The sequence below is a fragment of the Anopheles coluzzii genome, chromosome X (assembly GCF_943734685.1).
Source record: "Anopheles coluzzii chromosome X, AcolN3, whole genome shotgun sequence".
In the NCBI taxonomy this organism is placed as follows: domain Eukaryota; kingdom Metazoa; phylum Arthropoda; class Insecta; order Diptera; family Culicidae; genus Anopheles; species Anopheles coluzzii.
In genome coordinates this window covers 3464704-3534157 of record NC_064669.1, presented here as the reverse complement: position 1 = coordinate 3534157, position 69454 = coordinate 3464704, and the positions used below count along the sequence as shown (strand labels likewise).

Below are 69454 nucleotides of genomic sequence, written 5' to 3'. Positions count from 1 at the left end.
GTGAACAGTGCTGCCAAATGTCACCAACAATCATGACTGAAACGAAACTCAAATCAGCTCACTTATACAGCTGAGATGATCAGAAATGTCACTGTCAATGTAAAAAAAAATCTGATTGAAACAACATACATATCAGCGTCACGTACTCAATTGTTATAATGAGAGGTGATACTTAGAACGGTTGGTGTGACCAATACATGCTCATGACATGTTTGCGACTATCGCTTGGTCAGTCACTATGTCATGACTTTTTTCCTGTGATGAGTTCTGCAAAAAGTCACTGACATAGTTATGACGAAATCCGGCTGAAACAAAATCATGTCAGCGTCACGAGCTCTACTGTGATGTTCAGAGATGAGCCTCTGAACAGACGGTGCGACCATCACATGCAGTTAGTGGATCAAGCACATGCTTGGTGACATTTTGATTAGCGCCCAACTATTTCTCACTCACTTGGTCACGACATTTTTGTCAGTGATAATCACGATATACTTGGCGTGGGGTCCCAAGCAACAAAATGAGCATGATTTCTCGCCCTGTCTGATATGATGGCGAGCGAGCGACAGAGCGAGTAACCATGCTGATTTTGTTTCTTGGAACCACTCGCACGCACCGCGATATGAGCATGACTATCGTTATGCTCACCGGCTGAAAATATCACGACCAAGTGACTGACCAAGAGTTGGTTGCACACAAGCATGTGATGGTTGCACCGTCTGTTCAGAGGCTCATCACTGAACATCACAGTAGAGCTCGTGACGCTGACATGATTTTGTTTCAGCCGGAATTCGTCATAACTATGTCAGTGACTTTTTGCAGAACTCATCACAGTAAAAAAGTCATGACATAGTGACTGACCAAGCGATAGTCGCAAACATGTCATGAGCATGTATTGGTCACACCAACCGTTCTGAGTATCACCTCTGATTATCACACATTGACAGTGACATTTTACAATACTGTTTGCAGTGTCACATTGTGAGGGTAAAGCGTTGAAATAATTTCAGATACCAAGTGTCATACTTTTTATTAAAAGAAAAAGATTCGAAATCGGAAAAGCCTCCATTTTTGTTTTTTTTCTTATTGTCAGTAGGCGGTTTTTGAAATATTTTGTTTTGTGCAACATAACATGACCCCTAACAGTTAGCAAGAAATTTATTTAGTTAGCTTACTGATTACATTGGTGTTGCTTTTCTATTGCCATTCTTGTTTCGTTCTTTCCTGATTATTGTATTATGTTTTTCGGTAATTAGCATTTAGTTCAATTATTGTTTCATAATTTCTTTACTTTTACTTTTCTTTGATATTACAGAAGGTCTCGATATAAAAAAAAGTACAGAAAAATGAAAAATATATTTCATCATGTGATGATGTCCTTGCAATGGCGTGATTTAGTTCGACTATCGAGCCTATCGATCGGCTCGTGTAGAAATATTAAAAAAAAAATTTTTCGTTCCCGACGATCAACCTGCAAATAATCGGGCAGGTTTGCGACGTCAAGTTTGAAAATGATAAGCTACCTTTTTCCCCCAGCTCCCAAAATCAATCCAAAGCATCGTCTGCCTGATAATGCTGCTGCGCAATATTCGCCAAAACTTAGGCCAGACATCCAGCGCCATGCCAAACAAAGCAAACACGTCCTAACCATCCGGCTCCTGCTGCCGATGGCTGATGGGGGTTTAATTTCAAGGCTTATTGGTTTGTCTCAATCCTTTTGACTTCGTTTTGAGTCGTCTCTTCTATTTTATTTGCACCACACAATGCCAATGCATTCGATGCCTGGGACCTGATAAACGTGTTATTAATTAATAAGTGCATCTTATCTACCGTTTATTGCCGCTCGGCCGTACCGCCTTCAAACTGTGCTCGAACAATTAAGCATCGTGTTTGCCATTGCCGTACGAACGGGAGGGCCTCGTCGATCATCTTTCTAACGCCTCCAGCAACCCGAAAAGAACAAAGAGGGTGAGAGAGAGAGAGAGTATGTGCAAGATCCGCATCCGGGGACCGTCTTATAATCTGCCCGATCCCATTCAATTAGTGAAATTGCAACTTTATTTTTTCCCTCCACCTCCAGGGGCTCAGGTACGGGGCTCGACCCTCTGGCAATTAATTTCTCATGGCCCACACTACGCCTACCCCTTGAAAAACGCACACACACACACATACATGGAGGACGGGCTTTTTTTCGTGTGTTGCTCACAACGCCCGTTCCTTCCTGCGGGCCGCAGCAACACTGTCCACAGCCATAGGCCGGGCGGCTTAGCGCTGCACGCATGAACTGTTGGGCACAATTGGGTCCCGCAAGGGCCAATTGGTCTTACCGAAAGAGCCAACACACACACACGCACGCAAGCACACAAAGAAAAGGTCCTTCAATTTCGACGATTTTCCCCCAGCCGCATGCCGTCACGAGGATTGCAGCAGCAGCCTCAACCTTTTGCGGCTGACACGAACCAACGAACACACACAAAAAAAAATGAGGGGATCTTCTGCAATTTTTCTTCCATTTTGGCAAAATTCTATTTCTATTTGCCGAGCTCTGGGACCCTTTGTTTTCGGCCAGGGCGGGCGGGGCTGGCGGGCGCAAACGGATTGCCCTGGATGCGGATGCGGCACGGCGTTTGCGAATGCATTTGCACACATCCCTCCCTTCGGGCACGGTTTTTCCGTAGCACCGTACCCGTAGCTGCTGCCTCTTTTCTATGACGTTTTACACACACACACACACACGCATGTTCATGCTTCTATTTGGGCCTGCTTTTTTCTTTCTTCTTTTCTTTTTGGCTCTTCCACAAACGCATCGAAACACAAAAACCGTATTAGCATCCTAATCTTGTGTGAATGATACGGCGAACCCTTCACAGTGAAAAGCTCCCTCGTCGCACACTTTCGGGACGGGTGCGTACATGTTTCTTTCTTTCTTGCCCGTTCTTCTTCCTTTTTTTTCTTTGTTGGTTTTTCAACTGCTGGAAAAGGGCTGGAAAGGCTACCGAAGCACGCAGGCAAGCAGCTCCCGGCAAGCCACCCAGCGTTGCCGCCGCCACGAAGCGCGAAACGCGCTTCCAACGCTGCCAACATCCGACGATCGACGATCCCGCCACGGACAGGGGACAACCAACCTCCGGCCGTCCCCGGGACGCACATTAAGGCAAACTGTTATTCTAGCCATTGCCAAACTGGGAGAGGGCGCTGGGCCGGCCATAGCGAGTGCGTAAAATATTGTGTAAAATTAATCCCCGTATCCCGTATGTTCCCGACTCTGTGTGTGTGTGTGTGTGTGTGTGTGTGTGTGTGTGTGTGTGTGTGTGTGTGTGTGTGTGTGTGTGTGTGTTTTAGTGAGTAGCAACCCCTCCCATCGCGCCATCACGTTACTAAACGAGTCCTTTTGGGCATTCACAGCACTCTCCTGCAAGCACTATTCCCTTTTATCCCTTTGGAACGTGAAAAATGGTTTCCTTTACAACTGTGGCTGCTGGATGGCACTGTTGGCACTATGTTAATTATATTCCACCACAAGTTTCCCTCCCTCCCCCCCCCCCCCCCCCTCAACCCTACGCATCAAATGTACCCCGCGCGTACAAACAAATTCCGCCCCCTGTTTCGCTGGCAGCCGACTGCGTAACGCGCGACCGGCGAATTTATTATAGTTTTAATTCCCGAACAAAAAAATCCTTTTTATTTGTCTGTAGTCAAGTTTTCACGGCACGCCTTTTCGCCCCTCGCCCTTTCCCCCACCCACGGCAGGCAATGCAGTTGATGCAGCGGGTGTGCCGCACGGTCTGCCGGTAGTATTGCGGTACGTGTTGCGTGCGCTGACCCTGCCAGGGGAAAAGCCAGCGAGTAGCCCGATTAGCTTTTCCGAGCGGTTTTCTGTGCCTTTTTTTTTTGTTTGCTGTCGCTTGCGAGGTGAGCGCAATCTTGGATTCGCAATCGATTGCGACTGCTCGCTGGGATAACGGAGGACATAAGTGGAGGACAAAATTGCCCTTCGCGTGGAGAGCAATGCATGTAGGTGGAGAAATGATGCATACTAAAAAGATGCGGTTGTTTGCACAATGCTTTTATTCGCTCTCTTTTTTGTGCGAGAACAGGGGGCAATGTACGACCTTTCTAACATAATTTCACTTAAGAGCTTGGCAACTAAGAATTCGATTGCTTTTTACAGTCATTTTGAAAATACGCTTTCAAGCCATTGGCATTGGTGTTTCATTTTTAATGCCTGAATTTCCTATTCGGAACAATCAGTATTACTCCACAACGTCTTGATTAACGAACTCAACAGTTTGTTGCATACACACTGCATGCTCTGTGGACTCTACATTGTTTCTGAAGTGAAAGCGGCATTGTGATAGGATGCTGCAAGATGATGCATGCCTTTTTAAACGTTGACTCTTTGACAATTGTTGCATTAAATTTTCCTCCTGGACTTAACATGTCTAATAGTCTAATAGATTCCAGTAGCTGCAGACTTCACTGTAGTAACTTTTGGGCTGTATCCACGTACTGTAGCTTTCAAGATAGCAGATAGAACTTATTTTTTTAGCTCCACAGATCTCTAAACTTTTAATTGTATCACTTGTAGTGAATAAGTGTTTAACTTATAACTCGCTGGTTCAATAATCCGGTTCGAAGGACCAAAATGTATAAGCGTTCTTTCGGTTAAGTACAATATTCTATTCTATTCTTATTCTAATTCGCCCGCTGCTGCTGCTTGTTTGCCTATCTCTAAGGCGTAAACAACCTGATTTATTAAACTTACATTCTCCATTAGAAAATCCTTATTACTCTAACTAGATTTCAATGAGGCTTCGCTTTCTAGCTTACGTACTAGTCGTTAGTTCTACTGCGCAATTTCATGGGCTGATGCTTATTCCCCTAAACTGTTTGCTTATTCTCTTTAACTTAATGTCTTACATTCACATTCAATGTTACATTTGTGTGCGCTTTAAAATTAATTACAAAGGTACAATTTCTATCTAAGTAAGTACTATTCAGGGTTTTGAAATACAGTGAAAAGTCTCCCAGATGTAGTCTCTACAAGATGCATTACACCGTCCATTTTCAAGTGAAATTTCTCTAATGCCAAATGCTGTATAATAGACCTGTTTATCTTATTTCATATTTACGCAGAGTTGATCGTGCCTTACACAGGCTGCTTCAAGGTTGCAGTGCTCCAAAAAAAAAGCTACTTAAATATGTATTATTATGATGACCATAGCGATAAGAGATTTGTTTACTACAATCGGCCCCATTACCGTACGCATAAAGGACTTAGTTCCTTATGAATCGATCAATAAGCAAGTGAAAGTGAATGTGAAATATTTGGCGCTATGTGATATTCGTGGTTCACATAAATTTGATAGAAACATAGCGCGTTATACACCAAAACAATCAATTCTTAATTTCTCGGTGGTTTTAAAATAGTAGTTCACGGAGCATTTGAATGTCAGCGAGAAAACGACGAAACATTATATTTGAATTAATATTATGTTACAAAAGAAGAAAAACGTTGCAAACTTCAAATTAAATTAAAACCACTGCTTTTTACGGTAGCATTCTTAGCCCGCTCACATCGCTCCCTGTCCTCACACTCTCCCATTGAGTAGCTTGTACGAATCACTCTGCCAGCATGTGAGGCGTTAATCCGTTAATTGGCAGACAGCACGAATCTCAGCCCTGTTTCTTCCTTAAATTAAGTTGAAAAATCGATCTATTTTTTTACATTTTAAATTTTAAATCACTTTTTAATTCTTAAGAGCAAGCATTATTCCACAAAAAAACCAACATTTGTCGCAGCCATCTTTACTTGCTTCCGTTTTCAAACTGCCTTTAACATCTTATTTAAGCTGCAACATTTCCCTACCCCGTCACTGCCCGTCGGCCTTACGCGCTCGTTCCTCCCCTCATCTCCCAACCGTCGCTAAGCGACCATTGAAGCGACCCGGTCACCCCACGGCACCCCGGGACGTGCCGTTTCGGTGCGTATTAATATTTACCTATCGAATTAATTCGCTTACCGCACAGGCACGAATCAAACTGAACGAACAAAAAAAAAACAACAACCCCCACGGGAGAAGACAAAAACCCATAATGGTACAATTTCTACCGCACTTCCCTCGTTTTCCCGAGGGGTAGACGGAAACGGGGCGTATCATGATTAGGGGGTCGTCCCGCTGTCCACGGCCGCTCGTGTTTGGGCATTGATTTGGCGCTGAAAAGATTTTCTGGCCAGCAGCCTCGGCTCGTCATCTTTTCCACCGAAAAAAAAAAATCCCCACCCCGTTCCTCACGCCCATTGCGCTTTAACCCTTCCGCCGTACGCCGCCAGCAAGCGGGAAAAAAGCAGTGTGCTCCTTGCAAAAAGGAAATCCCACCGCCCTGCCCTGCCGGCCAACGCCCATCCTCCGGGCATTTCTTGCTGCTCAGGCGTGTGGGTGAGAGGGAAGTGCGTCCGTGTGTGTGTGTGTGTGCGCGCGCGGAGAAGCCAACACTTCTCTGTTTACATAAATCATTAGCGCAATTGTTTGGCTGCGCGCCGGAAACGAGACGGAACAGGGCCGGCTCAGGGTTGACTTTTTGCTGTTTTGCTGCCCTGGGAGATGATATGTTTGTGTATGTGTGTGTGTGTGTGTTTTTCCCCCTTCTTCTCAATGCGCCCTGACAAGCCGGAAGGGGAATGCGGGTGTCCTAAGTTATGCAAACGAATGATTTATGGCGGCTAATTGGCAACGGTAGCGTACGGGGTGGTTTTTTCTTTTACTTTTGAAATTGATTTTTATTTGCACCCATAAAAAGAATTATGAATCAATCAGTGAAGCGAAGCGTAGTTTAGTGGCCAAAGGCGTCGTGTTTTCTTCCCCTCCTCCCTGCCTTCCTCACAGAAGCTGCGGTTTCCGGCACACCGAAACAAAGTGGCCGGCGCTAAATTGTGCGAACGGACTTTTTCCGTAAAACGCTCACGCCACGACGGTGGTGTTATTTAGCGTCTTTGGTGTGTGGTTTGAGCTATTTTTAGCAGGCGAAGATGTAGAGGTTCGTTTGCAGAAATCAAAAGTGGTTTCCTTCCACAGCATCTTGAAAGGGGGAAACTAAACCTGTCAAGGCTTATGTTTTTTTTTTTTGTGTATAAAGTTTGTAGCCTAAGTAATGTCTCCATAGGTCCAATCGCTATCTATCTTGGTCACATATAGCTAGAATTAGTTTCAAAAGGCTTCAATACTATATTTTATATTGTTGATGGTCGTATTCCTGCGTCTCAGAGCCTAAGCAGCGCCTTGAAAGATAATATGGGTTCGTTTGTTGCCATATCTCTATCACTGTCCCTAGTTGAAAGTGTTTCTTCTGCTCCATTAGATTTTCACAACAAACACAATTTTACATAGACTATAAGAGGATGTTTCTAAACGTGCAGATCTAACATATAGCACCAGCCTGACACTCAGTCGTTGGTTCTGATCCTATTGCCTGAAATCCAACTCTTACGAATAGAACCACATCGAAGCAAGGGTTCTTCATGTCATCATCGTCTTCCAGTTCCAAAGAGTCGCGTTTTTATCTGCCCTGTAATTAAAAGTGTTCCTATTTCTGTATTCTTGGATAAATCCAAGATGTATGTAAACAATACATTTTTAAATAACTTTGAAGAATTGCTCGACGCGAGGTCCTAGTCTACTAGGTAACGACACTAGAGAACTAGAAGTATTACAAAGAAGTATTACTAGAAGTTTTACAAAGGACCTAGTTCCAAACAAGATTTGCAACAAAATAAATTGTGTAACGATAAATAAAACCTATCTTCAATAGTTTTTGTTGAAGTGTTTTGAGCTAGTACTGCTAAAATGATTATCAAAAGTGAAAACGGTTGAAACACGTGGATTGTTGAATATCCAAGCATCTGACGCTATCGTAGAGCATCCAATGATAGAGCCTTAGAAAACAACTGTTACTCCAAAAAAAACTTTAACTTCTGTATTGTCTCAATAAGAGTTCCAATGTTGATATTAGATCAACTCCTGCAGGGTATTCACGTCTAAGACCCCCACGCTGTCTCCGTTCACCTCCCAATCCAAGATTCTAGCAATGTTTTGTTATTTCTCTCTCTCTCTCTCTCTCTCTCTCTCTCTCTCTCTCCCTCTCCCTCTCTTTTGTGCCTCTTTTTTCCAAATTCAGTCTTCAAACATAAGGGTTTGTATTCTTCAGGACTTGCAGTGAAATCCACTCAGCGATTCAACAGAATGTGGCAGATCTTTCGTGCAAGAATAACCATCTCCAGGAAAATTATTTCCCAGCCAGGCTTACAATACATAAACATTGCCTGATTAACGATTAATTGAATTGGACGCACAGACGCAGCAAACATCGAACAGAGTGTATTCATATCCATTGCCCTGATTGCAGTATGCATCTTCACACAATTCTTCCAACATTCTGAGAATTCTAGACCGCTCTGCATCTTTCGCTCTCTCTCTCTCTATCTCTCCCTCTCCTCCTCTCAGAATGCCCAAATCGAAAGCTGCTTATTTGCACTGGAACATAGCTGGCAAAGCCGTACCAGCACTTCAACCCGGACTGCCTTCCGACGCTGAAGGGCGTTAAGTAAACATCTTACATCAGTTCGATCCTTCGGGCAGTTGTGCAACCTGATTTGCTAGCGACAGCAGTGGCATAAAAGGACGCTTTGCCTACTCTTCGCCATTCCTGCAATCTCAAACAGCTTCCAACTGCATCTCACGCATCCTGCGCGGGTGCACGCAATCGCCGCTCCTGTACATGCAAAGGGTACACACAAATCCTGCACCAGACGGTGCGACGCCAGGGTCTTGAGAAGCGGTGGCAATGAGAAGCAAGCGATGGGCAACCCTGTTTGACAATGAACGGCCCCGGGCCCTAATCCTACCAACTCTTCCTTGAACAGCTTGATGCGCTTGAGCGAAAATTTCAGCCTACGACGCGTCGCGTACGACAAAACGGGTGGAAATTCCCATGTCATTCGATGGAATTCAATTACCCAAACCGGTGCCAGGACCGGCGCAACAAGCACCAGGCACGAACCCCCGTAATACCCGGTGCAGATGAACCTCCGGGCGACAGCAAACGCTCCAACGTTCGCTCAGGTTGAGGCCATCGGGGCTCTGCTGCTCTTGCTTCGAAGCCCGTTGCTACGCACATTGTTCCCGGAGCTTTTCCTCTGTTCGCCCGCTCCCTGGTGGCGATTAAACCTCAAAGAACCTCTTGGCACGAGAAGATGAAATGCACTTTTTGCCCTCCGGGGGGGCGGCGGGCACGCAGCGGACCGATCCCGAAACAACATCCATTAGGCAATGTCGACATATCTTTCCCGAGACGACCACCCCGTAGGTGTCCCCTCCTCTTCCAGGGCTCTCCAAAAAAAGGTCCACAGAGACTCTGTCACGGGAAAACCACCCGAAAATCAAAAAAAAGGTACCGATGAAGCATGAAACCTGATCCCTGGAAAAGCGTAATCACAAAACGTTCCGCTCCGTTTCGAAGCGAGGCGAAGGGGAAATAAGACATCGTGCACACACACACGCACACTGCGAGGAAGAAAATTCCCCAAGGATGTTCCTGGCTGGCTTTATTTTCGGGTTCTTTTCCCTTGTTGTCCCTCTCTCTCTCTCTCTCTCTCTCTCTCTCTCTCTCTCTCTCTCTCTCTCTCTCTTGCTCCAACCCCCTGCCGAGCTAGCACTTGTTCGTCCCCGTTGTTGTGGTTCCTGCGGCCCGAAAAACGGTCCCGAGATCCCCAGTTCCGACCGAACTCGATACGCTAAACGCGCTCACTCACACAATTCCCAGCGGGACCAGGTCCCAAAACATGTGTAATGAATTTTATTTCAATTAATTCGTACGCAAAGCACTCCCCTTCGACGGGACTGGCCTGCTGCTTCACCGCAAAATCACGACCGAAAAGGAGACGCCCGCCCGCCCGCCCGCCCGCACACTCTAGCTCTGCCTATCTCTCTCTCTCTTTCTATGCCATTTTCATCCTCGCCGCGCTTACTCTACGCATACAGAAAGACACATCAACACTGGAGGGTTTTCTTTTCCGTCCTCCCACCCGCTCGTTCTCTCCAAAGGAACAACAACAAAAAAGAGGGAGCAAATTGTGCGTCGCTGCGTGGAGTTTTTCCTTGAGCTCCTTTTTATCGCAATCGCAAAGGTTTTGATTTCCCCTTGGTGCTGGGCCCGAGCTGAGCATGGGCTCGAAGTTTTCCCACTTCGGCAGGAAGTGCCCACGGATTGTGTGTGTGTGTGTGTGGACAAGGGTTTTTTTGTTGATGTTGTTGGTAAGTTGAGTGGCTTCCAAAATCGATATTATTGATTCGATGGGACGCTCACCTAACAACCGCTATTTGTTGCGGATTTGTTTGCTATACAGTCGTGGCTGAAATTGTAGCCAGAAGGTAGAGGATGCGCGTAAGCACTCGAGAGCACTACGGCGTTTGAACAGCAGCAGTGGAAGAATAGAAAATAAAGAAAAGCCGAAGGTTACCCTTGGAGTAGTCTCCAACCGTTGGCGGGCTGCTCCATTGAACCGTGAAGTACACAGCGTACACAAACATGTCCGCCGTATTTAGCGGCAGCTAGTCGCCGCAGCCAGCACGGCTAGCGAGCAACGAAATCGACCTCCGCTCATCGCAATAGCCTGCCGCTCCATTTGCTGCGAACGCAAGGACAAGCTTTGCCAGCGTCCAACTGCAAAATGGTTCTTTGGGGTGAGGTTTTCGGTTATGCCGGTCGCAATAATGAACACGCTTTTGATTGGGTCCCCGGGCTCCCGTCAAAACATATCAATCGACGCGCCCCAGCGAACTGTGTGACAAACAGCTTAGATGTGTTTGCGCGTCTGCAAATGCTTTTTATTAGCTGCGTCCAGTGCGGTGAACGGGGAGCCAACGACTTGAGGCTTTTGTTTGAAGAGACAGGACGTGTTTTTACTTTCTTTTTTTTCAGGTAACTTTACAATCTTTGGAGCCAACGAAAATAGGAAATATTCCAGAAGATCATTACGTTATTTGCAGACTTTGTTTGGATCTTGTAGACCCGCGAAGCTCATTTCGGAAGATAGCCTGTTCTGCATGAAGACTAGTACGCAGTACGAGGTATACACCAAGCCTGGGAGTTAGCTCACTACCAGAGATGCTGTCAAACAACATGTAGATTAAGTTTCTCTTGCAGTTCCCTAGAATTGAAGTTCGTCTTCCCTGAGTTTTATGTGCAGTGGCGACCAACTGAAGTCGTACACATGATATTTTCACATATCTTCTGACTTTGAAGCTTTCTGGAAAGTTCGTTAGATACATTATCGGACAAACTTTCTTCACACGTCGTTGAGGATATGGAAGCAAATGTTTGACATTTATGGAGTCCACTGAAGGTATCTATTCCTCAACGAAATGCCCAGATATAGGCCAAAATGGTGCTAACGTTGAGTAATTGTAGTTAGAAGTAATTGATTAGTGAGGTTGGTGGTAACTCAATAGGGTCTTTTCGTACTTCATGTGCTCACAAAATAACCTAAGCGTAAAACATCAGAGTCAATAATAAACAATAAGGTTATCCTTGGGTTTCCTTTATTGATTTTATATACTGGCCTGATTTTTTGCATCACGATTACCATAACCATAACTGAAACGTATCCTCATCGATATGTAAAGACGGGTGTATCGATAGGCAGTTAAAATACCTTTCCAGGAAGCCACAAAGTTTACGCATATCTGATGGAATGCATAACAAAAATTAAGGGTCTAACTTTAGGGTGCTGCCACTGTAAAGAAGGTGTAAAGAATATCATTTCGCATGCTCCAAACCAGTCTGTAGTAAGCGCCGACTTGACAGAAGAAGAATTGTGGCAGATACTATGTAGAATATCAAGGAGATGCTGTAAACAATACTGCAAGAGTCTCTTAGAACTCATCAAAATTGCCATGTTCTCGAATTGCCATGTTCTTACTTGCCACGATAGTATGGTATAGCACAGAGCTATAGTTGGACACGAAGTAGCCTTTGGCTTATACAATAAAGAGCCTGGAAATCCATGGAACTCATATGTAACTACCTTGAAATGGTTCTATGTATCTCTTATCCAATACTGTTATATCATGTTAAAGTTGTGCTCGACTAACCATTTTGTTTGTTCTGTAATATTTTCCTACAATGTTAAATTAGCCGAAGATCTCATTAACTAGGCACCACGAAAGAATCTCTTGGAGGGTTTAAAATCATCTCAGAATTGAAATCAATCAGCATCTTCGCGATAAATTGGATTGAGTGGATTTGCAGCCAGTTGAACTAGTCAAGAGCTGCCTTCTGCCATACTCGCCCCAAACCGCTCCTACCCGTCAGCTAGATCGTATGACAAGAATAGAAAGTGCATCCAACTCCAAACAAACAAGAAAAACGGTGCACGGTCCCATCGTTCCAGGGCGTACGGGGCAAATCAGTCAGCTTAAGGATAGGTTTGATGCGTGCATTCAGCAGGAGATTTCCCAACAGCTTTCCCAAATCCGTTACAGCAAACCAGACCACGGCCCAGGGTGAAACAATCGGTGGAAACCTTTGCGTTTGCGTCCCTGCAAAGTTCCTCGAACGAAATTCCGGAACGCTCAAAGGTAACTGCAGCATACACCGCAAACAAAAATCCTCTTCCACACACACACACACACTATCGCTTGCAGTAATTATCGCCCTTTCTGCTAACAAACAGTGCACAAACGCGGCCAACACGGACCCGCTGCATGTGTTTGTTGGGGCGAGCTGTAAGCAAAGGCTAGCCACCTTTTCTGTGCCCGGTGTGTTGTGCCCATATTTGCACATATGTCAACACTTGGGCCGTGTTTCGACGACGGGATGACAAATCCGTCTCCCGGGGTCTCTCTCTCTTCTGTCGCTCTCGTCCGCTTTCGCTGTCAGTTTGACAGAGGCGAACTGCTCCGAAAGACGAACAAATAGGTAAAGGTGCGTTTGTGCCCGTGTTTGCTTAAAAATGGTTTCACAACAATGAAGCAATTATTACTGTTTGTCATCCATACGTCATCATTCGGATATTGAATATAACTTCCATTTTGGTGCGCCCTTCCCGCTTTCCCGCTTTGTTTGTTGTCTTTTTTCGTAGTTTTTTTCTTTTCTTTCTGGGCTCGTACCCCCCCCCCCCCCCCCCATCCCCGTGCTTGTCACCGCAGACAAGGGCCCGTAAAGGTGTGGCACTGCCCCGGGTCACGGCAAGCAATCGCAACGACCAAATTATTTTTAAACTAATTGTCACTCCCAGCAACACAAAAAAAGGGGGTGAACGGGCATGAATGAACGAAGAAAGCTGACAGGGTTTCGCGGTACCACAAAGGGGCGGAGAAGGCCCGGAGAGTGGTACTGCCGCTGTTAGCTCTCTCACTCTTTCTTTTAGTGTGTGTGTGTGTGTGAGGGCAGTGCGAGGATACGCTGGGACCGAAGGCGAAGGCGACAAAGCCCCGAATTCCCGCAGGGCTAATCTGTTTCCATTCCGTGTGCGCTTCCCATCGTCCTTTCAGCTCGTTCCATTTATTTGTTTTGTTATCGATGTCAGACCGTGATTTTTAGCTTTGCTGCAAGGTTCCTCCCCACCCATCCTGCAGCCCATCCTGCCCCCTCCCGCCTCATCAGGTTCCCTCACGGGAGGACCCGGTCGTCCCGGGTCCGAATGGTCCCGGCTGCACTTACGCAGTGGAATGATGATTATTCTGTTCGTTAATCCCTCCACTTCACTCTCTCTCTCCTCTATCTCTTCGTTCTCTCTCTCTCTCTTCATCTCTCCTTCTCTCACTCTACCACTCGTTTTCTCGGGTGCCCTAGACCGTAGACCGTAGAACAAAGCGAAGAAAACCCTTTTGGTGGGTACGCTTCCCGGGTGCGATACAATGCTCATTGCTTTCCAACAGTGTCCACAAACCCCTTTTCCTGACCCCCCCCCCCCTCCCCCTCCAAACCCTCTCCAAAACTGCCACCTTCCTCATCCTCACAAATGGTTCGTCAGCGGGCCAGCGGGAAGAAAGAAGCAAAAAAAAACAAAAACAAAACAAAACGCGCAAAACAGGCCACGAACCTACCCTTTTCGGCGAGTTCATTTAAAACGCGATTACGCGCCGGTAGCAACCGACATTGGGCTGCAAGCTGCGCTGCGTACATCTTGCGCTACCGGGACATCCCCCCCCCCACAACCCCCCTTTAATGCCAAGGGAGTTCGGGTACTGGTGGCACTGGGTTTTAAGTACAGCAGCACCAGTGTCCAAAGATGGCGCCCACGGTGAGATATCTGCGTCCAAATGGCGCACAATGGCGCTGCATGCATCTAATGGGTACGGGGGAGAGGGGGGGGGATGGTGTTCTCGGACCAGGAAATCCCGTTTTTTGCTGCAAAACGGCGTTCGTCGCTTACGAAAATCAATAACCCAGAAGCGCTCGGCCAGCAACGTCTCCAGGCGAAAGCGTACTGGCGGGAGGAATGAAGAGGAGTGGGGACAGGGGGGGTGGGGGGTAGATTGTTTGCTTCAGCCCGATCCCACCGCCCCTTAAGATGGCTCGTAAGGCAACAGTCTCGCAATGCGACAGTTGATTACAACGGTTTTGCCACCGTGTTTACTGCTCCGACGTTCAGCGCACCATTGTCATCTACCATTGGCTGTTGATATAGTGGGTGACGGGGGGGGGGGGGGGATGGGGAGTTGCAGCAGTGCCTAGAGCTACTAGAGCGATGCCCAAGTGGTTAGAGATGCCCTTTTTGAAAATGAAAAAATAAAAAAAAATAAAAAGAATCGCAGAAAGCAAAAGATGATTGACGCAGGAGCACACCCTGCGCACGCTGTTCCCCATCCCGTTTTGTGGGACGTTTTGGAAAGTGCCTAACCAAACAAACCGAACTTTATGGAAGGGGGGGGGGGAGGGGGGGGAGGGGGAGGGGTGACCAGTAACAACAAGCAAGAAGAGAAGCAGCAGAAAGAAAGCAAAAAGATGTTAACGGAAGCATTCGTCCCCGTCCAAAGGGGAACACAGTCCCCCGAATGTTGGTTACCAAGCATTTTGGAGCGGCGGCGGCAGCAGCAGATAAGAACGTCTGCAAGCGGGTTGCTCACACACACACACACAGAGGCACAGGCATGGCGCTTGCCCGTCCCGGTCCGATGTTACATGTTTGCGACTTAAACCTTTTTAAATATTTACAAGCCCTCGACTGGGTTGACTGGGCGCAACCGAGTCTCTCCCATTTCTCCCCCTATGTCCTCCCCCCCCCCCTCCCCCTCCCACGGGGGTTACCATTTTGCAGCATCCAACAGCCAAACGAAATGAAAGAAATATAAGCTGCCACTCGTGCTTGCGCCATCCTTGCGCCGCCGCCGCCACTACTGCTGCCGCTGATGGCGAAGGAGGAGAAGGATGATGATGCCGAAAGACGGGGCAGTGCCGTTTTTGGACGGAGCTGTCTGGGATGGGGCTGTGCGGGGTCGTGTGTACTAAGAGGGGGGTTTGGGCAGCATCCCATCTTGCGCTCTTGCGCTGCCCCCGGAAACCCCGAAGCGTTCGAGTAGAGGATAACGATGGCTGCTACCACTCGCACCGCGTACTGCCGCGCGAGGAACGCAAGGACTGGGCTCAGGAGGACTTTCGCATCGGCACAGAGCAATTCTCGTTTCGGACCCTTCTCGTTCCTCTTTTCTCTCTTTCTCTCTCTCGCACACACACACACACACTCGTACACGGGCCCTGTATGCAGCCCTAGCCAATGGGAAGTCGCCGCTCCGGTGAACGAGTCTAACGTCCCCGCAGAAGGAGGAGCTTGCCGAAGCGGAACCGGATTCTCGTTTTTCACACAACGCGCGCTTGTGTGTGTGTGTGTGTGTGTGTGTGGTTGTGTATGACCCGATCCGGTCAGCTCGCTCGCACAGCCGGCCCTCTCGCTCTGTCCTTCACACGGTACCGAGCTTCTTTGTGTGTTTCTGGTCGCCGGGGAGCGCGAGCCTGGGACGAGCCCGGGCATGAGGGTGAGTTTTTCCCCTTCCTCCTCCTCTCCCTCCCTCCCTTTATACCGTTGTTACCGCCTGACCGCGTCTTCAAAGCCTTGTTCCGATATCCAAACACACAGCTGCATGACATTGCGTGTGCGTGTGATTCCCCGGGACCAGCAGCAGCAACAACAGAGGAAAAAAACATAAATTCGCGTAAAAGTTTAAATTTTCAAATCGCTTCGAATTTCTGGGAAATGCAAAACAGACATCCTTCCCCCCCCCCGCTTAGTAGTAGTGTCCTGGTGAAAAACTGATTGTTCACCGCTCGCCACGGTTGGACGAAAAACGTATATGCGAAATCGAAATCACGACACGACTACAAGCGACATTCGAGTTGGTTTTCCTGGCGGCTTCTGGAGAATCTTCAATTCTTGAGCTCTTCCCGGTAAACCAGCACGTACTGGAACGGGAGGGGGGGGGGAAAGCAGAACTCAGCTTCAGTTTCAGGGCAAGGTTTTCGGGCCGGCGTGAGCCAATATTCCGATAATTCGTAAACCAAATGGCCACCAAATTCCCGGGAAATCGTAACGTACCTCCCACCAGGGGTAAGTACCTGCTAATAGCGTGAGGTATTGGTTCCCAACTCCAGCTCCAGCGCAACCAGGTGAAGCCATTACACTGATGAGGCCGCCCGGTCGACTCCACCAACGCTATCAACCATGATTAGCGACCGAGCTGGCGAGCATCTGTGTGCTCTAGGGCCTGCCCGAATCCAATGCATCCAATTGTTGCAAGGTTCGGTTTCGTCGGCTCCGGTAGCAAACCTCCGGGGCTTCTTCGGGGTAGTGTGTGTGTGTGTGTGTCTGTCTGTTCGCTGTTACGCTACCGATGCTAATTGTGCCCTCCATGCGAAAACCATGCGCTGGTTGATAAAGACGATAAACATCATTAGTGCTGGGTGCGCGATGCGCCGGCCCCCGATAAGACGCACCAGACCGCGGTGCAGCATCTTGCCTTTGATGATGGTGATGGGTGGCACTGCAGCGGCAACCTAGTTACTGCGACGGGTTCGATAATGATGCATGCGGGAATCTGCAAAAGAGAACCTATTAGCGACAACCACAGTGGTATTTGCCTAGCGAGCTGTTTGGAGAGTGAGGTTTGCCTGCCCTTTCGAGGGGTTTGTTGGTTGATGAGCTAGAGACATTCGAGCAGAGGTTGAGACATTGCTGGGCTACAAGATTGGTGGTGCGCGGTAAAGATGCGCTATTGCAACAAATAAAATGTCCAGTAACCCTATATTAAAGGTCGGTAAAGGTCACAGCAAGAAGAAGTACAGGAGGAGAGAGATGGCTGCTGGAATTTAACTCACTACCGATCGTTACCGCAAAAGCCGACGCCGCTCCCTACATATCTTTTACATTCACATATGATCTAAGTCTGGGTCATGTTGGCAAATGAGATTCGAACACGTATCCGCACAGCGCGTTGTAGGAGCGATCGGCGCGTCTATAGAATAGACTATTAGGCTGCCCTCAAAGTCTTCGCTTGCAAGGAGGTTTTATTTACTATCTCCCAGCCAATGTTGGCTCATGCTCCAGTATTAAAGCTCAACCTGAATCGTGCTGAAGTAAGCATGTGAGCATGTGGTGTATTAAGCCCTTTATTGTTTTCTTTATTCATTAACGATGTTTGTGACCTCCGGATTTGGTCATCTTTTGTATGCGGACGATATCGATTACCGTTCGCGGCTCGCGAACGATTCCAACTTTACCTGCTACTACTTTATCACATGGTGTTCTACTAATTTGTTATGCCTTTTTCCCCGATAAATGTGCAATTATTTCATTCTCTCATGCGCGGTCTCCTCTTTGCTTTCATTACAAGCTTTTAACTGTTTCTCTGTCTCGCGAATTGCCTATTCATGGCCGTGGAGTAGTCGCTCGATAGTCGCTTGGATTTCAAACTACATTTTGATAAACCATTAGCCTATCTCGGGGTTCATTCTTCGGACATTATCTAATTTTAGGGATCCTTCTTGCTTAAGAACTCTCTATTGCTACCAGACTGCAATTTTGTAACATGCCAGTACAGGCCATGCCCCCGAGATACGCTATTAATGGGGACTGAGAAGAAACTGCGTATCTCGAATTTCCGCGTAAGTCGAATCACGCAATTTTCAGCCAAAATATAGCTTTTCAAAATATATATAAATATTTTCATGTCATTTGGCATGTAATGGGTGGTTTTAACCACCAAAGATATTAATTGATATGATTTTGACTGATGGTTACATTTTGGCACCTTTTTGAATGATTTTTGTTTAATTTGCCCAAAGGGGACCTTATTTAGCAAATGTCAATTTGTTTAGGGAACTGTCAAATTTAGAAAACCGCGTATCTCCGAATCCGCGTACAAGAGGGACCGCGTATCTCGGGGACTACCTGTGTTGTATGGAGTCCTCCAAGCGTTGCGGGATGTACTAGAATTGAGAATATCCAGAGACATTGCACTGAAATGAAGTGAAATGAAATACTGTAGTGGCACTTGCTAGAAGATGTAAGCGAGAAACTTTCATTCAATCCAATGTCAGTTCATTTTGAAAGCATTGCTTTGGAACGGGTTTGAATAAACAGACGAGTAAACGAGTATTGCTGTAGTTATTTGTCATTTCTCGCATTCTATAACGGCATCATTAGACTGTAAAACTCGCATATGGTGCCTAACATTAAAGCATTTGTTTGGCGCAAAAAAGTACACTAAGAAGTGTTTAACGGCATCGAGCAACCTGCAGTCAGACACGTTAGTCTTCGATTAGTAATTAGTCTTTTTTTCCAAAAATGTAAAATAAAACGTCATCAAAACGGCAACAAAGGCCCGGAATCCTTTCCAACAACTAACTAAATTGTAATCCCTTTTATTTGACTGTCAGCCCATCATGTCTGTCTCTTGGGTTTAATTACAAAGTTGTCTCAAAACCTCCATTGCAAGCCTTCGATTGCAAGATGTATTGAGCATTTGAGCGTCAAGAATAATCGTTTTAGGGTTTATTTAAATCTCTACATGGTTGCTTCTGAGCATCCGAGGTTCATCCGTGCCTCGGATATTTCAAATGTAGACATTTTCAAAAAATAAAACAGTTAAACAGTGCGTTGTTTCCGTGGAATGGGATGGTTGATGTGGGAAACTTACACAATCCTCTATATTTTCTATTATAAAGCATTCAATGCAAGGTAATTTACTTTAGTTTTACTTTGCGTAATTCTTCCATCAAATTAATTCCATTTGCTATTAAAGCCAGGCTCATTACAGGGTTTTCCAGGAGTTCTCAGAGCTGTGGGACACTTTATTGACGCTTTCATACGTGAAATGGGACGTGAATGGGTTAATGTAATGGGAATTGGACTCTATAGCACTCTTGTTGGACAAATGCAATAGGAATTTCCAAGTGGACAGGCGAAAAAGGGTGCGATAGAGTCCAATTTCTAACATATGAAATTCACTTCCAATAGGAAAGTCAAAGAAGTGTCCAACAACTACGAGAACCGCTGGAAAACCCTGTAAAGCAAAACCGAGCATGGCCGAATGCTTCTTTACATTTTTCGCAGTTCAAAATTACACCATTACGTATGCGACTTTTGACCAAAGCGGCAAAACTTATTAAGAGAAATACCCACAGTAGATATGAAGGTCTTTAAGAAGTTTAATATCACAATAATTCATACATTCTTTAAACCCGTTACGTTGTCCAGCTTTTTTTTCGGAAAAACAAAGCTACCAAAACGGTGATCTAAAGCTGAATCGAAAAAAACCAAAAAGTCTCCCAGAAGGAAGATGTTTTCCCCTTGATTCCGATCGCACATTAGCTCGGCAACTCGGCCGGAAAAGCCATCAGCAAAGACAAACACCACTTACGGGCCCGCACCAACCACCCGAACGATGCGACGGTTAATTGAGCCATCCCGGGGGCCAAAAATACACGTAATAGCCGCTGGCAGGCGGAAAAGCGGAAAAGCGTGACAGGAATTTCGAACTGTCTAGGCGAGGCAGACACGTAGATTATCGGCAAATAAAATATAAATCAACACTCACCACCCCCACCCACCCATCCACGGGGGATAGAAGACGGTGCCACCGCCGCCTCCCTCTGTTGTACAGCCCCGGTGTACAGCTGTAATTGATGTTAGAGGCTATTCTCAACCCCCGTGGTAGCCGCATATGGCCACAAACGTGCTCACTACTTCCCGCCTGTCCGGCCCCGCCCCATCGCCCCTGCTCACTGGTGTTTGCTCATTTTCGATTCATTTATTCGGCCAGGGCCCGGGCGACATATTTTCACTATCAAATCAAATGTGATCGGTTGGGCGGGCTCGGCCGCAAGGGGAAAGCGGGAGCTGCAGTGGGAAAACAAATAACCGCCGAAGCAGCGGCGCTTGAGTTGTTGAGGAGCGCATGCGAACGCTCACCGAACGACCAACTTGACACAAAATCTGCCCCTTTTTCTTCGGCGAATTGTTTGTTTCCCAATCAAACATTTGTTCATTTAACTTTGATATCCGGGCTAGGTAGGGGAAGGGGGGGGGGGGGAGGAGGCGAGGGTGAGGGCCTACTGCTTACATATGCTCGCACACGAGAATCGATACCACAAATGTCGTCCCGGGGAAGTGGGAAAACAAAAAAACATGGGAGTGTTATTTTCCTTGCCCACCCGCTGCTTTGATTTCGGTCCGGTTTTCCACTTGCCTGCGATTTTTCTCTCTCTCTCTCTCTCTCTCTCTCACTCTCTCTTGGAAATCCGATACGTCGTGCACCGTGCCCCGGGAAAAGTCATCGGAAACCAACCGCACACACACACACACACACACAAAGTACTTGCGCTGCTCGAGTGGGGGGCCAGTAATATGAGCTACCCGGCGAGGTGGAGTGGCTCGCACTGCGGGCGGTGCGGTTACTTTATTTTCGCCTCGCTTTTCATTCCCCCACTTCCCCCGGGGCCGTGGCCTGACCCCTTTGTTCCGGGCTCGCGGCTGAAGGGCCCACTCGCGCCGCCAAGGACTGCAAACAATCGCGCAATAATCGCGAACCAGCGACAGGTTCGCGAGCCCACTGCCAAAGGACATTCGCCCACATGTGGCGAAAAATATTGCACACTGCTCGAGTCAACACACACACACACACGCACACACTTGACTCGCGAGTGCTCGAGCAGTTCGCGGGGCTTGCTCGCACAATGTGCCCCGAATGGACCGGGAAAGGACCCACTCCCGGCGGTGCTGTTTTTCCTTCTGTGGAATTTTAGTTTTTTCGCTGCCCCTTTTTCTAGCGACGTTTGGAGGCTTTTCATTGCACACAACAAAAAAAAGCAGGCCCTCGAGTGTGGCACTTTCCACTGTACAAAAGCGATATTGTGTGAAAGTGCAGCCGTTTCTTTGCTTTGTTTGTTTGCACAGTGCGGGTAAAAGATACATATTTAACCATCGCTAGCTTCGAACAGTCATCTTTCTAACAAGCGCACCGGCCTACGCGAACCGATCCGCCCTGCACGCGCTACGCTCCTTCCGTGGGCCGCAAATCGTTCCACATTCCACGGGCGGCTAATCTTCGGGCTGGCACCAGGCTGGCCTCCGGTTTCATGGCCAGCTTGCGCTCCAAAGCGGGGACCGCGGCCGGGATTTAGTAATTTCATTTTTAACGACCACCACCACCACCGGTCGTAAAAGTGCGAAAGTGCACTTTAAAGGTGCTGGTGGTCATAACGCATAAAGGAAGATAAACCTGTGTACCGGCATAATTGCGACAAATTTAATCACATTCAATCGACCAACCGATCGATCCGGGCATCGCTGTGCGATCGCGGAAGGCCTGGCCGGGCCGGGACCAGGCGACATACAGCAATCGCTGCGCGCTGCTCGCAGTAAATGCGGCACCCTCGGGGTTGCTTTGCAGGGTTTGTGCTGGGGAAAGAATCGCGGGGAACGTGAACGTTTTGAAACTCTAAGTATGCCTTCTATTTGCCCTTTTTCTTGTGCTAACATTCAAATACACAAATTGTGTACAATTCTGGCTCAGCTTTGCAAGTAGTTTTCATGAGCTTAGGTTTTTTATTGAGCTTTTTCCAAGCACACGGTGAGTGACGCATACAAAAAGGATTTTTTTTTAATTTAAAAATGTCTTTTAATAATGTTGAGCTTGAATTGTAGGTGAGGTTTTACAACACTTATAACTGGTATAGCAAATCGACACAATCACAACGTCACAGTTCTTGTAGCAACATTTCGAACCAGGCCAAACTCTTCTTTCCTTCCGTGGCGCCCTCTGTGGAGAAGCTTTGGACCTACTCGCTGGAAACGTTGCGGCACTTGCACACAACACAGGTGAAACTTTTCAAAGCGGTTCCCAACCCGCAAAATCCGGCAATGCTATAAAATTTTCGACGTCGTGCATAAGTCGTGTGAACGTCCACCCGTCGTCGGGGCTACGTCGCTTATAAGAGGTTACTCGACGAAGCGAATTTTTTGAAATAGATTTCACGGCGAAAAACAGCAAAATTATGGGTGGTTTTGCTGATTTTGGGTTGTTGTATCGAATAGCAGCCACAAAAAAATAGATTTTATGGATGGCTACAAAAAAACGAATCTTGCCCTCCCCCCTTACTCCTTGCTTGTCGATAGTGGCGATCACACCAGCTGTTCATAGGCTGCTAGTGGTGGGAGTGATAACACGCTTGTCTGCTGTCCTCTTTATCCGTTCTTCCAGATCACAGTCGCTTTGTGTGACGTCGCTTCCCACCACCTCCTTCGTTCCCCTCTTTCTCCCAGCGGCTATTAGCGAATGCTTGACCTTGTGTGAGCGCGCTTGACTTGGGGTTATTGTTTTTTTCCTTCCCGTTTTTTTTGGCTGCTGATGCATTGTGCGTTGCCTGCAGGCGTCGTTCGAATCCGGATTTGATCACCGCGCAAAGTTGTCGTGTGGATGTATAAATCGATCTACCGTTGGAGCTATTTGCTGGTTCGATTGAATAAATGCTTCGTACGGGGTTTAAATTGTTTGTTAGTGTAGTTAGTTGCGCTTGTGCAAAAAAAGAAGAAGCAATCAAAGGACAATTATCAATGCACTAGTACGCACATGTGAAGCCAAACAATGCTTAAATAAACTTAACGGAAAGTCAAATGTTCAAATGACGAATGTTATCATTGAACACATGTTGTCTTTCCATTTATTACTTTTTTATCAATAATGCACAAACCCATCCAATCCTCCCCTACCCCTCTCTATCCCTTCATCCCTACCAATGGGGATTACAAGTAAGGATGCATTTTGTACTGTATTCTTGTATATTACCGTCTACTCTTCGGAAGAGAGAAAGGAACGTCTCCCCCGCCTCTCGCTCGATGCTGTAAGCAAGGAACACCCCGCCTCGACATGGCTGGCGCACGCATCGCTCGCTCGCGTTGCCTGGCTTGCTCTTTCTCTCGCCTTTTTTGGAGACGCATCATCGTTGCGGATGGTGCGGCGCGGCCATGTCGCTGCCTGGCGGGTGGCATAGAGAGTTGTGTTCTAGCCCGTCGCTGAACTCGCCATTGACGCAGCATGCGTAAGTGACGTTTATGCTGCATGCATTGTCGATAGCGCTGCGGCTGCGCTCGGGGATTGGCTGTGGCGACCGGCTCTCGGGAGCCTCACATGCCGGCGATGCAGCCGGACCTTTCACGCGCCAAGGTGCTCCACGCGTCCCCGCATTCTATGGATTGCTTGGTTGGTTTCGGCTGCCCCTCGTTGTCGTGATACCCGAACACAATACCACAACATACCAGTCCTAGGTTCAAGCCCCGTATGGTGCTAGTAGCTCAGGACTGGCTATCCCGCTATGGGTAAATCAATTAGTAACGTCAACTCGCACGACTTAACAACATGCTCGTCTTCGGTTCAATCCTCGTATGGGCTGACTATCCGGCTGCCGGCATGAACGCGCAGGGCGTTACGCCAAGATGAATAACAAAACAACAGGAGATCCGTGCTCAAGAGTGGTTGAGGCAGGTAGAAAAACAATGGTTGTTGTGTAAAATAAGAAAAAGATAAATAAACTTTCTACGATCCTCCGCTCATAAGATTGATGTAAACAATACTTTTGATTTCATTTTTAACAGAAATTTCTTTTCAAAGTGTGGCAGGAAGGAAGAACATTTACTTACAAAAAATGCATGTTGCTTCCTTCCTGTATGTCCTTCCCGCTCCTCCTTCCGCTCTTGTTTGCCCACCATTTCCTTACTTTCTTCCCTTTTCTTTCCTTTTTGATTCGTGTTGCTGATTAATAAGGCTAGCATAGTTTAATATACAAGGTACGGGCAGGGCGGCTTAACCAGTACGCAGTGGCTGATAAAGGGTATTGGGGGCTCTAGGCGATTAGACGAGTTGAGGCCCCCTGTAAATGGTGTTCTAGGGGGGGGGGGGGGGGTGGTTTCCGGCACTGCTTGCTGTAGGGATATTTAACAGTAAACCTGAAAAAAATTGCTGGGGGGGGGGAAGGGAGTTGTGCAAATGATTAGCCAGCCTCGGGGCCCCAACGTCCATCCTTCCGGGTGCCCTTGTCGCTAGTACTCTGTCCATAGGCATACTATAGACTAGCGAACTACGGAGCCCCTAAACCGGCGGAGCCCCAGGCGACCGCCTAGTCCGCCTACCGTAAGATTCGCCACTGCCAGTACGCAAATAAAGCGGCCGTGTGGGGCCCCCGCTCAAAAGTAAAATCGACTCGCTCGACACATTCGTGTGACCGCTTAGGGCCTGTACACCTGTTAATCCGCCACTGGGTGGGGGTCGACCTACCGGGTGGGAACCATCCGTAAACGATCCGGATCATTTGGGCCGACTCGAACTCGTTGCTCCCACGGGACGGGATGGTGGCTGGCGAACTACATACTGCACTCGCTGACATACCAGCGCTCCGTGGAGCCACGTGATCGACTGCGTCGAGTCCGTGGCCGAAAAGACCCCACAGCTCCCTGCCATCTTCCTGATCTCTTTGTTGTACAGGTGATCTTGCATCCCTTACGAGCCGAGGCTTAGCGCAGCAATTCAAGCCACATCCTCCCGTACAAAGTTTCTTCTTCTTTGAAGTAACGACCAATACTGTGGACCGGGCTGTAACAGCTTCTTCTTTACCTTACTAAAACCACGTTATCGGATAGTCAGTTCTTCATACCTGAGGAATGGTCCGGATGAGAATCGAACGCGTATGGCCTCGTAGGAAACGGTTTAATCACATCATGCGTTCAATGAGTCTGTGTGCATGTCAAATAGAGCAGCAGAATGACGTTTAAATCGCATTCTGCCGCTTAGTTTAAAGGGTATACAATATGCGGCATTTTATTGTTGCCCGTCCGTGTAAAATGTACCAAATCTACACACAACATCATACATGTGCTTTAGGTTTTTTTTTTTAAATTCAGGACCAAAGGCCGGGCTGTGTTGCTAAATTGTGTTGTTGTGCTAGCCAAAACGTTGTCCGTACAGTGTGGCACATAAACGTGCACGAATTTGTGCAGCATTGGGTGTGCCAGAGCCATTGCTTCTAACAATTTACATTTAACTAACTAACGGATCAGGAGGATGACTATCGTTCCCAGCCGATGCCACACATGGGAATAACAAGGAGAAAGAAAACTCCCTCACGTGCGAGAAAGAGCAGCAACAACCACAGCTTTGCGCCTATAACATGGTGAGAATGCGACGGGACACCATCGTTTGTGAGCGTGAGCGAAACAGAAGTCAGAACCATAATCTTCCCATCCATAATCAGCCACCATAATTTGTGTGTGTGTGTTCGCCCCATACAAATGGTATAATTTTTATTTTCGCTTGGTCGTAAATCGCGGCGAAAACCGCCTTTTGCGGGTTGGGTTCATGCACATTAGAGATGGGTAACACTGACCAAACAAGCGGAGTTGGTTCCGAACGGTTGCAGCATACATCGGAACCAGTTCCGGAAGGTAGGTTCTATCAGCCGTTAGAACCATCCAGATCGTCGGAAGTGATACTGTCGGAGGTACCGGAATCTTTGTGGATCGTCGGAATAGACCAGTTCGTACAGAATCGTAGCTTGCTTGGCGTAAATTTTAGACGACTGTTCGTACAACAAGTGTTACCAACGCCCGGTTCTATGCCCATAGTACAGTGGAGCGCCGTTTACCCGGGTACCTTTTATCCGGTTATCCGTTTATCCGTGCTGTTGAAAAATGATGACATTGCGTGCTGAGGAGGATATTTGAAATAGCGGTTACCAGAGCATTTTGTCATAGCAAAATACGCTATCCCAAGTGCCACAAATCCACTAAACGACCACTAAACGGCGTCTAAACGACTCAAGTTCTCTACCTAAACGGAATATAGAAAGACTTCGTTTAGCAGACGGCAAACGACTCATGCATTCTAAAAATAGCGAAAAAGCTGGTGGCGCTCTCTGTTGGTGGGATACCCCAACCAGTTGAGCTTCATCGCTTGGAGGAGAGCTTTCTCATTTCCTCTGTACTGTTGTATGGTTTCGCATTGAAGTTATGCATCGCTAGAACTAGAACGGCGATACAATTGTTTAAATACTAAACTCCATAGGAAACCACCAGCACTGAGCAAGTGAGATTTGAGTAATGGTCGTTGGTGTTGATACCCACGTATCTGACCACACGACCATTCATATAGATTTTTGCTCAGAAAGTTATAAGGCTATATAGGTCATGATAAGATGAAACTTGTCGAAACACATTGCAAGAAAAGGATAGCAATATAATAATCAGTTTGAATAAGCCATCTATTGATCAAACCAATGAAGCTGTGGAGCTTTCATTTTTTTTCTATGGATATTCAATTTTCCAGTCGTTTAAGCTTAATCTGTGGCGCTTGGGATAATTCATAGCACATTTCAAATATTCTCTTCGGAAAAACATGAAGTTTATAAAACTGGCCAGGTTTTACCAAAACATAATATTAATTTCAAAAACAAACCAGGATTTTGTGATAAAATAAATACTTTGACTCATTATCCGTGTTTTTCGACTACCCGTGCGAGGGCGAGTCCCGAAGAGCCCGGATAATCGGCGCTCCACTGTATAACTGTACTCTATTGAGATAGTGAACTATTGAGCAAATACTGTACACTTGAGCAAAAATAAATAAATAAATATGAAACCACTGTCTACGTTTATCTCAACATATCAATATTTATTTTCCATTCCTGTTTTTTTTTCTTAACAGTGCAAAGTATCTATCCAAAGAAATGCTAGCTAAGAAGAGTTTACTTAATTCTGTTGGGAAATTTTGTTCATTAGGGTCAGTACACCTACTCAGGATTGACCAAAGATTTTACTGAAAATAAAAGAAACAAATAAAAGCAGATGGTTCTAGTTGAAACAATCGCTTAAACGGTTATCAAACACGGCTAAACACTGTCATATTCGGTTGGAGTTTATCCTTCAAATGCGGGATTTGGCATAGAATATTTACTAGAATAGAATATGATTTTGATGCTAATTTATTTTGAACCTTCATCATACATTCTATGGAAAATATTCTATTTGACAAATAAAAACCTACTTCGAGCAAAACCGAATCGCTCACGTCCGATTCCGATTGTCAGAACGGCGTTTATCTGTCAAACGTCATCTGGCAGGTAAACTCCATTCGGGAAAGGCAGTTTTAGCCGTGTGAACACACTGTAACGCTACGTAACGCTTCTTTTTTCGGTCTGCCAATTTCGTTGCAATGCAAGGTGTATGTATTAAGAAGGTGAAGTCTTGTCGCGTTTGCCTGATACTTCCATGATTGAGCGATCTTATGTCAAAACGCATACAATTTCCCATAGCCCCCTTCCAGCCCTCAGCTATTTTTATACCAGAGCCTCCAGTATTGTTACGTGAAGTTGTGTAATGTCAATTTGTTCTGAATGTCTTCACCTTCTATGTACATACACCTTGGTTGCGGTGGTTTTTCGGTCTGTTCGACAACGGCCTGAGAGTACACACAGTTGTTCTGGCTCTGATTCGATAGGCTGTTGGGCAGAACGAGGCGGTATGTTGATTTTCTTCACTGGGCGTCAAGTCCGATTTGGTTGTTTTGGTCACTCCCAATTTACCACCATCTACCTAGTGAAGAAGGACAAAAATAAAGTACAGTGGAGCGCCGTTTATCCGGGCTTCTCAGGACTTGACCTCGCCCGGATAAGTGAATAACACGGATAATGAGTCAAATGATATATTTTATCACCAATTCTTGATTAATTTTTGGAAAATTATCTTATTTTTTGATAAAAATAACCTAGTTTTTATTAACTTCATGCTTTTTCCACAAGAATATTTCAAATTTGCCTTGAATTATCGGGTCTTTTGTTATGACAATGTGCTCTTTTAACCGCTTTTTCAAATATCCTCCTCATAACGCAATATCACCATTGTATTGAACTGTCATTTCTCAACAGCACGGATAAACGGACAGCCGGATAAAAGGTACCCGAATAAACGGCGCTCCACTGTAAGTAAGTTTCACACAGGCCTTCCCAGCCAGACAAAACGGGCTAAACAACCTCTGTCTTACCGCTAAATTACCAGTAATTTAAGAGTAATTTAGTGGCGAGTTAGCAGTGTTTAATTTATCCATTCGAGCAGTTTTTTTATAGATCCTATTCCTTCCTCTATGTTATTTTTATTCTTTTCGTCGAAATTGTTAATAAATAACACGAAATGTATAAGATTATGGTTTAATGGTTATATTTCATCATTTTTCTTAAGTTCTACAAACGATTATGATGTTTTTTTACAATGCACTAATAAATGTAATTTCTCGGCTGAATTTTACATTTCCCAGTTTTGAACATGTCGCCGACGTCTTCTTCCGCTAAAAGATCATTAAAACAATATTCGTTTTGTTCTTGCCACAGACAAAAAACTGCTCGAATGGGAAATTAACAGAAGGCTGGCTGGCTGGGTCACGTTTGCTGCTCGTATTAACTTTTTTAGCAATTTGTACATTTTGTGACACTCCAACGGCCAACTCACAAGGTGTGTTTATTAAGGAGGTGAATTGTTAGCGCGTTTTCCGGGCGCCATCATTGAGTATTGTTATGTCAAATCGCATACAATTTTCTATACCCCCCTCCAGCCTTCCCCGATTTTAATACCGGAGCCCCCAGTATTGTTATGTCAAGTCGTGAAATGTCAATTTGCTCTGAAGCACTTCACCTCCTAATATCCATACACCTTGCTTCACCTCCTAATATCCATACACCTTGGCTGTCAAAATGAAGATGTCAAATGCCATTGCACTATGTCCACCGCGACTATCCATTGTGCAATTTGGAAAATAGACTACGGTTAAGCGAAGCGGTCAACTCGAATTCCGTTTTTCTCCCGAGTGGCGTTGTGCACGACCGTAGTGGCCACGATAGCAAAGCAAACTAGTGCCGCAAGACTTAATTGATTTAAGCGAGAAACCGACGTACCGATGGAGCAGCTACCGGAAGATCCGCCATTGATGCACTGGCTGTCCCGCAAACGCTGGACGCTCGGGAAGTTTGTGTCCACCCGGTTGTACCCGGTCGCGGTCGTGGTGGGGCCGCACACCAGCATCGCCACCCAGTTGATGCTGCACACCGGGGAGGTGGTGGGCGCACGGTTCGCCTGCCTGCGCGAGCTGCTACCGCCAACGGATGTTAATTGCAATGTGGCCAACGGCAAGTTCGTGATTGTCGTCCATGGACGCCTGAAAGGGATGTTCGGGCGGGTGATTGGCTCCTATGAAAGCCGGCTGATTGTGCGCAACTGCCACGGGTCGGCACCGCTGAAGGCCAGGGGCTGCACGAACATCGAAACGTTCCTCTTTACCGTCAACTGTGCGAACGTGTTGAAGCAGTGCGAAGGATCGCACTCCGCCATCAAGACGTTGGCCCGCAAACTATTTCCACTGCCAACATCGCTGCCCACCATCCTGGAGGATTCGGAGTCGAGTGATGATGAGGAGGAGGACGGTTCCGCATCGGGCTACAGCGCAGACGACGAACAGGATGACGACAACGACGACGGTGAAACCGATTCCTGCTAGGTGACCGAACTTTGAGATGGTTGAGTAGAACATGGAGGATGTTATGGTGGCCATTGCATTACTCTAAGGCTAATCTTAATGTCCCGGCAAGCGATGTTTTAAAGCAACGAACGATTTGTTAATAAACCGTTGTTTATTTCAAGGGTAATTGCTTAGTACAGTGGTTGGCAGGATTGCGCGATTGTGATTTCTGTTCGGCAGTGTGTTGTGCTGTGGTGGCCGGGGGACAGCGCCATTAAGGATGGAGTTGGACATTACAGTGGCAGAATGGTCTAACCAAGCACGGGGTGAGTATTCTGATACATTAGACTGGAAAAGTAAAGGATAGCTTCGAAAAGAATTTGCATAGCATGTAACGTAGAGCATTATGTAACGAATGCGAAACATGGGTATTTCAGACTCGTTTTCCATAACCTCTGCCATGTGTTAGGTAATGTAATTCCAGATGCAACACGTCACAGATGCGAGAGCGTGTCTATAATGCAAAGTCCCTAACTTTAAGGCGGCCTAAGTCATCTACGCAAAAACACCACGATGCTCCTACTGGATAGAACTTCCTCTACCCGTTCTCGAGTGTGCCACGATGTCGTTTCTATTTTCTTTTCCCATTCCCTAGTTGCAATGCCTCCCTTCGACGGACCTCTTTATTTGATTAATCTCCAATATTGCTCAGTAACCAATGCGTCCTGGTTTCTTTCTTCTTCTTTGTCTTTGTGGAGCAGGGTGTAATCTGCTATACTCTCGAGACGAATGTTTCATACAGGCATATTCTTCCTGGTTTAGTCTAATGTGTTTTGGTGTCTAAAGTGTTGGCGTATCGTAACTCAGCTTGTAGCAATACTAACAAAGTGTGCAATAGGCGTTTATAGGAAGTGTATGCGGGCATCGTGGTAATAGTCCTTGCGTTACCATTAACCATTTTAGTCGCCATCTGCTTCAGACTAACACTGCTGCTCAGGTGATTGGTATTCCTTAAAATGTTTCAAAAAAATAACTTCAATGTACTGATTATCAATCCTTCATTTTTTTTTTTTCAAATTTGTCTGCAGATTGCCAGGTTTGGCTGAGAAAAGGCATAATGGAAGCGGGGAATAGTAAAATCAGGCTCAGGTAAGTCACTGCTACAATGCTTGGCGAGTAATCACACAAATACCATACGACGCTGGAAGTATTGAAGCATGAGGTAAACTACACCTCAACTGTGACACACGTTGAAAAGCTTACTATTCAAGTTTCATGTAGTCTATGGTTGCATTGCTGGTTTGTGTTTGCAACCACACTTTTGAATAGCATAATCGATAGAACATGAGCATTTATCCAATGGTCGTTTGCTCTAGCATCTCGGTGGCAGTTTATTTCACAAGTCTGCTAAACTTTTACTTCAATACCTAAAGTAAAACGTAAACTAACACGTAAACGTATCTTGGTCCAGAGCTCAAAATCCGCACCATTTTCAATGAGATGGTTGTGCTTTGAGATTATCTACTATTTTTGGACTGGGAATTATGCTACCAGCAATAACAGCAATAAGGTTGATGTATCATAAATTTGCATAATAATTTGGTCAAATTATTATCCGTATGCTGTGTATGAAGCATGATAAACACTCCTAAAACACCAAAAAATACTACACCTAAGCATTAAGTAGTGCTTAAAATTTAATACAACGTGTATTAAAAGATTGCATAAAAGTGTTCTGCTTTTAGAACTGTTGCAATAAAACAATAAGCTTTTGAAGCTCTCATCTAAAGCTCCAACCCTTGAGAGACTTGCATTTTTGACACACTCTAGATAACATGGACCACATAACTCAAAGTCAAATAAGGCTGGCTGAAGTTTTATTGCACGAAAGCATTACAGGAACCACGCTTTTAAAGCACTACGTGCCGGAAGCTCACTGAGTTACTGAGGAAAATCTATTACGCGAATGCAATCAGTCTCGACAAGGTCGACCTACTTGATTCAGAGTAGAGACTTAACTTAAGCTTAACCTGAACTGGGAGAACTTGATTATGCTTTGAAGCGTCAAAACACTCAACACCGAGTTCGGTTTTTGGAGTAGTTACGATATAGGACGAAGTCTATAGAATGCAAAGGTCGATGCATAGCACGATTTCGGTTCACCATTCTCAAAGGAAGGTTTGACAAATGGAAAACTGTTGACAAACAACTTTACATAACCTTTTTAGATCAAATCATTCTTTTACTAGACCACATGTACCAAGAACTCTGTTATGCTTCGCTTCAACAGCTGCTTTCTTTACAGTGTTTTTCTGTAATATATATGATACTCGAAAATGCTCGAAATACAACAATTCAATATCCAGTATATGACATGCCAGCAGAACCATAGCACTCAGTCTTCAAACGTCAGATTCAGAGAGCTCTGTCCTGAGGAGATTTGGACCTTGATTTGAGATATCAAGAAATTGTGCCAAGTCGTGTATGAACGACTCCATTTCGAGACTATATGCTGGATACTTATAAAGAAAGTTGATGATGTTGATAAGTCCCCATGATGATAAGCCATTAGCAAATCGCAGTTGTGTCCTGATCCGTGGTGCACCAGATTCATTAATTGGAACTTGGTGAGCAATGTAAAGGATGCTGGTGGTTCCAGAGCACTACCTTCCGAAGCAGCATTATCTTATGTATCTGGACATGGCGATTTACGATCATCAATGAGTGAATCTCGTTGTGACCTCCCAGAATTTGTTACAGACAACGAACTCTCCCAAAAGAAACCCGAATTGTCCACGCGCTTGAGACACTCTTGCCAAAATCTTATCATCATTATCAAAATGACAAGTGCAGTTACACATTACATAGTGACGTAAGACATCAAGTCAGAATCAGTTATACCATTGAATCTCCTTGAAGAGCAAAGAGTTTTCTTAGAAGTTGGTAACCCTTGGCTCATGAGTTCTGCGTGTACATTATCGATGCACATCCAATCCCCGAACTATTCTTTCTTCAGATACCAATGCGAGTTTGAAACCTCTGAACCCTTTTTATTTGCCCTTTATTGCCAAGACATAGAACAGACGAGAGTGAAGTAAAGTGTGGTGATATCAGTGACTTGTAGAGGTGAACTTTCTCACACAAAAATCGAGGTCCTCCGCTAGCCTACTTTTCACCCCACACCAAGGGTTTGCCAAGTTACATGAAGCTTCACTAAACGGACGGTTCTAAAGCAACATTTAGTTGAGTTCAGTTGGGATTTGGTATGCCTCATTAAGAACCTTTACTTTCATCGCGCAAAAACAACCCACTTTTGTACTAAAAACGTGGACAGTGAAATGTTTTCCAACATTCGTGGTGAGTGGCTTGCCGTAACGCTCCCACCTTTGCGTTACAGCAAATCTTTCACCGAGGACATTTTCCCAGTATAACAGATTTCCTTCCTTCCTCTGGTGTTCGTTCCCACCAATCACCAAAAGGGCAAATATCCTTCCTACTGTAGCTCGCTCTATCGGTCGGTGAGAATCACCACACCCACAGGTCCTTAGCAAAGACATTCACCCTCCGAAATCGACGAAACAATGTTCCCATCCCGCTGGGAAGGAAGCTTTCGTGCTGTCTGTCTCTCGCTGATTCATAGCACTCTCGCCGTGCGTTGCTGGAGAGAGGGTACAATCCTTCGCTCCTTCGCTCGTCGTGGAAAAAGTGCGCCTCGTCGCAGGTGAAAAAACCAAACAAAAAAGAGAAGAACACAATCCTCCCAACGCCCGAACGCCTTAAAACGGTTCAGCATGCTAGCCGACCACCAGTCACTGTCGGGATTGCAAACAAATCGGTAGCCGAGCACACCGAGCGGGCAAAGACGGGCCATACCATAAAGAGGAGGAAAAAAAAAACAGCCAACCTCGAACCGCGCTTTTCCCATACACTCGCCATTACTACACACAATCGCAAGCAGCAGCAGCAGTAGCAGCAGCAGTAGCAGCAAATCGATCCGCTCGATTTCAGCTTCTCCCCCTTATTGCACACGCACGCCCTGCGAGGGAGGACGGGGTGCTTAATGTTTGGTTGGTGGTGTTTGTTGTTGTCGTTGTGGTTGCGCTAGAACAGGAAGTGGAAACAGGAAGCGAGTGCGCGCGGCTACTATGTTGCAAGCTTGACTTCGGGCCGATTTACTACCCACTAAACGACGGGCAGCGTGTGAGTTTTCCGAGTTTGTGTGTGTGTGTGTGTGTTTGCGTGATTGATGCTGTAAAGTGTGTATGTGTGTGTGTGTGTGTGTGTGTGAGAGTGTGTCTACGTTTCCTTAAATTCTGTGGAAAGGTAGCGAAAGGCAACTTCCCGTTTTGTGTATCCCCCTGCACGGTGTGTCCCCTTGCGCCCAATCGAGGACTTAAACTTCCGGATCCCGACCGCAACACTGGACGGACGGACGATTGTTTGAACTTTTTCACTTTGCTATCTCGGTAGACCACCATCTCGTAGCTTCTCGGCAGCATCCGCTAGTGTTACGAACAAAAAACAAAAACGAATAACGGAAAACGGGATGGTGAAAAGACACTCTTCAAACGGGGCGCTTAGTCCGTGGAGAGTCCGTTAAGTTGGGTGACTACTGCGTCCAGCAGAACAGACTGTACGGTGTGAAGTGAACAGAGTGTGCAGAGATAATGTGCCACCGCTTCAATGTAACCATCCAACCAACAGCCAATGGATGCGGTTGAAGAGTAGCTTTCGAGCCTGCCGCACATATCCGGTGCACCAAACCCCTTATCATTGCCATCCCCGAAAGACAAATCAGTGTGAGGTTTTGCGGTGACTCAAAGTTATCGTCCCCCCAAAAAAAAAAAAAGAGAAAAAAATCAGCACACCATCAGCAAAACTGTTGTAGACAACGGGACGACGACGACCACGCCGACAGCGAGACAAAAGCGCGCCCGGGAGATCTGTTTATTGCAGATAAAGCTCTCGCCACGCGGATTAGTGGACGCCCTGCAGCGACGGACGTCAATCAACACCCGTTCTGAACGGAAAGCGGGGGGGGGGGGGATTTTGCCCTGTACCTGCAAATATTCGGCCGATTGCCCGAGGGTGGCAAATCTTAAAACTCCAACCACACTGCTCCTCCTGGTGTCGTCTCACCTGGGCAGAGGAGCAGTGGAGCAGTCACTTCCGGGAGTTGCGACAGTTGGTAGTGTGTCTCTAGGGGGGGGGAGGAAATTAACAAAAAGGGCGGGTAGGCCAAGGAAATGAGTCCACTTCCTTCGGCTGCTGCAAAAGAGCTGAAGACATTGCTGCAGACGGTTCGGCGGCAGAGCCAACGCCACGATCAAAAGCCCCGGAATAGCCCCCGCTGGATGTGGCTGCTGCGTGGTCCCACACTCACAATTCCAGACCAGAGCTCGTCCATCAACTTCTCCCTCGCATCACTCGCAATCAAGTCGCAGTCGCCGCTGCTGGTGCAATCAGTGTATGTGTGTGTGTGCTCTGCTTCAAAGAGGTCTTGAACGGGGGGGGGGGGCGGGGACCTATTGCAGAGTGATTTCATTTGTTGCACCCCTGCCATGCTTCCTGTTGGCAGGTTTTGTGTCCCACAGGGGGTACACAGAGATAGGGAGATCGATCGCTAGTTTAGAGGTACTGCCGCACCAAAAACCTCTGCGAGAGGTTGTGAGGCGACGCGAACACGGAGATAGTGGTTGCAAAGGCTTTAGCAGGCGTCCTCCATTCTTCTGCTCCACTATTCCGATTGTATGTGTGTGTGTTGGGGAGGGGGAGTGCGTTTAGAGTGCCGTGTTATGGGCCACCAATCGATCCATGAGGCGCGTTGTGTGCCTGTGTGGGAAGCCGGTTGAGTAACGATGACTCTGCAACACCTGGACACTAATGCGCTGCTCGTAGCACCGCATGTAAACAAGCCTGGACAGAGCCTGGGTTGGGGGAAGTGGCTGGAAATCTCCCCTCACACACACACACACACACATTCGAAGGCCCTGTTCTGTTTTCATATCAGGTTCAATTTTAGCACTCATTTCCCATAAGTCACTGCCGTCCGCACACCGCCCAAAGCATGCACAGGACACGCAGATCAATCAAATTAACTCATCGCCATTGTGTCCCCCTCTCTCTCTCTCTCCCTATGTGTGTGTGTGTGTGTCTCCAGTGTCCACAGCGGTGTAATACGATGGTGTTCGATCAGTGAGCAGCAGTGGTACGCGAAATATCTAACAAACAAACAAAAAAGGAAGACAACATCGGCAAAGAGCGCGCGTCTCCCGACGCCCTATTCTGAACATTTGACCGGTGTGCACGCGGCGCTAGTGCAGGCGGCCTGCTACGTGGATGCTACGGATGCCGTACCGGCAGGGCGGATAAACCGGTGTCGAACGGCGCCTCGCAAAACCCATTCGGGGACCCCGATGACCCAGACCGCAAGCAACAAGCGGGAAGCGACACAAGCACCAGCAGAGCAGTGACAGGCGAGCTCCAAACATTCAAAAAAAAAAAACAAAAACAAAAACAAGAAAATCCTGCAACAAACGGCAACAAAATGGTAAGCGACCGATACACTCTCTGAATATCTCTGGTCACCGCGCCGTGGACGCGTTGGGTGATTGAGCGATAGCGCGTTCCCCATTAATCCTGGTGCGGGCGGCGGGGGAATGCCCCCATTTCGGCGCTACATAATTCACCGTCCCGATAACGAAAAGCCGGGCATTCCCCCACCCCTGTTACAACGTCTCTGTTCTTTGTCTTCCCCTTACTGTGTGTGTGTGTTTTTTTTTTTAATTCCACGCCGTCCGCCGGTTTGGAAACTGACACAACTGACTCGCGCGCACTCGGGTGGGGACGCCAACTTACGCGGACACTAGTACGGATTCGTGAACTACGCGCTGGAGCTGCTAGTTTTAAAAAACTTCGGTCTAAACATATGGGAACAAATAAAGTAAGTGTTGTGAAGGAACACCGCCAGCCGTACTGCGGGCGGGCGATAGTTTGAGGGATGGGGAGGCTCGAATTCCAAGTCTTTTGTTAGGTAACACTTCATTATCCCTCTTTCACACACATACACTCTATCAAGAAGGAACGGAAAGGCAGCTCCAACTTTCCAATTGAATTCTGATGCACTGTGTGAAAGTTTTTCAACAATTCCTTGGGAAATGGTGTGTGTGTGTGTGTTTTTTTTCTTCCAATTTCTTTTATTCGCCCCGCGAATTTTTACAATTCTCTGGAAATCCTTCCCCAACTCGCTTGCGAGGAAAATTGTTCGCATTGCGAACGACGTGACGTGCTCGCATCCCCAAATATCCCCCGCTCTGAACAAACTGGTCGCTAAATGTTAGCGATAGAAGAAGTTTTTATATTCCCTGTGTTTTTTGGGGCTTTTATTTTGGGTTGCTGCCTGTCCAATGCTCTAAAAAAGTACAAAAATATATTGAGGAATGGGGCAAAAAATGTGAACAACAAAAAAGTTCCACATCCCCGGGGGGATGTCCGTGCTATAATGCTCCAAGCAACTGTTAATAACTGGAGGGAGCGTGGGTCGCTCAGGGTTCGATTTTTTGGTCAGCGTGCGTTTGACGATGCGCACCACTCCATCCCCACCCCAGTTCGATGTCCAGAAGTTAATTGGATTCCGTGCTCCGGATTTCAGCTGACCTACTTTAAAGCGGTTCGCAATCGCAACCCCGCCCGTGTAGCATCGGAGGATTCCCCGAGTGCAATATATTCCTTCGCTTACTACATCCTTCCGCCAGGCGAAGGGAGAGTGCCTACGACACATTGGCCACACAGCAGAGGATTCTGTAAGCTGGATTCTTGCTGGAATTGGCACCGGACGGATTGTGTGTGTGTTTAAATAGTTGGCTCACGGCCCAACTCATACGATTGTTGATGGGTTGCAAAAAGTCCGCTTCGTCGTCCAGAGAAACTTAAAAAATAAGCTGTATAGGTTCTATCGTCCTTAGTCTGAAGGGCTCGATTGCGTTGCTTTGCTGGCAACGCACCAACTGCGCACCCTTCCGGTGCAGTACATGACGAGTGCACCAGCCGTTATGCCGCATTGGGCGTCACTTCCCTGTAATAGGTTTGGCAAACTGCATCAATTCCATTGGTTGAGGCATGGAATGAGGGCGTTGCAGACATTGGAGCATGGCACAATATCCCAAACCCAAACACATTACATCACATACCGATCCCCCCTGTCTTGGCATACACGCATACGCGTCTGCCATTAATTAATAATCTAGACGTACCTGGCAAATGGTAACAATTCACCTAGGCCCCAACTCCATCTCCATCTACCAGATTGGCAGAGAAGGTACAGGCACAGGTTCATTTGTGGTCAATTATAGCATCATTCCGCGTTCGGTTCATTATGTTGACCCCCCCCCCCCCCTCACTCTGGTTGGTGTCCCGTGATTTCAAAGCGCAAAGCTTACGCGGCCACCGGGCTCATTATTGGAATTATCCGCACGACTCCGCGCGGTGTCGCGAGTCGTGACCGTAATTAAAGGACGTGCCCCAATTTGCAGTAAAGCAGTACTGCGTGGAGGTATTATTTTACTATTGTTGCCAGTAGCGGCGTTGCACAGTGCACTGGGGAAGGAAGGAGCGGTTACAGTGGCAGTAATTGCTGTAAGCACATTTGATGTTTGCTTAAATTTTTATTTTAGAGGATTCTATTGCTATTTGTTTAATTTTGCCATCGCATCAAACATTAATCATTGGCTGTCAAATGTTTGGTCCTATTTAAATGTCAGCTTATTTCGATTGTCAGCCTAGAGGGGTTAAGAGATAGGCGCTATTATTTATAAGCTAAATGAAGACAAAGTATCCTCAATAGTGAAAACGAAACATCGAAGGCCCTTGACAATCGTCTGTATTTGGGACCGAAAAAAGGTCCAAAAGCATGTCTTACTGCTTGCAAGTTGGTTTTCAGCTGCGGTTAAATGTTGTATTTGCACTACAATCATGATATTCATGATATTCTACGCGCCAACAAGCTGATCTGGCTGTGACAGTTCTCTGTTATATGTTGAAAATTATGTGGAGAAGAACTGAGAATTAATTGTGATGCAAGAACAATACTTGACAGCTGTTGCAAAATAACTTCCAAGCGGTGAAAGATGCTGTTTTGAAAAACCCCTATTGGTCGTTTGTCGAATATCTTTCAATGCATTGTTGAAAACCCGAGCATGTTCGGGTAAGATAGACGGATCGGCATCCCCGCAATCATTGCGAATAGCAAACAAAAACACGTTTAGTTTTAATGCAATGAAAAGAAATAGAGAAATCACCTTTGTTAACTTATTTGTTTAGTTTATTTGACGATTTAAAATATGATTTAAAAGATCCTGCAATCATTTAATACTAATCTGTAGGAGCATTTTTTTCTCAAATAGTTGTCACACAATCCTGTTACTGAATGTTATTTACACAATTTCATGATTCATTAGAGACGTAAGATTTTAGAGCTTATGGAGCTTATGAAGTCTCGATGGATGCTGGATGTCAAAATCAACCTTTTTTTCCTAATCAACTTAAATGTACACTAAGAATTTCGTGATTTATAATGACAGTTTCGTTGTTTAGTTTAATTATTAAAAATAAATTTTCATCAAAAATCTGAAGTAAACATGAACAAAAACTAAAATGTTTAAAAGTGAGAGTGCACTTTAGAGGCATTTCTTTCACTGTACTGGAGAGCGCTCGCACTGGAGAATGATAGGTGCGAAACATTCATCAATCCATCATCACGGGATACCACTGCTGCCCACGTGTGCACAACAACTGAAGCTTTACACACGAAAAAAAGAGCGTTTTTGCATGCTCATTTGCCGTCGGGTCCGTTTCAGTGGAAGTAATAATTGGGTATTGATTAATTATAACGACGGAATTCATTTCCAACCCCATTGGAGGGTGCGATGAGCGAAATGATGCTTACCTGCATTATTCCAGGAAATTGCTAAGCATTTCTAACCCTCAAGCTCTGGCCAGTTCTCCAGCGGGAAGCGGAGTTTTGATGTCTATATTTAATTGTAATCCGCAACACTTTGCTAAACAAACCAACTTGACAGGAAAAAGGCGCAGGTAAATATGGAGGGCCAGTTTCTGGTGCGCCAGATCTACGAGGACGACATAACGTACAATCTGATAGAGGCGGCCGTGGATATACTCAGTAAGTGTGGCTTTCCCGTCGGAAGTACGTTGGCCACCCCCCCACGCACAACTGCAATTGACCCTTTGTCCCCCCGTCCGCAGACATACCCGCCGGCGACATACTGGAGCTGTTCGGCAAGACGTTCTTCGAGTTCTGCCAGGACTCGGGCTACGACAAGATCCTGCAGGTGCTCGGGGCGACACCGCGCGACTTCCTGCAGAACCTGGACGCACTGCACGACCATCTCGGCACGCTCTATCCGGGCATGCGGGCGCCGTCCTTCCGCTGCACCGAAACGAACGGCCAGCTCGTCCTGCACTACTACTCCGAGCGGCCCGGGCTGGAGCACATCGTGATCGGGATCGTGAAGGCGGTCGCCTCCAAGCTGCACGGTGTGGACGTGGAGATCAAGATCATACGCCGCAAGGGCGACCCGGTCGAGCCGGAGGCGAAAAAAGCGACCGCAGAACCGCCGGTCGCTAACACCGCCGCCGCCGCCACACCGAAAGCCCGCCACTCGATCCCGGAGGTGGTGAAATCAGTTCCTATCACGTCCCTCGACCCGGCCGTGCCGGAACTGGCCAACCTGGGACTGTGCAAGCGAATTCTAGCCTCGAAAACGTACGGTGAATCTTATTTTTCGAATAGACTTAATAGTAGGTTTCATTCACGGTATCCGCCGGCTAGTGTGCTTCAGTCGCACCCGTTTTCCACCCTCTCCCCGCAAGAACCGCACCTTCTAATGCGTAGCCCATTCTGTTCTTTCTCTCTCTCTCTCTCTCTCTCTCTTTCTCACACACTTTCCGTACCATTTCTCGCCCCTTCATCATCCAACAACTACAAAAAAACGCTCCAAAAACCACCTCGCGCTAGATCTAGCCACCTCGAAGAGCAACTCCGCGCTCAAGCAACCTACCGACACATCGGCGTCCAGTCATGGCAATAAACTTAGCATAAGCAGTAGTCAAAACGGAAGCAATAGTATACCGCTCTGCGGCGAGGTTAGCAAAGCTAGTAAAGACACCAATACCAATTGTGATAGCAGCAGCAGCAGCAGCAGCGGCGGCCCGGCGCGCAACGGCCCCGAATGGCAGCAGAAGGGGCCGAAGGGACCGGGCACCACCGCCGTCGAGCGGTCGGACCACTTTCAGTTTCTCATCACCGAAATCTCCGGCCCGAAGACGCCGACGCGCCGCTCGGACGAGAAGGATCAGCAGGCGGTCTGCCAGCTGGTGGCTAAAGGTAGGGGTCCCCGGTTTGGTCTCAGGTGTGCTCGATTGTCAGCAGAAGAATGCAAGCAACGTTTTTGCGCTTTCCGGTTTGTTCTTTTTTTTTTCTTCTATTTCAGAACCGATGATCTCGCCGATGACGTTTTGCAAAATCTTTCCGTTCCATCTGATGTTCGACCGGAACATGCACATCGTGCAGGCGGGCCGATCGGTTTCACGGGTAATTCCCAGGTAGGTTTGGTTGCGCAGATGAGCTGCATCATCCCAGTTGGCAGAGATTTGGAGGAAACGGTCGAGGAGTGGTCCGGTCGTTCGGGTTCTTTCAAGTGAATGAACTGTTTTAGCATGATTTTGCGAACTTGCCATCCATATGACGAACGGCTGAATAGTGTTGTGCTTCATGAATCTTTCGTAAAGATTCTTTCGTATGAATCTTCAGTGATTTGATTGTCGAATCGAATCTCCAAAGATTCATGAATCTCTCTCATTGATTTTGAATTCAGAGAGATTCATTTTGAAGATTCATTCAGATTTATGAATCTGAATCAGCGTTAGCCATCTCTACTACTGAACGGACGATCAAATGAACTAATCATTGATAGAACGTTGAACTTCAGGTGTTTACAAACAGCTGAACAATGGGCTACAGAACTCCAGAACTGTGATCTCGATGTAGCGATGTATGTATTTGACCGCTTGAAAGACTGTTTGCAGAAGAGCGGAAGAACTACCGTTCTCGAGTAGTTATTTTACAATAGTGAACTGGTTCAACTGGTTTGCTGGTCTGGTGGTACAGTCGTCAACTCGTACGACGTAACAACATGCCCGTCATGGGTTTAAGCCCCGAATAGACCGTGCCCCCATACGTAGGACTGACTATCCTGCTATGGTAACAATAAGTCACTGCAAGCCAAGCTCACTTACACTAGTGGCTACAGGCAGGCCTTGACCGACAACGGTTTTTCTGCCAAAAAAGAAGAAGAAGAACTGGTTCAAATCTCTCCAGAAAAGATTTTGACCCTAAATGCACACTAACCTTGCATCTGCTCGACTTTTTCGGTAGAATTTACGAGAAAAACTGTCCACTGCTGGCACTCTTCGAAGCGGTGCGGCCCCATCTACAGCTGAGCTTTGAAAACATTCTGGCCCATATTAACACAATCTACGTCCTGAAGACGAAGGCGGGCGTTATGTCCAAGAGCGAGAGATATCTAAGACTGAAGGTACGTGGCAAGTTGTGGTGCCTCGAGGTGTTCCCGATAGCTATGCTGTATGCTCACGCTCCTCGCCCTTCTGCTCTCTATTTCCCAGGGACAAATGATGTACATTCCGGGATCGGATCTGATACTATTCCAATGTTACCCGAGCGTGATGAATCTCGACGATCTAACCAAGTAGGTGGCAGCGGACGAACGCGTGCACCCCAGGCATTATTCTCCCTAACCCTTCTGCACACTCTTTCACTTTCCCCGCAGGAAGGGTCTGCACATCTCCGACATCCCGCTGCACGATGCCTCCCGCGATCTGGTGCTGCTGAGCGAGAAGTTCGAGGCGGAGTACAAGCTGACCACCAACCTGGAGATACTGACCGACCGGCTGCAGCAGACGTACCGCGATCTCGAGAGCGAGAAGCAGAAGACGGACCGGCTGCTCTACTCCGTCCTGCCGAAGACGGTCGCGAACGAGCTGCGGCACCAGCGGCCGGTCGCGCCGAAGCGGTACGACTCGGTGACGCTCATGTTTTCCGGCATCGTCGGGTTCGGCCAGTACTGTGCGGCGAACACGGACCCGGAGGGTGCGATGAAGATCGTCAAGATGCTGAACGAGCTGTACACGATCTTCGACGAGCTGACCGACTCGAAGAGCAACTCGAACATCTACAAGGTGGAGACGGTCGGCGACAAGTATATGGCGGTGTCGGGGCTGCCGGACGAATGCGAAAACCACGCGAAGTGCATTGCGCGGCTCGCACTGGACATGCTCGATATGGCGAAGAACGTCATGATGGGCACGGAGGCGATGGTAAGTGCAAGCGAACTGTGTTCTCTTTTTTGCGGCTGCTCAGTTCCTGGACAGGAAACGAAGGACACACCTCTAACGCCTCCACTAATTCCAATTCTCAATACTCCCGTGGTGTGGGTGTAGAAAATCACCATCGGTATCCATTCGGGCGAGGTCGTGACCGGTGTGATCGGCAACCGGATGCCGCGCTACTGCCTGTTCGGCAACACGGTCAACCTGACGAGCCGAACGGAGACTACCGGCGTCCCGGGACACATCAACATCAGCGAAACCACGTACAAGTAAGTTGCACTCATCAGTCGAGCAAATCGATATATTTCTGCATTTTGCGGGGCAGCGGCAGCTTTAACACACCGCCGGGCAGCTGAAAGTTGTCGCGCAGCACGTCCCGCACCAGACAGCGGCAGGTGTGCTTGAGCGTCGGCACACCGTACACCTGGTCCGGTGGCAGCAGTCCGTCCTCTAGCAGCGCCTCGTACTTAGCGTGGAACATCTCCTTGCGGACCGCGTACAGGTGCGGCTTGTACGGCAGCTCCACCATGCGAACCGTGCGGAGCAGCAGCTTCAGGCACGACACCAGCTGGAACGGGTAGCAGCGGTTTTCGCACTCGGCCAGCTTTTCCAGCAGACTCAGCACCGGGCTAGCGCCACCATCGTCCGGGCAGGGGTTGGCACCGTGCCGCAGCAGTATCAGCACGACGTCAGGTGCCGATGCCTGCAGGGCGACGCGTAGCGGCGACGCCTTACCGCACGACTCGATCGGCACATCGATGAATCTGCGACGGAAAGCGGAGGTTGATCGGTTTGAACGATGCGTTGGGTTTTGGAAATCTCTGACCAAACACTTACTTGGTCTGGCGCAGCCGCTGGTAAGCGTACGAGTAGGTCGGATAGATGGCACGCGCCTTCGCCGAATGGTGCAGGAAGAACACGACCGCACGCAGGTTCTCGTCCTGATCGTTGAAGTCGCTCTTCCAGCCGGCGATGAAGTGGGGCGCATTGCAGCCGAACAGTGCGCCCAGAAACAGCCGCTCGAACGTCTTTTCACACTTGAAGATTTCATCTGTGGGTGGACGAGCGGTTAGGGATGTGTAAATCCTTGACGCCAAAATGTACTTGGCGCATCCCGTACCTAGCAGGTTTCGCACGATGGTTGAATCCTCCAGCCCCCAGTCCCAGGTGATGCGGAGCGCTATGTACAGCACGTTGTGATACTTGCCCATCAGGCACACCTCGTAGTTGTCGCCCTTCATCCGGTTGTGGTAGTCGATGGCGGACGTGACGGCCAGCCCCACTGCCAGCTGGGTCGTGGCCGTCTGCCGACCCTGGATGCAGCCGGAGATGACCGAGTTCAGGTGGCTGATGATGTCGCGCCGGCCGGCCCGCGATGACAGCCCGCTGCGCTCCATCTTGTCGAAGCACTCCTCGAAGAACACGTCGAACACGTACTCCATCGTCGGCGTATCAGTTGGTACTCATTCGGGCTTAAGGGTGTAGTGTGCGCCGTCTAGCGCTTGGATTTGGACTGGCTTGGGGAGAGAAAAAAAACAACCTTACCTGTCCACCCGGTGGTTTCACGAAGGAAGCCTTGCAACCGAACAAGCAACAACAACCAAAAAAAAAACTATTGGGAGGTCTACAAGTGAGGAAACTCTGCTAAGGGGAACCTGCCGGGCATAGAACTAGCTCAGTCCCCTCGCGCGTTGCAACTATGGCTTCCGTCACAGGTGTTTGCTGGTGCGCCAGCGCAATGAAGTAGCATTTACGTCCGGAAACGGGGAAATCCCTGAACGCTCAAACTTATCGAACCAGGTTGTATCGATTGAAGTCTAGTTTGCACGACGATGGACAAACAGTTTTGGGGAAATTGGAACGCACGTCTTACATCACCGACGACGATATGTACGACCTTCGGCGGCTGGAACATCGATTCGAAAGCTTTGACGTGCTGTGGATGTGACGTAGTCTAGTCTTTGGAAAAAAGTCTTCCGAGCCAGAGTGTCTAGTAGTTGAAGAAATCACTGTGTTGTGTGTGTCCAGTTGCTGTCGTCAGCCACTGAAATCATAGTCATCTTTGACGTATCATGACGCACTTTACTTAATTTATGACTTACCAACGAGATGTTCTTTGTTCTTTCGATTGTGATAATCGCGTCATGTTCATGACGTTTTGCAGCACTGACTGCCGTACAACTGATGCGCTGCAAGTCTTGTGTTGGATGTCATAACTTAATTTCTCGCATGTTAAGTCTCTCTTTCAGGATTCTCTATTCATTTGAATATCATAAACAGCCCAATAGATTAACAAATAAAAAAAAACTCCTCTCTATATATCTGTTTCTAATTTGACAGGCTGCTCTGCGATCCCGTCAATCACGATCCCTCGTTTAATCTGGAGTACCGCGGACCGGTAGTGATGAAGGGTAAGCCCGAACCGATGGACTGCTGGTTTCTAACACGCAAGGGCACACCGGCCACTAAATAAGCTGGACAGGCTTCGAGCACCCATATCCCCAAAAAACCGGACAGCTTTCCTTTTCTTCTCAGCGATGTGTGTGTGTGTGCGTGTGTGTATGTTGATAGATGTTTTGATGAACCAATGCCGATGCTCCCGCACCAGGGTTAGGCTTACAATCGTTTGTTGTAATGATGTCGTGTAGGAAGGGAAGAAGCGAGAGAAGAGAGTAAAAAAAACGAATCTAGTGTACTCCTTACGCGTGTAGGTTGTATGTTTTTGTACTGTCTGCCAAAGCAATCTATCTCTCTAGTCACTCTCACACACTCTTTAGATCATTTGCCAAAGCCTCCGGAACACACACGTCCACCCTTAGTCCATTCGATACGCGTGTAGGAAGCGTGTGTGTGCGCGCGCGTGTTTCCAGCAATGACGACCAACACGGAGAGAGCTTGCCATCGTCCTACTCCCCTACTACTAAGCTCTAGATTCGCTGCGTGTTTCGTACTTGTAGGTTGTACGCGCTCGAAGGGGTCGAGAGAAAAAAAAAACAAGATGGAGATGTGTCAGATGCTAAATCGTTTCCTTCCGTTTCACACACTATACTAGAAAGCCACGGTGCGTGTACTTTTGTAGCCTTTTTAGATAGCTGTACAATGAGAGTATTTATATAAACAAACAAAACAAAAACCGACATAGTTTTGACGTTGACAGTATGTAGTTTGTAGGGGTACTAATGGTAGTCTTCTAAAGATTTAGTAGATGGACGCAAACCAAAAACAAAACAAAAAAAGATAAGAAAAAACATTTAGCTAATATACATAGAATTTGGGCCAATCGTGATAGATGTACAACATAGTGGAAATTTGCAAACAATCGGTGCCAACCCGAACCAAGAAAAAGATATAACCAATCTCCTGCCCTCTCCCTTTCCCTCGCCATCCCCTTCACTCCTAGCTAAATGCTATCCTGCGCGCGATAAAATTATCTACTGCAACCTTAAACGAAATCAAACAAACAAAAAAAACGAACCAAAAAAAAACGATACTAAATAATCCAAAGCAAACACAAACGTGAAACCGATGTCTAGAAATACCATTCATTAAATCACAATCGCCCTGCATTGACATTCAAAACAACAAAAACTCCATCACACAGTATCGCACACTCATATACCACAGAGAGACACATACAAAACGAAAAAAAAAAAACGGACATCGCCACAGACCGATGGTGATTAGCGTGCTGCAAGTACGAGTGAGCTACGCTCTACACGAGATATATTACGCGAATCATGCTTCATTGGGAGCGATTCTTCTTCTACCGGTAATAACTACAACAGCAATGCCGAACAAAACAAAACGAAACAAACAAACAAAGTCGCTAATGATGATGTTATGACCAGAGCGAAACACAAATAAAGTCTAACTAATCCCTCTCTACATGCTTTCGTGGTGGTAGTATGGTAGCGCTAGTGTGTGAGTGTGTCCATAACTTCGTCGCAATACAGCTGCAATACAGAATCATTTGGACTTGAACTCGTTCTGAATCGTATGATTTGAGGCGAATCGTTACTACGGCCGAATGCATTGAGTGTGAATTATACCGTGATTTTTTGAATCTTCAATATGTTAGATGAGAACAACGTTTAGCATTTGTGGAATGTATGAATATCCGAAGTTGAAAACACGAAAGAAGTAAGAATTAACACATTGAAGCATCATAGCATTTCAGTTACCGTTCAAGTTGTACACATCTACAAAGATTAAAATATGGATTCATAACACTTCCAAGAATCACTAATATATAATAAGAATCGTTGCAAGAAATGTATTACGTTAGCGTGCTCGGAATGACTTTTTATTGCAAATTCATACGCTCCATCCAGCACATCGCTTATTTCGTTTAACGTATCTTTAATCCTAATTGCCAATCAAAACTTTGTTTTGTCTAACTGAAAGGTACAGCTTCACATTACGCTGGATAAAGCAATCTCAACCATCACGATCGGCCGAGTGCTTGCTTTAGGGCCGCTTCAGGACCGGCAGTACTCACTCTTGAACTCATTCTCCTGATCGGCCCGGACCGGTGCATCGTTCAGCGGACACACCACCACACTGGTGCGCTGCTCCATCAGCTGGATGCGAATGCGCTGCACGTACACGCGCGGCACCACCAGCAGGCGCCAGGTGAGCGGGTTGAGCGGATTCGTCCGATACTCCCAGGTCAGCATCACCTTCAGCAGCTTGGCGACGTGCGAACCGGCCATGATGGCGGAATAGTTACCGCCCGGCTCGAAGTACACCGGATCCTTGGAGAAGTCCATCTTGCCCGAGCGCACGCCGCCCTCACCGTGCAGCTCGAACGACATCTTGCCAATCTCGCCCCCGTGTATGAGGCTCTCCTCCTCGTCGGAAACGCTCATCGTGATGCGGAAGTGCGATCCTGCAGAGGGACGCTAACAGTTTTGAGCGCTGTACGAGCAGTGTGCGCTGCGCCGGCAATACTTACGGCAGTACGGTGGCTCAGCGCCCGTAATCATGTAAACACTCAGCGGAGCGTTCGGATCCTTTATCACACCGTTCTCGATCAGCCGGCTGTAGCTTTCCTGCGCCTTCAGCCCAAACTCGACGCAGTAGTGCCCGTCCCGGTCGCACTCGAAGCATTCGCCGCGCAGAAACTGTGCGTACGACTCGCACCCGATGCCGACGAACGGGCACCGGTGCAGTATGCTGTCCGTCAGGAACTGGTGGCACCGCAGATGGTTGCAGCCGAAGAACTCCTGAAAGCCCCAGAAGAACGAGTCGTCGTGCTTGCGGATGAACTTGTTCATCGGATCGCTGCAGCCCGGCTGATTGTACCCCCCGTTCGGGTAGAAGTCGACGTGCCCGATAGGCTGGTACATCCCCAGCCCACCCTTGCTCACCCACTCCGAACCGTCCGAGTGGATCACGTCCACGAACTTGGCGTCGCTGCGATCGAGCCGCACCAGCGGATCCGTATCGGAGAACAGTGGTTCGGCCGGATCGAGCCCGGTAATGCGGCCCAGCTTTAGCCCGAAGTCCTTCTGCAGATGGTACCCGGCGTACCCGCACAGGTGCGACCCGAGCGAGTGGCCCAGCAGGTGCACCTTGTCCAGGTTCTTCATGTTCAGCTCCTCCTGCAACGGACACAGACACGGGTTTTTGGGAAGTTGGATTTGGTAACTGATAGAGGGGTTTCAGGCGAGGTGGTGGTGCCTACCACGCGGTGCCTACATAGAGCAAGTAGATCACGTGCGCCGTGATGGCCCCGATCAGCCGAATGTTGGCGCAGGTTTGCGTGTACGGTGGGTTCGACGCCTTGCGCCAGTCGATCACGACGCAGCTGGCCGTCCGGTCCGGATCGTTCTCGATCAGTGCGTTCACCATCTGCCGGATCTGTCAGTAGTGCAATGGATAGGCGGGTGTCAGACGATTACAAGCTCTTTTAGTGTAGTTGCGATAAACTCCCTAAGATCCTTACCCACGGTCGATCACCAGACTCGATGTAGCCGTGCGTGATGAAGTAGATGCGCCCCTTGGGGTTGATGCCGAGATGCCGCACGCTGGCCGGATCGTTGATGTCGATAAACTTCGGATGATCGGTGTTCGGCTTGGTAAACACCGGGTACCGCACGTCCACCGTCGCCGGCGACTGCGGATGGTACGCGACGGGGCGCTTCTCGTCGATCCAGGGCGGCGTAATCGGGAAGCAGCCGTACACACCGTAGCAGCGCACATCTTCCGCCAGCGAGAACTCACCTACAAACGAGAGCGGAGGCGTGAGCGTCATGTACTGGCCCCATTGTACGAATGTCACAGCTACTACACCTGCAAACACCTACCACTCGTCTTGTTGCTATCCGCACTGAGCGTTTGATTGTGTATCACATTGATCAGCGAGTTGTTGTACTCATGGTTTGCCATCCAGAGGATGGTCTGCAGCAGAAACCCGGTGGTGTTGCTTATCTCCATCGTTTTGATTGTGCTGTGGAGCCCACTTGTGTTTTCCACACCTTGCCAGTCACTGTAACTGCTCGTTCCAAACCAACACCGAGCGCGTGAGTGTCCTCCACCCGACTAAAGGCGAAGGCCGACTGCCACACCGGCCCGCAGTCATCGCAATTAGTTCGGTCGGCAGGAGCGAACAAAAAAAAAAGCAAAAAGCACACACACACACAAACCACTGTTGACGTTTTGATTCCGATGAAATCAATCTGCTCCGTAGGGGTTGGGGCAGCTCACAGCCGATTGAAGCCGATCGCGCACGGAGACAAAGACCACTGATAAGAGCGGGGTTTGGAGCTCCGGCAAGCGAGTCCTAGAAACAAACGCGACTTTCAACGACATCCGAGAAAAAGAGCGAAAGAGACTATTCCAGTAAAGGTATGGTCGTAAACAGTGTTTCAGTGCGACTGCAGGAAATGTGTTCTCAACGTTGCGTACAACGCAGGAAGATCCTTCAGGAGCGCTTAACTTTGAACCCTTCTATCAGCGCACGGCACTCGATGACAGCTCTACGAGCGATGATTCTTCTAAAAATATCGATGAAGGGATCTCCTTTGCTGCTGATGCGTAATCGCGAGCGAGTGTCCCCCAGTGCGAGGTCAGGATCGACCTCCGATCCAGCGATAGTTACTTCAAGCTAGTTGATTAAGAGGCGTCATTTTAAAAGGGGGAGGAGAGAAAAAAAAGTCCAATGCGTGTAACCTCATTACGCCTTTACGCCTAATCTCGCAAGGCTTTGCGCACAAAAACAGTCTAGAAGACGCTGGGAGCCTGCTGGGAAAGGTGTTTGCCTGATGCTGTCGCAATGTTTCACGCTCATCACTGGGAACAGCTGCACCCGGACGTCGCTACGTACAGTGCGCCATTTACGTCACTGATAGCAGCAGCAAGCATCCTGGAGTGGAGCACAAAGTTCAGACGCACTGGCTCGCCGTAAACACAGGACCTACAGTGCCCTTCGGACACCGGCGGGGCGGTAGCGCGTGCAGCCGCGGCACGAACCAGGGCAGCAGCCGGATTTTGACATTTGGCCGCCGCGTGGAAGCGACCCCGGCTTATCAAGTGCGCCGAGAGCGATCTGCGCCACTGCCCCAAGATTACCTTGAAGTGCGTCCCCAGTGTCGGTGTACACTACATTACAGTGAGTGGAAATATGGGGAGGTTTGAAAAGGAAAAAAAAACACACGAAACACGGAGTCTTCACTTAGATTTCAGTATTTGATATTTTATAGTACATATAATTATATTTTTACATTACTTTTGCTTTTTTAAACTACAATACATTGCATTGATAAGGCAGGCGAAAGCGAGTGTGTGATGAGGGGAGTTGGGGGTTGAAATAAGACGTCAATTGAATGAGATGTAATAGTACCTAGGATGATAGTGTGAACGATACACTGTTCTGCTAATGCTTTTTGCAGTGTACCTTCGCCAGCACGCCCAGCTCGTTGTTGGTGATGGGCCCGTTCGTCGCCTGGCACATCTTCACCCGTCTGCTCTGCGCCAGCGTCTGCAGCTCGACGTACTCGATGTACACGCGGGGTGAGGTGAGCAACCGCCAGGTGAGCGGGTTCAGCAGGTTCGTCTCGTACTCCCAGCCGATGCTGATGGCCGTCGGTTCACTGTTTGCCCGCCCCGTGATGACTTTGGAGTAGTTATGTCCCGGCTCGAACAGGCTGCGTGTAGGAGTAGTAGATAGTAGGATACAGTTAACATGCAAAAAAAAAAATACAGTCACTTGCGCACACTTACGTCGGCACCTCGTTGAAGTAGATCTTGTCGTCGCGCCCGTCAATGTACAGAAAGATCTTGCCAATCTCCGGCCCGTGCTCCACACTCTCCTTGCCGTCCGCGATCTTGATCGTGATGCGGAAGTTGGGCGTCAGGAACGGTGCGTACGAGTTGGTGAGGAAGAACAGCTCGATGGGCCGGTACTCGCTCACACTAACCTGTCGCTCCCGCACCAGCCGCCTGTACCCGTGCACACTGTTCATGCCAAACTCGATGCAGTGGCTGCCGCGCGCCCCACAGTCGAAGCATTCGCCCGCATTGTAGCCTTCGTACGTGTCGCACGACACGACCCGCATCGGGTGCCGTATGCTCTCCGTGAAGTACAGGTAGGAGCGCGAATGGCTGCAGCTGAAGAACTGGAACACGCTCGACACGAACCGATGGTTGCCGGCGTCCTTCCAGAAGTTGCGCTCGCAGCCCGGCTGATTGAAGCCCCCGTTGGGGTAGAAGTCGACGTGCCCGATCGGTTCGAGCAGCCCGAGCCCGATCTTGGGCACAAACGGTGTCGCGTCACTGTGCACAATGTCCACGAACTTGGCGTCGCCCGGATCGAGCCTCACCCGGGTGTCCGTCTCGGTGAACGCTAGCTCGGCCGGATCGAGCCCCGTGATGCGACCAAGCGTTAGGTTGTAGGTGTCACGCAGCATCGTGCCGGTATATCCGGAGAGGTGCGAACCGAGCGAGTGACCTATCATGTGCACGTTGTCGAGGTTCTGCAATCCTAGCTGACCCTGGGGAGAGGAGGGCGGCACACAGATTCAGAGACGGTGTAAGATGAGAACTTGCAAGAACAGGGGTAGGACTTTATTTTGAGAGCTTACCATCATCGTATATATAAAGTGCCCCACGATGTTCCCCACCAACCGAATGTTAGCGCACGCTTGATTGTACGGTGGATTGGAGCCCTTGCCCCAGTCGATAACAATCACCGTCGAGTCGGCGTCCATATCCAGCAGCGCGTTCATCATTTTTTCAATCTAGAAAGCGGAACAATACAAAACCAAATCGGATAAAGACACATCGCCCAGACGGCACAGGCACAGGACGCTCTCCTACCCATTTCGTGGCCCCCTTCTCCAGAAAGCCGTGCGTGATGAAGTAGATCATGCCCCTCGGGTTAATGTCGGTCGAGCTGATCGAGTCCGGCAGGTCCAGGTAGCTCGGGAACTTGTTCAAGTACTGCGGGTACGACCGGTTGCGCCCATTAAATATCACAAAGCTCACGTCCAGCTCTTCCGGCGGCTCCGGCAGCAGTGCGATCGGGCGGCGGGCACTCGTCCACGGATCGGTCGTGGTGTAGCAGCCGAAGATACCATAGCACACGGTAAGATCTGCACAGGATCCATGCGGTGGAAGGTGTTGTGGTTAGTAAGGGGTTTTGCGTTGATGCCAACGGCTGATCGCGGTATTACCTGTCCGCAGTCGTGGACTGTTCACAACACTGTTGTCACCGTAGTTGAGCGAGTAGTTGTGCAGCAGTAAAAAGGTGGGAAACATTAAGCCCGTTCCGTTCATTTTCTTAATCTAGGGCTGCCCTTTGCAGCATCCAGTACCCCTCCAAAATCACTTCAAAAAAACAGCGGAATGTCTGATATGGCGTCACCTATCTGTCTCTTTACATCCTGCATGTGCTGTAGCCGCGTGCAAGATCGGTAGTGTTCAGGGTCTTTCACTATATATAACTGTACGATTGGTTGGTTGATGTGATTGCCTCCACAGACAGTGTATGATCGATGAAGATTGAATGATCGGTTTATGGTCGCGTGCACACCGTGGTGGAAGTAGCCGAAACGGTTTTTTTCCCCAACTATCACGACTCCAAATTTACACTTCCGCGTTGCCGCAACTTTCTTGGACGATTGCGAAGCTGCCGGCAACAGATTAAGGGGTATTGCACTGGCGCAGAGAAGATTCTCGCTACTGAGCTGTCGGTGTGCGAGAGCGATTTAAATAGCTTGCCATGCACACGTCCAACACCGACCGCGTCCGCGCTCCCCACGCAGGTTCGTGAATCTTCGTGCTAGAATAAGCAACGAAACAGAAATAGCGCTCATTTGGACTAATGAAACCAGCCAGAGAAGGAGGATGAGAAAGAGAGAGAGAGAGAGAGAGAGCGCCAAACGACGATGATGAGATGAGTGAGATTGTCCGCTCATCGTCTGAGGATGGTGTCGAACCAAAACCAATAGTCGCCAAACGATGCACCAGGCCGCGCGGGGCACAGTTTAATTGGAAGAAATTGTTTAATGATACATCTCGGCTCGCCACTGTCTGGGCCGAACTTTCACACCCGAGCAGACTAATTAAAGCCGACATCTTGAAAGTGCTTGATAAGTACCGGATGCTGGAGCATCCAAGATAGCATCTGAAGTATCTGGCCGCAAGCACACGGGGTAGGGTGTCCACCCCCAAACACATGGCTGAAGTGTTGCTGTGCTACTTGAATTCTTCGTCGTGGGTCCTCCAGGATTTTTTTACGCATCCTTGGACACCTATCAAAACATTCGACTCCACTGGAACTTTACGTTTTAGCAAACGTGCCAAAGTACCCAAACCATGCAAAATATTTGTACAGTACGGGCACACGAGATACATTTGATAAGGGATTTCACTCGGCGCGTGACGTCAATAGAACTATAATTAACCTAGCCAAGCAAAGCACCTTTGGAACATCCGCGTACGCGCAGCGTAGGATGTACTTTGCGCGCGATGCAACCCGTAAACAAAATCAAGCCCCCGTAAAAACACCGACCCGTGCAGCCTTTCAGGTTTGTTTGTTTGTTTTTTTTTTCTTCTTTTATTATTGTCAATTGTTGCAGTTTGTGTTATTAAAATTAATGTGTAAAGGCTAATACGTTAGAGGTGCCTACGGAGAGACTTTTTAAATAAATAATGCCATATTAGTGGAAGCGATGAATGTAGTTTTGTTTGTTTGTTTGTTGTTTTTTAGTTTTAATGGACAGTTGTAAACGGGTAGTGTGTAGGAGTAGAAGAGTTTGTGGTGAGAAAAAAGGGAATCAACACCATGAGTGGAGGGTTTCCGACGCTTCCGCCGCCTTGCCCTACTCCGCGAGTGTTCGCTGTATAACCAGCTCTATCTTGTCGCCTGCCGCCGCTATCAGCGGCACGGTGAGGCAACAGTCAAAGTCCTGCGTCTTCGTCCCATTAACCTGCCACGTAAGGTAAGAGAGATAGCGCATTAGTTTCCTTGCAGCAGACGACGACCTATAGGGGCACCTGCCGCTTACCTGTACGATCCGATCGAAGGGTCGCAGCAGCCCGGCTAGATCGGCCGGACCGCCCGACCGTATGCGGTTGATGTAGACCCCTCGCTCGTACAGCCCGTCCGACACGGAAAACCCGTAATCGTCGTACACCCGGTCCTTGAACAGCGTCACGTGCATCGTCCGGATGGTACCGCCCCCAGGGGGCCCCGTCTGTGCCGCACCGTACGAGCTGTTCGAAGCGGCATCATTGATCGAGGGGCTGCGCGGTCGCCGCTGTACCTTCGCGTAGACCGCCGACGCGGACCCACCATCAACACCACCACCGGCCGGAACCGGCTCAACGCGGGCAATCTGCAGGTCGACGACGTTTTCAAACTTCTGCAGCAGCTTGGTCGCGGTCGTGAGCGGCACACCGCTAACGCTTTCGCCGTTGATGGCGAGCAGACAGTCGCCGACCTGCAACTGACCGACCGTGTGCGCTACACCGCCCTCCGTAACGGCGCTGATCTTGATGGGCTTCTGCAGGTCCTCGCTGGCGGCCAACGTTATACCGAGCGGACCCCCATTAGGCTCCAGCCGCACGGTGAACACACGCTGCCGCAGCTCCTCCGGCGGCGGGGCTGCCTGTAGCGGGGGTGGCGGTGGTGGCGGCTGCTCGTTGCCATAGGTCAGCCCAGTGTCGGGGGACGAGCCGTTAGCGCCAAACCCGACGTAGTTGCTGTTGCTAATGTTCATCGACACCATCTTGTAGTGGAGTATGTCGTCGTACCGATCGTCGGCCGGCTCACTGTCCATGGTCAACAGATGGGCCGGAGGTAGGGGCAGGTGTTCGGCACTGCCGCCCGGCTGGGTGGGCGCTTTCAGGGTGCCAGTGCCTTGACCAGTGCCCATCGGTGCACCGTCGTAGGAAGGTGTGCTGGACCAGACAGGACGCCGGAGCTGATCCTCGATGGCATATGACTCTGTGCTGCTGTTCATCTTCAGCATCGTCCCGTCGGTGTATCTAAAAAAACAACAACCAAGGTTACAATTTGGCCCTCCAGTTCACTACACCTATTCTTCCCGCTCTTACCGATTGCCGTAGGTGAACGCTCCGCTCTCCTCGGCGCTCCCGTAAAGCCCGGCCGGCTTCTGCTGCGCGTCGTACAGAAAGTCGGGCAGCGAGTTCCGCTTCACCGTCAGCGTGATGCACTCGTTCTTGCTCTCCTTCAGCAGCAGGTCCAGGTTGTAGTGCTGCAGGGGCCGGTTGTCCACCGCCATCAGCAGGTCGCCGGCCCGCAGCGAGCCCGTCCGGTGGGCCGCACTGCCCGGCTTCACCTCTGAGATCAGGAACGAACCGTGCGCGTTCCCATTCACCGTGATGCCCAGCCCGCACCGGCTCTGCTTGCGCAGCTTGATGTTGAAGACGCCGCTCGCCGGCACGACCGCGTCCGCCATGTCGAACTCCACCTCCAGCTCGACCCAGTGCGACGTCGGCGCCTGGTTGTGGTAGTGGTTCGCGACCGTCACCGGCCCGTAGTCGCCGAGCAACTGGCGGGCCGCGTTCACGTCCAGATCGCGCAGCTTGTTGATCGCGATCAACCGATCGCCCTTCTGCAGGCAGCCGGACCGTTCCGCGACTGAGTCGGGCAGGATCTGGGCGATCAGGAAGCCGCGACCGCAGGCCGTCTTTGGCCCCAGACAGATGCCAGACCCGGCCGAACAGTCGAGGATGAGATGGATCTTTTCCGCCCGGCAGAGTCCCCCACTGGACTGGAGCAGCCCGTCCTCGGCGGTCTGGGGCAGCGAGCTCTTGCGCAGGAGTCGCCGCGCGTGCTTGCTATTGCCGCCGCTGGCGAGGTTCTTGCGCGAGTCAACCGTGTTGAAGCCGTACCGGGGGCTGGAGCATGAGATACCTGCCGGCGGAGTCATTCAGGAGAACAGCAGTGGTTAGATTGGGCGAGCTGATACACAAACAAAATGGCGAACTAAGCAGTGAAGATTTCCTACTCATTGGAACTCATTGGAATTGGGTCCAGAATCAGAATTAGTTCCGGAATTGAAATCAATTTGCAGAAATCAGTCCGGAATCTTCTTAAGAATGTATTGTTTACAAGTAAATTTGGATTCTTCGCGACTATCAGTACAATCGTATCAGCATAAGATCCAAACGCTTGTTCTCATGGAGATGCTGATACCGACTCCGATTCCGGAGCCGGATCCAATTCCGGAGCCGATTTCGATTTCGAACCTACTATCCGGAATCGATTCTACTTTGGAGCTAGTGAAATCGAACCCGACGAAAACTTCATGTTTGCAACTATAGTGACTATACAACTATTGCAACTATTGCATGTTCAAGTATAGTAAACACAATATAGTTTAGTGAGTTTGGGCCCCGTTTTTGTTACCACATTGGGACTCTGGCACCCTAAATCTGCTCCTGGTCTTACCCAGACGCCCCGCAAAAAAACACATTTCGATGCGGTATCAACTTTGTTTTCGAAAGGCCACACACCGGCCACACCGCGCGGTCTAATTAATGACACGTAATTATTAAAAAAAAAAAAACCCGTGCAGCGCAACCGTGCCAACAAACCGTAGATTGCCATTACAGTGCTGCCGTGCACCTTACGTGCACGGAGATTTGGGCCTTCGCTCTACACACATGGAGGCGGTGCTAGAGATCGAAGCGAAAGATAAAATTAGCAGCAGTTCCCGAGTGAGCAGCGTTCAACGCCGCTTCCCCGGGAGCGTGCACACACACACACACACACACACACACACACACACACACACACACACACACACACACACACACACACACACACTCCAAAGTTAAATTTTATTGCCCATTTCGGCTTAAAGCAGACGACGAGGACGCGTTGTCGTTTTGCTCGTCAAGCGCACATTAGGGAGCGCTTAGGTGCAGCTGTCACTCCAAAGTGGTGATCTCTTTTCGTCATTGGCGAGCGGCTTGAAGCACTCCACCGTCTCCCACACGGTACATAAACACTCGCACTCTGCAGGTCGCTTTCATCTTAGTGACGCTGCGCTGAGTGTTTCATGGATGCTACTCTCGTCGCTCTCTATCTCTCTTGCAATAGAGATCGCACCGTCGTTCTCAAAAAAAAACCAAAAACAAACGGCGGGACCCTGTATGAAAGGTGACGCAGCAGTAGTGTAGTTGTCAACGACGCTGGCGAGTGTCGTGTCGTCTTGCCGGGGTTTTCCGCCTTTTCATATTACGCGGGTTTCGCCACCGTGTGCTGCTCGGAGTGCGATCATCATTCAACCGACGATGCCAGTGGCAGGCATGGGCACCCGCAAAACATAGGCCCCTGCTGCTCTGCGACGACGCCCCTCTCACTTTGACTCAGCGATCAGAGCGGCCGAGGCTGGGAGGGTGCACAGCGACAGGAGGGGAGACAGCGTAAGAAAATATCGCACCCCTAGGTGGAGGAAAACAAATTATAATGAGTCTAAAAATAACGTGCCCACTCACACACGCCCGCAGCCGTTGCGCAGCGCAGGCTGGTGCCAAAAAGCGGGAAGAAGAAACCTAACCAACCAACCAATAAAAAAAAGGAAGAGGAAAACCAACACCCCAAGAAGGAGGAAAACGCACGTCGGCGAGATCGGCGTTTGTGGACACGCGGATGTCACGTTTACGGCCGCGCGAGTGTGTACTCTCTCTCTAGTCTCGTTGGTCGTACTGCAAACGTTGGTGGCCTGGACTTTACGTCGAACGGCGCCCGACAGTAATGCTTGCGCGATTGGGTAACGACAACAACACAGCATTAAATAATACGCCTGAGCCGTACAGCGGTTTGGGGCAGTGCAGGGCATTGCAGAAACATTGACCCTGGATCGGATTTCCGAGCTCCGAATGCGCCTGCGCATCCAGGGTCCAGCGTCCAGCGAGGGGTTTTTTTAATGGGCGGTAGTACGTCCGGCTGTCCTAAATACTCTCGCTTTGGTGGTCGTAAAAACCTGAGAACCGTCGTTTTTTTTGTTGTTGTTTTTGTTTCCGTTTTCACTTTCTATCGCTGCCACTTTGTTTGCCTTCATTACGTAATTGAGTGTGAGTGGGTTTTTTGTGTTGGGATTTCTGGTAGGTAGATCCGAATTATGGTTCTACAAACAAGTGTTAAAAAAAAACTATTTTCTAGTGCATAACGCACTGAAAATCAAGAACGAGACTCATTTTGCTACACCACGTTCTTTATGAAGCACGCCCAAGCAAAGTGAGAAAAATGGCATGACAGTTTCATTTTTAATTAGTACTTGTCGCAGAAGTTCTTGCTGCTGCCCGTGGAAGCCATCCGCAGGGTAGGCACAGCAATATGGCAAATGGTGCGTGTCATCAGCTCTTTATGTTTCCGGTCGTCACACCATTACGTCGTGTAGCAACCGATCCTCTTCCCCACTACTGCCGGGTCATAGGTTGGCAGTTCCAGAGAATGTGTGGATGCTCCAAAAAAGGAACCGACCGGATATTCGCGCGAAGAGACACAAAAAAGTGCTTGGATAATTAAAATAGCCTGTGACTGTCGCCTGAAACTGATTCTGCTAAGACTCCCAGGACGGATCCTGTAGCTGCCACGCCGTTTGGGAGTCTTCAGTGTTGACAGCGTTGCGAATTTCCCCGTGAAAGATATCTTTCAATGCTATCCGCTCACTCAGTTCTTTGTCTATCTTTGGATCTCTGTCTCTCTTTGTACCTACCTCGACGCCGAACGAACATATGGGCAGGAAGTATGTGCAGCTGCGTGTAGCCTTTCACGCAGTTTGCATCCAGCAGTGCGGTAGCCTCCTCCAGGGTGCACACTCCATTGTCGACCACACTCTCGTCTATCGACAGGATCTGATCGCCGACGGTGAGCGCTCCACATCTAGAACGGAGGCGGGTAAAACAAGCGTGACATTCGTACCCAATCTCCCTGCCACAAACCGAAACCTACCTGTCGGCGATGCTGGCGGGCAGTATGCTAGCGATGAAGATGCCGTCCGGCTGCACCTCGTTCAGCTTGTAGCTGCTGTGGTAGATGTCGTTCAGGTTGACCGCGCTGGAGTAGTTGCTCAGTATCAGGCCGAGCTTCTCGTTCATCGGCCGCTCGATCTCGAGCAGCAGCGGGCCCATGCTCAGCTCGACCGTCTGCATCACCGAGACGTCGTACTCGATCATCAGGTTCGTGTAGCCGGACGCGTGCACATCCTTCAGAATGTGTTGTGCCTCCGAGAGGCTCTTGTTAAGAAGTGAAACCTGCGAGGAGTAGGACAGATGTAATAACAGATCTGTTTTGGATGGTTAGGCTCTTACATTGTCAACGCGCAATACCCGATCGCCCGGCTTGATCTGGCCCGTCTTAAAGACGGGACCATTCATGCGCACGTTCGTGACAACCAGCGGGTACTCGCCGCCGCCCCGCAGCGTCAGCCCCAGGCAGCCGTTTTCCCGCTCCACCGTGATCTGGGCGATTTTGGTCGTCACGCAGAGACTGTTCTGTGAAACTGGAGAGAGCGGGCAGAAGTGGTGAGCAGTAGTTCTAGGAATGGATTGAATGGGGGCTAGAAAGAGGATGATACTCACTGTACTCCGGGAAGGAGTATTCGATCTCGATGACGGCCGGTCCCTCGCCGTGACACAGGATGCTGAAGATCTGCTGGTTCGACAGCCCGATCGTGGACACGCCATCGACCTGGTGGATGCGGTCGCCCGGTGCTAGCAGATCCGCCACTGGACCACTGATCGACTCCACCATCGGCGGAAAGGAAAGATCGTTGCGCTCTGGGAGAGATCAAATAAAGCAAGCGTTTGGAGTCGTTGACTCGATCGAGGTTCACAGCCGTATACACATACCTGCCAACACTATGCCGATCTGGCCGCTGTCGCGCGGTATCGAGATAGTGGCGTACGTGGTGCCCCGATCCGCCGCCAGCCCGGAGTCTTCCGATTGTGCTGGACTCATGGCACGATCGCTCGCTGGAAATAGAAAAACGGAAACACACATCATACGCCTTTGCTCTGGCATAGCAGCCGCCCGGCAACCGAAACACGTTTAACAACTCCTGCAACACTTTACGACCCATCGTTAGGGTCCAGCTAATTCACTACTTGGAGTCGCTCGAATTGCCATTCTAGCACGTAGCTCACCTCCGTGCCACCATCTGCTTGTAGAGGGTGCGTGTCCGGGAAAGCGTAGCGAGTTTTGCTAGAAAATTGAGGTCACGCACACAGCTTACAAATGGCGCATTCCTGGCTATTTCTTCGCTTTTGAATCTACAAATCGATGGCGGGTGATTGAAAGCCCTTGTTTCTTTCTGCTCTTTTTAATGGATTCGGAGCAATGGTATATTGGTCGCCATCGTTTACGATCCGTTGATGAACTGATTTTGCCCAAATGACAGCCATTCATTCATTTATTGAAAATTGAGAATCACTGGACTGTACAAACTAGTTCCTAACGCCCACTTTGTTTGCAGATAATTACCGTTGCTAATGGCTAGAACATTATTGGCATCATTAAAGCATTATATTTTCTGTAGTTAACGGCCTGGAAGCCACATCCAATCATTAGTGCAGCGAACGCTGGATAATATTTGCAGACATCTTCATCTATGTCTAAGATTCTGAAGTATCAACGGAGTTTCTCTTAAATGTCCCATAGATGTCAAAACTAGTGCCATGATTTGGTGAGCTTATCTAGAACTTGCTAAAACCAATTGATGACCAGTGTGTTCGTCTAGTTCTAAATAACACAAATTCTGTTCCTAATCTTGCGTTTTTTTTTTCTCCACAAACTTGAGATGACCCAGCATGGATCGTCCAACCTGTACTTCAAGAAGAATACACGTGGTTTACGATTCCAAATACACAATGTTGAGCTAATTTTGAACATTGTTGAACTATAAGTACACATTGGACGTCTTAATGAAATGCTATGCCTATCTTAACTTCTAACAATTGTAACTATACACTTGACACCCCTAAGTTGTTCCGTTTTCTTCAAGGAGATTCACCTTTTTTGTGCTTTCCCTTACAAAAATAAGAATAATTTATTTATCAATAATTTATCATGATAAGATCAGAATTCAAAATCATAATTATGATAATTCATAATTCATAAAATCAGTTCCAATCAAGTTAATCTCCCGCGAATCACTGAATACTATGCGGAATGTATCGTATGTTCAAGATACACACATCTAAAGTAGCTAATACATCTCAGAAGACTCGTTTGAATGAATCTTAAGCTTCCGTTCTATCAATAGATTGATGATATTTGAAATGAAATCATTCTTCTAAAAACGATTGCTATTCTGGTGGAAGCAAGTAATCAATTTACGTTTCCTTTTCCAACTAAAGAGCTGGTAGCTACTTCACCGATGATTCAACCAACTAGAGAAAAATGATTTTCAAAAAAATAAAGCATTCGATTGTTGATCCCCTTTGACGAGATGCTCCAGACGCATAAACTGCATTTACACGCATACACCATCTCGGTGCGTGTGTGCAGGCTCGTAAAAATAAAAAAAAATCTAGATAAGTAGTGAGTAAAATAACGTTCTCCATCCAGCGTGTCCAATTCCCGCCCGGTTCCGTTTCACCACTTCCAGCCAACCAAGCCCTTCGGCAGAAGAGTTCACAAACACAAACATAAAACACACTTATATATAAATATATCATTAGATCGGTGATTAATGTCGGATCATTGACCTCGCGGGGCGGGAGAGCACATCCGGGAGGACAGGGCAACAGCATTTCGCGCAGTGCACGCAGCAAATGCAGTCTCCGCACTGCCAAAACGCACAGTCATTTATTTATAATTATGCATGGTGACGAGCGAACGCTAGAGGTTCGGTCTTCTCGTCAGCAGCTGCTGGAAGTGGCGACAGGGGGGGGGGGGGGCCGATGCGTCGGCGATGGAGCCTTGCTTGGAGCGGCAAGGAAGCAGCAGCGAATAAAGCAATATATGTACGAAAGTACACAACCCGTTCGCGCCGGGACGGACGCCCGACCACATCGAGCGAACGTCGAGTTTTTCGCAATGCTTCGCTGAGTTCCGGTGGAAATTGGAGCCAGCCAGCTCCACGACACAAAAAAAAACCTTCCCAAAAAAATGAATCGGCAAGTAAGATGAACATGCTGTCGCCGTCCAGCTGGCGACACTGGCTGCCCGGCCGCTGCCGGGCAATCTCATATCTCAGGCCGGTGCCGGGGCGCTGGCGCCATGCCTTCTGGGAGCCACTGGAGCTCGCTCCAGTCGCAACCCCATTCCCTTCGGAAATCCGATGGAATGGTGCCAAGATTAGCATTTGTGCCCATCGTGGTTCGGTCGCGCGATGCTATCGGGCTGGTTGGGCTTGGGCTAAAGATTTGTCAACAGAGACCTCACATCCGACTTTATATATTGTGGCAGTAAAATTTGTCCACTAAAAGGATGGAATTTTGCAGCCAGATTGCCAGGGTGCCGCCGGACAAGCGATGCAGCTTCCGAGCTGAAACGCCGCTGCCAGAAGTACGCTTTATGTATGTTGATGTTGATGGAGCCCAACTTTCATTATGCGCGAGCTCGGTTAGCATGATGCCATTTGAGGAAAATTAGCATGGCGGCCTGATTAGAAGAAAGTCCTTCTTCTCCTTCGCATCGAATCCTAGAAGCTGTGCCGTATGAGCGCTGAGGCGCGGTCTTGGCAGCCTCGGTACGATGACAGCGCAGCAAAACATTTGACTCATGCCGGCGTGCACGCTTACTCATCCACCGGGCCCGCAAAACCGAACCGATAAATTGTCTCGCCCGCCGGCCCTTTAGGCCCCCTTTCCCGCGTTGCGCCACCCCATGTTGGGTTTCTATCGTCCCGCAAGGTCTGCCTTCGTTGCTGTGCGAGCGAGCGTTGGCGAGCGCGCGCACCCACGAAGGGGTAAAAATACTTCTCAACCCAATTTAGCCGTTCGGTTTCGCGTCGAACTCAATCGTCGGGACACGGCGAGACCTCCGCTTCTCAAAGCTCAACACCCGCGCCCGCTCTTCGCCTGCATAGATCTTGGCTTACGGATGCCCTCGGTTGCCTGGTTGCGCGCTGGTATTTGTTTTCCAATGTTTCGCTCCCGTTCGCGCTTCCCCCGACGTTGATATTATTTATAATGTGACATTATAGCGCGGATGGACGGTTCGGATGGTGAGAGCGAGCGCCAACACCTACGCAGTTTTTATGTGACCAGCACGCACACAAACACACACACACACACACACAGGGCGCGGTAAGCTCTTGGTAAGTATGCTTGAGTATGTTTTTCTTGCCCCAAACCAAACCGCTCCCTCTGCTACGCATCTCCACCGACGGCTGGCTGGATGCATCGACGAACTGGCGGCTGTAATTTTATGTTGATGTTGTCTTTCAACTGGCAGTCGTACCATGTGTCGTACGCTTATTTGTTGCGCGGCTGCGAACGCCACGCTGGGCAGGGGACCATGTGGGATTCAATTAGCTACCACGCTTACCCATCGCAACCAACACTTATGCTCTGCTTGGTTTCAAAACAATTTGCTCAATGCCACTACAGTGTGTGAGTGTAGAGAAATGCGGGCACTAACCGTTTTATGAATGGTTTTTTGACAGATGGTCGGAAATGTTTGTGCTGCACTGTGTTTGATTCACAGCGATACAAATTGATATTTTAACAACGGCATCAGTCTGGGGCTCGATACAGTAATGGGTAAGTGTGCGGTCAAGCGTAAGAAATGTCGCGGGTTCAATTCTCTCGGTCTGCGAACTACATGGAAGAGAACTGCACACAGAGGATATACTGGTCTCTTCAAACAAGCTCCTACATCATAAGCCTGAAAGATTTGTCATTGAACTTTATTATGGTAAAAACCAAGCAATGACAGCAATCATTCAAAAGACTCGATTGTGGGTCATAGTTTAAATTAATTTAAACACATTTAAAGGTGCCCAAAAACCTGAAAGGCATCCTCTTTGAAGTAAGAAATCTCTGAGATTATATTATACATAGATCGACCCATACATACAGCAGAGCTACATGCAAATGTTTACCAGATTTAAACCACACCGCTCAGTTTCAGGAGCGTCTTGAGTTTGGTACATTGATGGGAAATGTTCCGAATAAAAAGTAATGGGTTCTTTCACTCTTAGAGAGCTTTTTTTTAAACCTGATCAATGCTTAATTAAACCAAGATCATATCGACACATTAGTCTATTTGATAGGAGCACCGATTTGTGTAAGGCCGGACCTGATGGAATTCCACCGGAACCACCGTCCCTCTGTAGCACTATAGTCATGATTTTAGTAGGTTGCGCAGATCGTTCCTCCAATGTTAATGAAGAATAACAACATAATGAATGAAAGAAAAAGGAAGAACATAATGATCTCAACACTAATGCATTACTAATGCATAGCAATCGTGCTACCATGTAAAACTGACGTTTTGAACGATTTTTGTAGCATCGTTCATCCGTGCAATAAAGGAGTAATTATTTGCAGGTACTTTTGAGTTATTTTGATGTAACATTGGAACGGAACTGCAAGTAAAATTCAATGATCCTGTTTTCGTTCGCTCCAACAGTTGGCTCACAATTTCCTATCACTGACATACGGAGTGTGCGGATAGTACGGAGTATTCCGAGCCATGTGGAGCTGCATTTAGAGCGCAGAGTGTTTGGAGCTTGTGGAGTTAGCATTGAGCGCTTGGAGTGATTGGAGCCGTGAGGAGCGCGTAGTGCGTATGTGCGGAGTGTTTGGAACGGTCAGACGGTACGTTGAGCTCATGGAGAATACGGAGAGTTATAAAGAGCTGCCACTGTTCACTTATTATTGCAACGTCCTCTGTCATATTTCAAAGTCTGAGAAACTCTGTCTTGGGGAGTACACATTGGTCTCAGCTCTGTCTTAACAAACGACCAAGTGCATGTAGTGGATATCGTGTGTGTAACTCTACACGTTTCTCTTTGTGTCTGGCATACTAGCGTACAAGAAATACCAGCCTAATTTCTATTGGAAGCTGAATTTCTAATGCTCCCCCCCTTCTCCGTAGCAAACGACAATTCTGAGCTGAATTTTTACGACTTTTGCTTCCCCCTTCAATGTCTCAGCTCATTACAGTAGGGATAATTAAAATACAAATAAAACAATCTGCATCTACGAGCTCCCACCCACTCACACTTAGCAATAAAAGCGTAGCTAATGAACGATTTATCGACCAATGGGCAGAATTATGATGTCAACAGTGTGCACCAGCTACAGTAGTAATAGCTTCCAGGAAGTCTCAGTAAAACCGATGCGACCCTCGCAAAACAATAAACGTGCAGTCACGATGTGTAAATCGCGCCAGCCCAGAAGCAACCCCTTCCATCCCCCCCCCCCCCCCCCCCAACATGTTATACACACACACATGTCATGTCGTGGCTTACCCGAAAAAATGTTTCCGGTTGAGTGCTGAACCATGGCGGAAACGACACCGCTCCCGGGCTGGGCCCCGTCCTGCGGCAGCGTGCCGTTGGTGCCCTGGTGGTGGTTGATGAAGGATGTTTCGGCACTGCTGTCATCGAGCACGCTGCTACTGTGGCCGTTGCTGCTGCTGCTGTTGCTGCTGCTGCTGCTGCTGCCGTTGCTGCTTTGATTGCTGCTGCTGCCGCCGTTGCCGCCATTACTAAACTTGCACGTCTTCGAGAGCATACCGCCACCGCCGCCGCCGCCGCCCCCCTTGAGCGTACCGGTCGAGCTCGATACGCAGCTCGTCGTCGTTCCGGAGGACGCGGCAACTCCCTTCTTCGATTTCCACAGCTTCATCGCTGCGTTAGAACTGTTGTGGTTTTCTTTTCCACCCGCGGCAGTTGTGTGTTTTTTTTTGCTTTCCCTGCCCTGCCCGTCCCCCACGTTGCTGCTACAAGTCGCGATGCGCACACACACACACACACGCGCGTTCACCGCCACCCGTTCCGCCGACAGTCACCGTACGATCTTTGTCCGCGTTTGGCTGTAGACGCGCGCACTCCCCCGGCACATTTATCTCATTTTATGTTGTCCCCCGCCCTGTTGGTGTTTTTCGTTGCTTGGAAGCACTGCTAAAGGCAGACAGAGAGACAGAGAGAAAGACTAGAATATGGGAGTAGATAGACCCTTAAACAGGATCAGTAGCATAGTTTGATCAATAATTGACACGCAGCAGCTGAGCGACTCCAAATCGTCAAGATCCAAAAGATCCAAGACCCGACGCACGCCCGAATGCGCAAGCAAGGAGATGCGGTTAGATGCGTGCGTTTAATTTGAAAATACGCAATACGCAAATATCGGGGTTTTTTTTTTTTTTTGTTGCTCTCACTCTTCTGGGCCTTGATGGTGCGCACGCGAAAAACGAATATTTATAATCTTGAAGATGTGTTTTTTTTTCTTCTTTCTACTTCTTCTGCAACATCCAGGCGCCGCTGACTGGCTCGTGCGCGTGTTTACGTTGTGCGCGAGGGCATTGAAGGAAGATAAACGACTCACTGTCAATTTTTGTTTTTAATTCGTGAAATACAATGTGAGAAGATGTGCGGGCAGAGCTCTTACGTTTCCCGAGCAAAGATCTTAGTGAGGGCAAACATTTGGCTCACTAACAAAAAAAAAAATGCTAGAATCATCGGAGACCTTGGAGGTTCGATCTGGAAGAACTGCTGAAGTTCAAAACAAAACCTGTGGATCATATCCCCAACAGCAGGAGCTGTGAATGTGTGCAAATCCCCGATGGGGTGTTGTAAACGAGGCGTTCAAACTGTAAAACCGTCTCTCGCACGACGACTCGACTCTTCCGTCGTATTTTCACGATTACGCACACGCAAGACGCACCACGCGGCGTAACACGCACGCGAAGGACGGTGTCGATGTGGGTGGTGGCAACCGACGACCGTAAGTCAATTCAACGGTTCCGGTTGATAGATGGCTTTGATTGTGCGCATTGTTTTTCTGGGTTGGGGGGGGCGGTTGTGGCGACTTTCGTCTACTAGCTGCAGCTGTCATGCTGCGTTTTGAACTTTGTCTCTTCACGATTTTAACCTACAAGCACTACTTACATACATTGACACACACACAAGCACCCACGTACGATCTGAGCAACTGTTACTCAGGCTCACCACTACTCGGCCACTACTAGGGAGTATACTAACAGCTTGGACGATCGACACTGGGTGAGGTAATTATCCATGAACCCTGCACAATCTGCCACTTAGATGTGAGTCCTCACGCGCTACCACTCAACTAAGTAAGAATTATTAGGAAATTAAATTACTCTTGCGACACACACACACACACACACACACACAAACACCCACTGTAGCGCGCGAATCCCGTGGCCAGTTGCAATTGGCAGTGGCCGTTTTATTTATCTTTTTTTTTTGTTTGTTTCTCTTGCTTCAACGGTCCGCCAGTGGCTAGAGCTTAGTTCCGACTGAACGAACCGTACCCGATGCTCTGCTTCTGGTGGTGGTGGGTCGTCTTCATTCTGTGCTGCCGGGTGCTGAGAGCAACATAAATTGAGCCAGCGAGAGAGCGAGAGTGAGCGATGGGTGAAGAAACCGCGCAAGGAAAGGAAGCAAACGAACGAATGATTATTTTCGGATGCTAGAAAGAGTTTTTCAAAACGCTCGACCGTAAGGGCAAACCGAAAATGCTCGCTATGCTGAGAAATAAGACAATGCCAGCGCTACCGAACGCGCGGGCGAGAAGGAAACGAGCATACAATTTAGCAACGGGTGCCTTCGCGGCTGGTAGCAGCAACCGAGCAGCAACCGCTGCAAAGGCAAAGCCAAACCAGAGCGGGAAGCTCTGCTTGAGAACCGCTGGCCGAGCGAATCGAGGCGTGATCGAGATTCTCGCGAGAAACAGACGGGACCGTTGCCGAGCAAGCGGGAATCTGCTTGCGGGAAACCGCATAAAGCATAAAGCACAAGAGGAAGCATACAAAGACATCTTTTCTGAGGGCCCTACTATTGCCTCTCAACGATGCGATCCACCGCACCGGCAATAAAAACGCATCGAGCAACAATGGGGATGGTTGTGCGTGCAGGAATCTGGAAAACGAAGTAGCCACAGTTAATGGTTAGGAAAATAATCAATGTTTTGCTGCAGAAGCCACGAACGGGTGATATTAAAACTGTGCATTAATTGTCATCTTTTACTGTTTTATTGATTGATCCTATTTGTTACACATGTTTTAGGCGAGTTAGGCGCAGGGTTAAACATCTCTAAGAAGGTTTTCTGCTGCAATGAATCGTTTGCAGGCGTTGCCTTAAAATCACGCATTTCTAACAGAGTTATTGTCTGAATATCTTCTTTATCGCGCACCTTGAACGATCTTGGGATGTCGAATGCCTAAAGCTGGATGACGTGTGGCCTTTAAACGTTGCCCTAATCCTGGATCCAACTCGAGTCACCACTAGTCAATACATTTAAGGAACTAAGGCTTCTCCATCTTAGCTCGAAGTAGTATTACGCACCTATGATCACCTGCCTTGAGCCGA

At 48.4% G+C, this 69454-nt stretch overlaps 5 protein-coding genes across 14 annotated transcripts; 1 reads left to right on the top strand and 4 right to left on the bottom strand.

Moving 5' to 3' along the window:
• Positions 1–33789: 33789 nt before the first annotated feature.
• LOC120954549 (guanylate cyclase soluble subunit beta-1) lies at positions 33790–47348 on the top strand. Of its 4 annotated transcripts, none has more exons than XM_040374652.2 (12): positions 33790–34241; positions 36202–36591; positions 36911–36984; positions 40118–40218; positions 40302–40826; positions 41074–41442; positions 41549–41660; positions 42493–42652; positions 42741–42823; positions 42905–43451; positions 43575–43732; positions 45804–47348. In XM_040374652.2, the coding sequence occupies exons 2-12, from the start codon at positions 36589–36591 to the stop codon at positions 45934–45936; spliced, it is 2265 nt and encodes a 754-aa protein (XP_040230586.2). In that variant the 5' UTR covers positions 33790–34241; positions 36202–36588; the 3' UTR covers positions 45937–47348. The 4 variants fall into 4 exon arrangements, with proteins under 4 accessions (XP_040230586.2, XP_040230581.2, XP_040230580.2 ...); XM_040374647.2 differs by having other exon boundaries at positions 33791–34108; positions 40302–40856; XM_040374646.2 differs by having other exon boundaries at positions 33791–34241; positions 40302–40856.
• LOC120954587 (uncharacterized) lies at positions 43739–45796 on the bottom strand. 2 transcript variants are annotated; one of them, XM_040374664.2, is made up of 3 exons: positions 44584–45795; positions 44301–44514; positions 43739–44227 (listed from the first exon to the last, which is right to left on the bottom strand). In XM_040374664.2, the coding sequence occupies exons 1-3, from the start codon at positions 44903–44905 to the stop codon at positions 43747–43749; spliced, it is 1017 nt and encodes a 338-aa protein (XP_040230598.2). In that variant the 5' UTR covers positions 44906–45795; the 3' UTR covers positions 43739–43746. The 2 variants fall into 2 exon arrangements, with proteins under 2 accessions (XP_040230598.2, XP_049465894.1); XM_049609937.1 differs by having other exon boundaries at positions 44301–45796.
• A 391-nt stretch (positions 47349–47739) lies between the features above and the next one.
• Positions 47740–50277, bottom strand: LOC120956664 (pancreatic triacylglycerol lipase-like). The gene is made up of 5 exons (XM_040378336.2): positions 49772–50277; positions 49411–49688; positions 49164–49325; positions 48418–49066; positions 47740–48351 (listed from the first exon to the last, which is right to left on the bottom strand). The coding sequence occupies exons 1-5, from the start codon at positions 49899–49901 to the stop codon at positions 47942–47944; spliced, it is 1629 nt and encodes a 542-aa protein (XP_040234270.1). The 5' UTR covers positions 49902–50277; the 3' UTR covers positions 47740–47941.
• Positions 50278–51133: 856 nt separating this feature from the next.
• On the bottom strand, positions 51134–53651 carry LOC120952206 (pancreatic triacylglycerol lipase-like). The gene is made up of 5 exons (XM_040371421.2): positions 53138–53651; positions 52782–53056; positions 52547–52702; positions 51687–52456; positions 51134–51610 (listed from the first exon to the last, which is right to left on the bottom strand). The coding sequence occupies exons 1-5, from the start codon at positions 53238–53240 to the stop codon at positions 51340–51342; spliced, it is 1575 nt and encodes a 524-aa protein (XP_040227355.1). The 5' UTR covers positions 53241–53651; the 3' UTR covers positions 51134–51339.
• An 877-nt stretch (positions 53652–54528) lies between these two features.
• On the bottom strand, positions 54529–68618 carry LOC120952154 (glutamate receptor-interacting protein 1). 6 transcript variants are annotated; one of them, XM_040371374.2, is made up of 11 exons: positions 68267–68618; positions 68009–68192; positions 66368–67021; positions 60795–60917; positions 60525–60722; positions 60255–60445; positions 59896–60197; positions 59660–59826; positions 56025–56847; positions 54974–55955; positions 54529–54895 (listed from the first exon to the last, which is right to left on the bottom strand). In XM_040371374.2, exons 3-11 carry the CDS (start codon positions 66744–66746, stop codon positions 54788–54790), a joined length of 3273 nt encoding a protein of 1090 aa, XP_040227308.2. In that variant the 5' UTR covers positions 66747–67021; positions 68009–68192; positions 68267–68618; the 3' UTR covers positions 54529–54787. The 6 variants fall into 6 exon arrangements, with proteins under 6 accessions (XP_040227308.2, XP_040227267.2, XP_040227299.2 ...); XM_040371333.2 differs by having other exon boundaries at positions 68009–68618; XM_040371365.2 differs by lacking the exon at positions 68009–68192 and having other exon boundaries at positions 68224–68618.
• Positions 68619–69454: the final 836 nt, after the last annotated feature.

Excerpts from the sequence above, each read along its gene's own strand:
- LOC120956664 (XM_040378336.2), bottom strand. The coding sequence starts at position 49,901 with ATGGAGATAAGCAACACCACCGGGTTTCTGCTGCAGACCATCCTCTGG. Across the intron at positions 49,689-49,771 it reads GGATAGCAACAAGACGAGTG|GTGAGTTCTCGCTGGCGGAA; the intron begins GTAGGTGTTTGC and ends TCTCGTTTGTAG. Across the intron at positions 48,352-48,417 it reads CGCTGAGCCACCGTACTGCC|GATCGCACTTCCGCATCACG; the intron begins GTAAGTATTGCC and ends GTCCCTCTGCAG.
- LOC120952206 (XM_040371421.2), bottom strand. The coding sequence starts at position 53,240 with ATGAACGGAACGGGCTTAATGTTTCCCACCTTTTTACTGCTGCACAAC. Across the intron at positions 53,057-53,137 it reads CAGTCCACGACTGCGGACAG|ATCTTACCGTGTGCTATGGT; the intron begins GTAATACCGCGA and ends GATCCTGTGCAG. Across the intron at positions 52,703-52,781 it reads AGAAGGGGGCCACGAAATGG|ATTGAAAAAATGATGAACGC; the intron begins GTAGGAGAGCGT and ends TCCGCTTTCTAG.
- LOC120954549 (XM_040374647.2), top strand. Across the intron at positions 36,985-40,117 it reads AACATATGGGAACAAATAAA|GAAAAAGGCGCAGGTAAATA; the intron begins GTAAGTGTTGTG and ends CCAACTTGACAG. Across the intron at positions 40,219-40,301 it reads GGCGGCCGTGGATATACTCA|ACATACCCGCCGGCGACATA; the intron begins GTAAGTGTGGCT and ends CCCCGTCCGCAG.
- LOC120954587 (XM_049609937.1), bottom strand. The coding sequence starts at position 44,905 with ATGGAGTACGTGTTCGACGTGTTCTTCGAGGAGTGCTTCGACAAGATG. Across the intron at positions 44,228-44,300 it reads CAGCGGCTGCGCCAGACCAA|ATTCATCGATGTGCCGATCG; the intron begins GTAAGTGTTTGG and ends TTTCCGTCGCAG.
- LOC120952154 (XM_040371333.2), bottom strand. The coding sequence starts at position 66,746 with ATGAAGCTGTGGAAATCGAAGAAGGGAGTTGCCGCGTCCTCCGGAACG. Across the intron at positions 60,723-60,794 it reads GATCGGCATAGTGTTGGCAG|AGCGCAACGATCTTTCCTTT; the intron begins GTATGTGTATAC and ends GATCTCTCCCAG. Across the intron at positions 54,896-54,973 it reads CCTTCGATCGGATCGTACAG|GTTAATGGGACGAAGACGCA; the intron begins GTAAGCGGCAGG and ends CTTACGTGGCAG.